This window comes from Miscanthus floridulus, chromosome 1, assembly GCF_019320115.1.
Source record: "Miscanthus floridulus cultivar M001 chromosome 1, ASM1932011v1, whole genome shotgun sequence".
Taxonomy (NCBI): Eukaryota; Viridiplantae; Streptophyta; class Magnoliopsida; order Poales; family Poaceae; genus Miscanthus; species Miscanthus floridulus.
The window spans coordinates 35,079,284-35,151,372 of record NC_089580.1 but is presented as its reverse complement, the minus strand read 5'-3'; the positions used below and the strand labels follow the sequence as shown (position 1 = coordinate 35,151,372).

Sequence of the window (72,089 nt, the reverse complement as noted above, 5' to 3'; positions counted from 1 at the left end):
GAGGCGATACCTTCCGTGTGGAACTGCCTAGCTTCGTCGTCATCGCTCTGATGTTCCATGTCTTCCCAGGGATCTGTTGCATGGGCAGCACGTGGTATGTTAAAAACTAACTCTTATGCAGTCATGTTTGTGTCATTAAAAAGCAACCCACCTCCTTCGTCATCAGATTCTTGTATCTCGTTGTTTGCCGGCTGGAACAAGGTAGTGTCATATTCATCTACCCGATCGATGTTTGCATGTAACGTGCGAAGAGCTGGTGTCCCATCTGTATAGTAGTTATTATAGGTTAAAGTTATATAATTAACATCAGAAATTTACATATATGAAACTATGGATTGGAAGAAAAATGAATCAAGCAACCTGTGGGCTGGGCATTGCTGCTTGGAGTATGCTGAATGGACTGATGTGCAATATTTCTCCTGTCCCTTGTATAGCCTCGCATTTTATCCAATAATTCTTGTTTTATCGATTCTTCAAGATTGTTGTACCTTTCTCTATTTCTCCGCAATTGATTGGCACTTGAACTGGATTCTGTTTAATCATTTGGTTGATATGGTGAGATATAAATAAATTGTAAAAATGGAAAAAAGCATCATTAGTGGGTACTATAAAATTCCAGTTATTGTTTCACCTGGATCCTGAACCATCTGAGCAAACGGCTCCATTGTGATATCCCCACATACCTGTTGCCTTGGTCTGATGTAGTTATCATTTCGACGCAACCATTCCGAAGCATCGCATGGGGTTTGATTTTCTTTGTCCTGAACCGAGATTGGGTCAGTAAAAATTCCGGAATTCTCCGTCTGAAATGGTGATTCCTGCACTCCTTGAATTGACGTACATGGGGTCATATTAACGTCAATAGAATTCATGTTTGGGGCGGAAAAATATCCTTCATTAATTGGTTGCAGAACGGCTGATGTCGTTGTCCCATAAGTTGGATATTGCGCTGCTGTTGAAGTAATAAGACAAGGTCAGTAAGTAATATTAATAATAAAAAGATAGCAATCAGATGACCTGCAAAGAGCATTCTTTAGCACCTGGCTGATCTGGTGCATTAGGAGGTGCCGTTGTTTGTGCATTTCGCCGAGCACGGTAGTCCCGCTGGTACTCCCGCTGCCTCTTATTTCTCTCCTCCCTTTGCTCGCTTGTTTCTTGAGCCCTAATCCTAGCGCGGTACTCACGTTGTTTTCTATTCCTTTCCTCTCTCCTGCGTTGTTCTTCGCTGCAAGCTGTTGACATGGCCTTGTTTATTTATATACTTTTATAGATGATGGCTTATATAAAAAATATGAGTGTATGAAAATACCTGGAGCAGGTATGTTCGTTACATCGCTGAGCGTAGTGCGGCCTTCTCCTGGCGTCCTCATTTTGCCGTCAAGGGCTAGTAATAATAATATAATAGACATGTCCATTAGAACCATGATATATCTTGCCGCTAGTGGTTATTTGAATACTGACATCTGAAACCGCCTAAATGCTAATCTGAACCTCTGAATGTGAAGATGAAAAAATTTTCTACCGTACTTGCTACATCTCTGAACATCTGAACCGCCTCGGCAAGTGACCGATAGTACTTCGGAAAAAAAATATGCATTTTGTAGTTTCATATATACTATGATCAAAAGTAAAGATAAAAAAATTCATGTACCCTATACGCATCTATACGTATATACGCAGTTAGGTGTATGCATGTGTTCAGATGCGATCTCAGAACAAAGACAGGAGCTGGGCATGGAACATATATACGGCGGCATGGATCCATCTCGGCGGCAACATGTTTGACGATCGAAGTATACAGGCGTACCTGATCTCCTCGCTCGCGACCACCTCGCCGACCACGCGTCCTCCTCACGCGCGCGATCGTAGCGGCCGCGGGAGACGACGATCGCGGCAGGAGCGAGACGTATGCGACGGCGCCGGTGCACCCTGATCCTCGCTCGCGACAACCTCGGCGGCCGCGCGCGCGATCACCGCCTACTCGCCTCCTCCGCCGACCGCGGTAGGAGTAGCAGCGCCTCCTTCGCCTCCGTGCGTGTCGGGGAAGTTCCGTGATTTTTGGCGGCGTAGCGTTCGTAATACTCGGTGGGGGCTGCATGTCGTGGGTGTGGGGGAGAATGAGGAGATTTGATACACTCAATCTAGGCCCTCGATTGTGTAATGAGTAAGGAGAGAGAAGGCTTAGAGTGCATCTGTATGGTTCGTTTGAAATGTGTTGTTTTCTTGAGTACACTTTTTAGGGTGGACTTAGAGGGGACATCTCAGCGGGGGGCTGTTTTCTTGTGTGGACGTAGAAAAGAAAAGATGGTGCATTAGTAGGGTAGATTCTGTATAGAAACTCACTTGCCAGAAACGAATACAAATTACAGAAACGAATACAAATTAAACTCGGGTCTCCCAATTACACATCCGCTCTTAGTGCTCTGCGCATTCCACTCACGGTGCACATCCCTCCTTCCCAAAAGGAAAATGCAATCACAAAGAAGACGGAAGCTGCCACAGCGGCAACCATAACCGCCACCAGAGCTTCATCCCACGTCGTTTTTGTAGTGGCGACGCACCGTATAAACAAGTACGAAAAGAAAACGATAGCCAATATGTAAACGCCCTGCGAAAGGAGAAAATAGAAGAGAGAAAGAAACAGCACATCTCAGTATTATCATCCAGTGTTATCATCATACGTACATACATATGCTTGGCGCTCGAGATAATAATTAAGGCGTTCGGTTGGTCATGTCCCGGTTTGTTCCCGCTTGTTTCAGCTTGTTTCAGCTTATTCTCTTTCACAGAATACTATTCAATCATCCAAAACCATCCAAAATCAGTCCAAAGGCTACCAGCCGAACGCACTGAATTAAGGTCGATTATTATTAAGACGTACTACGTGTAGTAGCGGGCAGTTTAATTACCTGGAACGTGGTTATAACACACGAAGCGCGCCAGGGATCTACGTCTTCTTCCACGACGACGGCGCGGTCATCCGATTTGTGAACGCGGTGGCTGCTCTGCGGATGCCTCGCCTCGCTGCTCGGGAAACCGGCCATGGCTGCTGACGATATAACAATATTTTATTTACTACTAGTACAATTTGTAAATCGTCTAGATCTTGATTAGGAAACATTAGGGTTACTAAACCTTCTTCTCGAGAGGCTGCAGCAGCCTGAGTCTTAGGCCCCGTTTAGTTTCCTCCAAAATTCAAAAAATTTTACACAGTACCCGTCACATCGAATCTTACGGTACATGTATGGAGTACTAAATATAAACAAAAAAAACTAATTGCACAGTTGGGTGAGAAATCGCGAGACGAAACTTTCGAACCTAATTAGTCTATAATTAGACACTAATTATCAAATACAAACGAAAGTACTACAATACCCAAAACCCAAAAATTTTCGGATCTAAACGGGGGCTTAATTTCCTCCTATGGATCGGACACCGAGGATGGCGGCAGCGGCGGCGCGAGCTTCTGTTTTGCTTTGGCGGCGTACACGGAGAGGCTGCCGGCTAGACGGGGATAATGAGTTCGATGGGTCGCAAAAACGCTCGTCCGTGCCCTGCAGTATATATCAGCTCGATCGGAGCGTCCAAACTAGGAAATAGAGGAGGAGAAATCCAATACTAATCCGTTTCTTTGGCGACAGACTTTATTTGACATGTTTGCGAAACCAGCAAACTAGAAAGGAAAGAGGGAAGGAGAAATCATAATCTGTTTTTATATGGATTTTTATATTACTCTTTTGGCCTTAAAATATATAAGGTATCCTAACAACTTTATTACGATATGTTACGTGATAAAGTGAATGAAACACGTAACCCTTATTTGGGTTACTATAAGTTAATGGTAGATATGTGAATGTTGATTTTCCAAAGCTGAGTCAGGGGGTGTTTGGATTTAGCTAATAAAATTTAAGAGGTGTGTCGGGAGGATGTTGTATAGGGCGTTCGGATACTAATAAAAAAACAAATTACATAATCCGTCAGTACTCCACGAGACGATTTTTTAAGCCTAATTAATCCGTCATTAGCACATGTTTACTGTAGTAAAACTTTGTCAAATCATGGACTAATTAGGCTCAAAAGATTCGTCTCGCAAATTAGTCGCAAATTATATAATTAGTTTCGTAATTAGTCTATATTTAATACTCCATGCATGTGTCCAAACATCCGATGGGACAACGACTAAAATTTAGGAGGGGCAACCAAACACCCCTTAGTGGGATTAGTTCACCTAAAATCATTTATAGTTTGGGATTAATATTAAGAGCTTAGAGAAACTCTAACATGGACCCTGCTTCAAAACCAAATTTTAAGGGTATCTGTTTCAAAAAAAAAACAATTTAAGGGTGTCGACACCATGGTGACAAACGGATTAAACTACACATGATTATCAATGTTGCCTGCACCCTGGAGTATTCCAAAATATCGATTATTGTATTTCTACTAGGAACGTGGAGTGAACTAGTTAAGAATGAAGATCATCCAAGGGTAAGGTAGAGAGAATATATGTGGTTTCTACGATACTGAGGCAAGATTAAGCAATATTATACCACAGTTGTTTACTTTGGGGTACGGCCAGAAACCAACCAAAAAAGGACGACAAGAATTGATAGAGATAATCCGCAATTGAACCCTACACTTTAGAACTAGCCTTAAAAATGGTGGAATACATAGGATGGACAAGACGTTGTCATCACCTGCCCACTACCACAAACTATTTGTAGGGCTAGCCACAAACACACCCAAGCTATAGGCTAAACACCGGCGAATTGAAGATATCCGTTTTTAGGCTAAAGACTTGCTACTTTAGTCTGGAATACCGACGAATTGACTAGAGTACTATATAAAGAGTGGTGAACTAGTAAACAACAACGATATGAATCAACTCTTAATGCAAAAGATCATAGATGAAACAGAAGATCCCATACTTCACTCGAACAAGAGTTGCATCCGCCGAGGTACAAGTGGAGGAGGATGCGGACAGGCCCGGCTCCTCTTCTAGCTTTCGAAGAATTTTTTCTATTCGATTCCAAAATATGGATGTTAACTAGATGTAGGGATGAAAACAGAACAGATACGGACGAATATTACTGATATTATATTTGTTTTCATATTTCTGTCCGGATTCTGATTCGAATATGGATAGTGTCATCTATGACAGATAGGATACGATTAGATATTGACATCATAAATATGCGATTTGAGTATTCGGATACGAATACGGTATTGGATATTGAATATCCAGACTTGGATATGCACATATCTCAACTCCTCTAAATGGATTCGGTCTCGAATACGGTCAGAAAATATCTGCACCGTTTTCATCCCTAAATGGATGTATCCGTATTCATCTTCGAAGATTTTTCTCTATCTGATTCCACATCCGTATCCGATAAAAATGAAAAATATATGATATTTGTAACACCCTGGTGTTACGATCTTGTTTAGCACCATGATTTAGGCCTAAGTAAAATTTTCAAAACGAGTTTCTTGGATTTTTGAATTAAAACGTACTTGATGTGATAAGTGAATCCTGTATGACTTAGTTTTGTGGACTCAAATAACGCCCAAGTTAAATTACGCAGTGCGTAAAGACATTTAGGAATGTCGGACAATAATTCTAGCAAATAGATAGCGAACGGTTTGTTCTATTAGATTAAGCATGAAAAGCAATTTTTATAAAATAAATAAAATAAAATATAACTTATATTTAGTACTTGAATAAATCTGGAGCGCAAGTTAATAGATGAAAATACAACTCTTGTTTTGGTGCGTAAAAGTTGCCCAATAGTATATTTGATAGCTCAGAAATCGAATCTAAGATTTAAACTAGAACTTTTCGTTGAGTCGGCGAGAAATTAGATTTATGTTCGAAAGGTCGTAGTTGCGTTGGGGACGTGACGCTGGCGCTCTGTTCGTGAACCGGCAAATGTAGCGAACGATCTCGGTCGCTCACCTCAACTACCTCGCCTCGCTCACTCTCGGCCGTTCGTTCCATCCACCTGAGCTACTGCTGCCTCTGCTTGTCTTTGCCTGCCTCTGCGGTCTCCCTCCGTTGTCCCATCGTGCTTGGGCCGCCCGCGACGTTGCCTCGCCTGGGTCGCCCGCGTCATTGCCGCACGTCTTGCTGGGCCGCTTCAGGCCCAAAGGTCGTTTCTTCTTTTTCGGTATTTTGTTAATATTAATAATCGGCAGAATGCTTGGAAATTCATAGTAAATAGTAGAAAAAACATAAAAACACCAAACCACTTTTGTTAGTCTCCTAAAATCGTGATCTATCTATTAGCATAATTGGTTCATCTAGTTTTAAAATGTTTCCAGGGTTGCTCTAATTATTTTAAAATGTTTAGTATTGTTAAAATGTGAATTTGTAGGAATTTTTGTGGGAAAATGGTGATAGTGTTGACTCTAAAAATTTTACAGTAAATTACTAATATTATTAGCTGCTCATTGTAATTTTGTAGCTCCAGAATAATTAGTTTGCTAGATAGATAATAATGCTCTATTCCGAATAAAGATTAAATCGATAGAATGAGATAAAAAAACAACTTGGGTTTGTATAACTAAACATTGCGGGGTAATAACGCCTTATTCGACAACATGGATACGTAGCCTAAGTACGGTCGTCGTTAGAACTAGCTCGTTAACTTGAGAGGCATAAATCGTATTTTACGAGTCATGGTTGCAATCGATTAATTACGTCTTTGCATTGCATCTCATTGCATATTATGATAGGTACGTCGATAGATCGTGGAGTCATCTGGAGTATAGAAAAAGATGGTGTCTCGATGATCGTGTCATCAAGATGGAATGCTAACTTCTGATTTAATCTTACCCAGGCAAGCCCTGGTGCATAACCCCTACTTTTCTACATTTTAAATTATATTTGTGCATTAAGTTTTAAGGAATTGAATGAAACCCACTTGCATATATAAATCCTTATCCTATGAGTCTTACTAGTATGACAGGATCGTGTAAATTGCTATGCTACAGGACTCCGATAGAAGTCGAGCGATTGCCTGTCACTCGCGAGAGATAGGAAATATACTACTGTATTATTATCACTTGAAAAATATAAATGGTGGTAAGGAAAAATGGTGACTGTGCGGGGATATGGGTTGGGTATTGGTGGGTATAAGAGGTTGTGTCCTGCGGCCAACGGAGCATAGCTTGGTTACACTGTTTTCCCTGTCCGTGTTGGTTAAAGACCGACCGTTGCATAAGTCTCGAGGCAAGTCACAGATTTATTATCTCGATCACATACTTGGATATGGACGTAGGAAAGACTTGTTGCTCTCTTGTCATGGGTTCCGGCTCTTTCTGGACCGACTGATTGAAGGCGGGGATGGTGGAGGTCCTTGCACCGCACTAAGTCCAGGACTTAGGAGCGGGGGCTTGGAGTCCAAGTTTAGACGGGGACCTAGACCCCATGACAAAAGGGTGATGGGTTGGTCCTGCTTGTGCCTGGGGTACAAGCAGGGCATGTGTTTTCGCGGTACCTAGCTGGGGGCATTGATTCGCAAATCGCCGGACAATCCGGTACGACTTGTTTTGGGTCTAGCACCGTAGTAAGAACTGGAAGATAAAAGATAAAAAAAAGAAATATGATTGCTTACCACCTGCTTGAAAGTAGCACATGTACTTACATAGAATGGTTAGTTAATAAACTAATGCACTGCTAATAAAAATCGAATATAAGGACGCACGTTTAGTAATGCTTCCTGCAGATACAATAAATCCACAAGCCAGATAGCCTTGCATATTCTTGGAGTCTTTTCTTTTCTTCTATCGGGTAAGTCTTGCTGAGTACAATTAAGTACTCAGGATTTTATTTTCCCCTGTTACAGGTGACAGGTGGATGCTAGAGCTGACTCTTATGTGTAGATTCCTCCTGGTGGGTTCAGAGAGGATTTTCTTTACGCTGCGATCATAGTTTTATTTATAACTCTCACTAATTGTTTTTATAAATGAAAGTTTTATGATCTGTTGTCATAGTTTATATATCGATGCTTCATCATGTCATGAATAGATATTTATTTCCGCTGTAATTCTGATCACATGTTTATATTTTGCTGTTAAATTAAATTATTCATAACTCTGATAACATGTTCATATTCCGCTATTATAAATAATAAATGTTATACTTTGATGTTACATGTAAAGTGATGTAAGAAATGCTTAAGAATGATGTAAGCTTTATTCTCTCATTTGTAATCCTGATGGAAAAATATGGATTTTTGGGTGCTCCCTTAGGGTGTGCCCGACGGGACCGTATAATTTGGTGTCCTCCCTTGAGTGCTTAGTGTCTAATAAAAGTACTCCTAGGAGGCATTAGATTAGGTGGTACTGCCACAATATTACCCGTTATCTGTAAAGTAAAAATTATTTTGAAACCATCTAAATATTTCAATTGTGACTAATTAACTATGTAAATAAAAATAAATTTAATATAACAAATTATATGTATTATTATTTAAAACTTATATGAGGCTATTGTAATTTTAATATTATTAATGATATATAATATTAAGTTTAATTAATGTTAATATGTCTAATCATATTAATTACTATTTGATTTTATTTATATAATTCTAAAATTTATTTTTATTTTCTTGAATTCAGTAATTAATAATATAATCTATAATTTTCTTATATTAATTATTAAAAAATATTGATTAAAATATTTAATTTGTGGTAGTTGTCTTTACCATCCGTGTTATATAACTAGACTTGAAATCCCTTTATCCATAATGATCTTATTATACTACAAAACTATCAATAAGCAAATAGGTACTTGTTATCTTAAAAACAAGTAGATATCTGGATTCAAGATACCCGTTTTGTATTAGTATCCGACAATATCTGTATTCGTGTTCAAATCCGAATTAAAATGTGATAAATAGAAGTATCCGAATTCGTATTCGTTCGGATCCAATCTGAATCCAACCTTTGATGGCAAGGGGAAGAAGGGGCGGAGTCCGCGGATACTTTTTCCTTTTTTCTTTTTTTTCTTGTGCGGTCAAGCAGTCTGTTCGGTTGGCTGGTTCGTTTCATTGCTGGTTCGTGAAGAAGTATTGCTGGCTGGTTTGTGTGAGAGAAAAATACTGTTCCGGCTGAAAATTTACGATCGTTTACGATAAGCCACAACCAAACGAACAGGCTGAAGGTTAGTGTGTTCGAAAATCAGGTGGAATGGAAAAGAAGTGACAACTGACAAGGCAGGTGTAGGGCCAACTTACGTGTACAGTGCCAAATGGTTCGAGGATCTGCTGGTGAAGGAGGTGCGCAGAGGCATATGCAGAGAGAGTGAGGACGGGGGACTGAAAGAAATTTTCCATAAAAAAACTCTAAACGTTAAACAAGATGATGATAAATAATATGCAATGATGATTTGTGTAGGGACATAATTTTGGTGATATGCAATGGATTATTAAAGATTAGAAATTATGAACTACTAATCTCGTTTTACGAAGAGTCAAAAAAAATCTTAAGTTTGACTAAATTTATTAAAAATATTATCTACATTTTGATCTCCAGTTAAATTTATTTTAAAAATATATCACATAATTAATCTAATGATACTTTACACATCATAAACATCAATACTTTTTATATGTGTTTGGGCAAAAATTAAGAGTCTTTGGCTTCTTGAAATTCGAGATTTAGAGCCTATTTGGAGTGAGCCGACGGCTTCGGCTAGGCTACTGTAGAGGAGCCGGCGAGCCGCCGAAGCCCATATCCCTGGCTCCTCTAGCTCCTTCCCGGTGTTCGTTGCTTTTAGCTAGAGAAGGAGTCAGTCGGCTCCTTGCTACAGGGCAACACAGTGCAGCACCCAGGGAGCCGGAGCCAGCCTTCTTTGTGGAATGGAGGTAGTAACAATTTTTCATGAGCAAATATATGTTTTGAAAGCTTAAATTTCGTTCTATAGACTTCAGCGAACGTGACTGAGAAAAAAAGCGAGGAATGACATGAAAGTTTTGGTGTCGTTTATTGAGCCTAGTAAATTGGTCGAGCATAGAGTGTCTATGAATAAAGGCTAATAGTTGAATGATGAGACAAGTCATGGGCCCCGTTCGGCTTGTTGAAACTTGGCTGAATCTGTCTGAAAAACACTGTTCTGGCTGAATTGTTGTGAGAGAAAAATATTGTTCCGGCTGAAAAAACAAACCGAACAGGTCGGTTTCTGGGTAAGCCGAACGGGGCCATGAAGGCTACGGTTCCATTTCTGCCGTATAGGGTTGTAAAAGAAGTGCCACCGGATGCGAGAGAGAGCAATGGGGTGGATACTCACTCATTTTACATAAAAAATATCATTAGCTCTGTTCTGTTGCACTACTTTAACAGTACTTTTCAGCGAACTAATAATATTTTTCTCTCACAGCATGTCAGCATAAGCTAAATTTTAAATATTATTAACTTTGATCAAATATATTTAAAATATTAATATCATAATTAGTATTGTTAGTAGAGTTGCTAAATATATTTCTATAATAAATTATTCAGAAATACAAATATTGTTAATATTTGCTATGGTACACTCAAATAGATGTGGACGGTCGATCTGAATAGTAATATCATCTATTACCTTGTATGAGGTAATAGCCTAATAGGATATAAGGAAAACATCTTCCTATTAGATCTAATATGCATGCATGATCTCATTTTCCTAACTAGATCTAAAGTGTTCTATAACATGGACATACACATGCATAGCGGTGGACACCAACTTCACACATGTGCAGCCGTATTTTATTTTATATAACACGATGGTTTCTAGTTAGAACTAATACAAAGTTATTTGTATTTATTCTATTATTATAGTTTTAATTTTGGAATGTTGTAGGACTATTTCGTGGTAGACGTACAAATTTGTATCCTTTATAACGAGACAAGCACTGATTACACATATGCAACACTTTTTAATTACAGGTGGTAGATCTAATTTTATATTAATGACATGTAACATATTTTGATAAAGATGACTTCCACATTTTTCCTTACAAAAGTACGTGATTGCATCGTTTGTATGTCGAGGATGAAGAACCACACCAACACATTTCATTTTTCCGGCATGCTGCCTGTTTGTCATGACTCATGCGGCACCAAACAAGGAAGATGATCTGCGTGGGGATATGCCTAAGATTTTTGGGATTTCTTTACTATTTATGATATTTAATTTATTAATTGTTTTATTCATTTATTTTAGAAAATCAAGGGCTATGTTTTATTTGAGGTCTTACCTCTATAAATCAAGTCAAACTTTAAGTTTGACTAGCACAGATCAGGATAAGTCTTTGTCCAGATTCATTCCGAGTTTTTTTTTAAGACGGAGGGTACTCTTTCCGTTCCAGAAATTGTAATTCTAGTTTTTTGATGAGTCAAATAATTTGAATTTTGACAAATATAATATAAACAGTACTAACATCTATGAACAAAATAAGTATATCATTAAATAACTATAGAATATAGTTTCAAGATAAATTAATTTGGTGATATAAATGATACTACTGTTTACTTAAATTTGAGCTAGTTTGGCTAGCACAGATTTTAGAATTAGTTTTTTTTTATGATGTGAGTAGTTTTTTCTAGCTATACACTATGCGCTGTCGTCGTCGTGCACAGTGACAGTACTGGTCGTGCATATCTGTCCTACTGCGGCGATAAAGGGAGTAGCCCTGTAGGCGTTCTCTGCTGCCCGTGCCCGGCCCGGCGGGATTCGTGAACAGAAGAAGCACGCGAGCAGCAGAGTTGGATGAACATACACACTGTAGTCAGACAGAGACAGTGCTGTATTTTCTTGGAGCTTAGAAACGGCTTGGTTGACTAAAAGTTTAACAAAATCCTCCAGCAAGTCCTCCCAGATCCGTACTTTGCAGCCATTGTCCTATGGCTGATATTAAAGCCGGCTGATAAATTGGCTAAAACTATTTTATTGTGAAAGAAAAATACTATAAGATAAGTCGGCTGCAAGCGAACAGGTTTGTGCAAACTCAAATCATTAAGGCCTCGTTCGCTTGCTTGGGTTCCGTTCCTGTCCCTGAAACTTTCCAGGCCCGGATAAAATGGATCCAGGTGCGTCACTCGTTCCTGGCCCAGATACACCAATTAATTGTCACAGAGTTGGCGCAACTGCCGTTCGTTTCAGCCAGAAATGATTACAGGCTTCCGTTCCTATTTAGCTGTCCTTTACCGCCATTGCTACTGCAGGTTGTGGCTGTTTTTCTCTACGCATTCCTTATAGATTAAAAGCAGCATTGTGGCTGTACACCCTGTTCGCTTGGTTTATAAGCCGTAATTTTTCAGCCAACGAACATAATTTTTCTCTCACAACAAATTAGACCACAGTACTTTCAGCCATGGCTTATCAGCAAAGCGGACATGTCAGTAAAGAGCAACTCAACAGGCTCAATAATTACAACTTGATGTAAACACTTGTTTGACAGCAAATCAAGGTCACTTGTTTGACAGCAACTTGACAGTATACATTAGCAGCTTGTTTGAGAGCAACTTAAAAGTAAACATTTATCTACATGCATGAAAAGCAAGGGACTGAAATGATGGAGAAGTAGCACAAGTAGCAAACAAAAATAGAGTCTTGATCTAGCTTTCAGCCTTTCAGTCTTGATCAAGACAAAATAGAGTTTGAACTGGCATAAGCAAAAATCTCTTATAGAAGTTACAGGTACTCTATTTGAAGACCATAGACCTTAGACCTCCTGCATACTCAAGCATGGTAGACAAAAAGTTCAACATCAGTTTCAGGAACAGTGACAAATTTGAAAAATGATACTATGCAAGGAAATAGAAAATATGATACTATGCAATGATACTACTAGACAGTAAGAAAACAATAAGAATGTCCAGGTTAATATATCTTTAGTGCCATCAGGAGCTCCGCTGCCCACACAAATTAAAGCCCCACCTCTGAGCATCCTCACCGGCCAGCAGGAGCTCGCCCGACTAGCTATGCCATCGTTGTTCCACCAACGTGCACCTCAAGTCAAGAACAAGAAACACGAGGACCGGAGAGGGGAAGGAAGAGGGGGGGGGGGGGCCTTACTGGTGAGAAGGCCGTGGAGAGGGTGGACGTTAGATGGGAGATGGTCACCATTGGTGCTGTGCCGCGCCGCCGCGCCGTTGCCTCTTTGCGGCGCCAACTGCGCCGTCGCCTCGCCCCTAGCCGTCGCCTCGCGGTGACTCCAGGCTTCGATCCGGAGGGTAAGACACGAGGATCTGATCCGGGTCGTGGAGCGTGAGGGAAAGGCAAGCCGGGCTGGTTTTCTTTCCAGGTCAGGCCAAAACGAACATCCATTCCAATTCACATCTGGATTGGAAACGGGTCACAGCAATCCACCCGGAAGGGGCACAGGAACGGGCCAATCCGACACAAACGAAAGAGGCCTAAGCAGAAAATCGGGGGAAAAATAGATGACGAGGGATTAGGCTCAAAATGTTGAGTGCGTGTTCAAAGAAAATAATACTGTACAAGACTAGTGCGAGATGATGAGGTGTGATTACTGATTAGTAAACCTGGTTGGGGCACTCGATGAACTTGGCTGCATGTTTCGTGAAGTCTGAGATTCCCAAATCACAGCAAGCTTCCGGCAATCGCAGTACATCCCCAGGTGCAACTGTCTTACTGGCATCCTGGCGGTAGTCTTGGCTGCTTGGGTGTCATCCAGATTGGCGAGACATCGAGAAACACGTGTTGGAATATGAAAGAAGAGAAGAGGTACCTGAGGACTGAAGAGGTAATAAATGGCAGTTTGAATTACTAATACAACGAGTGTGAAATAATCTGTAAGTTTGCTTTTATGATTATCTATCAGACGAGCAAAGATTTAGAGGGTTTAAACATACTCTACATAGTTATATATATAAGTGGCGATTATGATAGAAAGTGTTTTTTTTGAAACGCACCTGACATCAAACTATCAGTGAGAATGCAGCTTTGCAATGGTGTGATCCTGATCTCCTATTTGATTGCTGTTTCATCCTGTCCAAAAATACCTTCCTGAAATTGTCATCAGCATATTCAGCATTACGACTTGATGGTCCACGATAGAATGATTATTGCCAGCATTGTTGTATAAGACTTATCACATGCTTGGTCCTTTGGTGATGAACTGGATTTGTGGACAAATACACGGCACTGATATTGTCACAATAGACAAGAGTAGCACGTGTTAAAGGACGACGAAGCTCACTCAGGAGCTGACGAATCCAACATGTCTCAGCCACAGCATTGGCAACACCCCTGTATTCAGCTTCAGCACTAGACCGCGAGACGGTGTGTTGGCGCTTGGAGGACCATGATATAAGATTATCACCAAGAAATACACAATAGCCAGAAGTGGAGCGACGTGTGTCTGGGCAGCCAGCCCAATCGGCATCTGAGTAAACCACTAGCTCATGAGATCGGCTGCGAGAAAGAGCAAGGCCGTAGGCCATAGTGCCTTTGATGTATCGCAAAATGCGTTTGATGAGAGCAAAGTGCGACTCCCTGGGATCATGCATATACAGGCAAACTTGTTGAACGGCATGAGCAATGTCCGGCCGTGTGAGAGTCAAGTATTGTAAGGCACCAGCAAGACTGCGGTATAATGTAGGGTCAGCAACTGGTGGTCCATCTTGGGAGGACAGCTTTGAATGAACCTCAAGTGGAGTTTGGCAAGGGTTGCATGACGACATGTTTGCCTTGACCAGGATTTCAGCAGCATATTTAGCTTGAGACAGAAAAAGACCAGTGGGTGACCGTTCAGCAGAAACTCCCAAGAAATAGTGAAGATTGCCAAGATCAGTCATGGCAAATTCCTGCTGAAGGGAGCCAATAATATGTTGAAGAAGATGATGGGATGAAGCTGTCAAAATGATGTCATCCACATACAGTAGAAGATATGCCATATCCGTACCATGAGTATATATGAAAAGTGAAGTATCACATTGAGAAGCCTAAAAACCAATAGAAGTAATGAACGTCTGGAAGCGACTATACCAAGCCCGCGGGGCCTGTTTAAGACCGTATAGAGCCTTGTTGAGCTTGCACACATAATTAGGACGAGAAGGGTCAACAAACCCAGGTGGTTGTTGGCAATAAACAGTCTCGTTGAGAGTACCATGTAAGAATGCATTTTTGACATCCAGTTGATGAATAGGCCAATCACTGGAGACAGCAAGTGATAATACCATGCGAATTGTTGCAGGCTTGACCACTGGACTGAAGGTTTCATCATAATCAAGGCCGTGTTGTTGAGAGAAGCCACGCACAACCCAACGAGCCTTGTATCTTGCCAAAGACCCATCAGCATTTAGTTTGTGACGGTATAGCCATTTGCCGGAAACAATATTAGCATGTGGAGGCGGTGGCACAAGGTCCCATGTTTGATTAGCAATGAGGGCACCATATTCCTCCTCCATGGCACGCTTCCAATTTGGATCAGAAAGAGCACCACGATATGTTTTTGGAAGCAAGCTAATATCTTTGGAAGCCGCTGCCAGATTGTAGTAAGCCTGCCCGTCTTGCTGTCGTGGCTGGCTGATGCCAGACTTGCCCCTGGTTTGCATGGCGTGCTGATTGATGGTGGGAGGGACAGGCACAATCGGCGCATTTGAGGAGCGCATAGCAGCAGGGATGACAGTGGAGGTGGTGCTGGGCAGCACAGGAGATGGCACTAGTGGTGGTTGATCTGCAGGCACTGGTGGTGCTCCAGGAGGTTCCTGTCGGCGTGTGTATACTTGCGTAACCGGAGGTCGATAGTGCAGGCCTCCAGCAGACGTACCGGACTGGTGGCCCAGATCATTGACAGGGCTGTCAGGAGCCAAAGCTTGGCCCTGAAAGACAAGAGGAAGGGGTGCTGCACCTGAGCCCTGCCCTTGTCGCGGTTGGCTGGAAGTCGTGCCTTGATGATGTGGAGGTACAACAGCTGGTTGGGCAGCTGAAGGCACAACTGGACCAGCGCCTGGTGAAGCCATCGGTGGGCCAGCAGAGTTAGAAGGCACTGCTGGGAAGCCGCCGGATATCACCGGATCAACATCTGTATCATCCAAAAAATCATAGGCACTCAATGGTGCCGGTGAGTCACGTGTGAAAGGAAATTGTTGCTCATCAAAGACCACGTGACGGGAGGTGATCACTCGATTGGTGGTGAGGTCAAGGCAACGATACCCTTTATGATTATCAGGAAAGCCAAGAAGAACACATTCTGTAGAGCGTGGTGCAAGTTTATGGGGCATAGTGGCGGAAAGATTGGGGTAACAACGACACCCAAAGACACGGAGGTGAGCGTAGGAGGGTGGTGTACCAAAAAGAGCTTGGTGTGGGGTGCGGTTTTGAAGAGTTTTGGTGGGGTGAAGGTTAAATAAATAAGTAGCAGTGCGAAGTGATTCAGCCCAATATGCCGGTGGCATAGATGCTTGAAACAACAATGTGCGCATGATGTTATTGATGGATCGAATGACACGTTCGGCTTTGCCATTTTGTTGGGATGTGTGAGGGCAAGAAAGACGAAGATGAATACCTTGTTGAAGGAAAAAAGAGCGAGCAGCATTGTTGTCGAATTCGCGACCATTGTCGCTTTGAATAAATTGGACACGACAATGGAAATGAGTGAGCACATAGCTATGAAAGTTTCGCAAAGTGTTGAATGTTTCAGATTTCAGTTTAAGTGGGAAAGTCCACAAGTAATGAGTGAAATCATCCAAACACACAAGGTAGTATTTGGAACCGGATATGCTTATAACAGGAGACGTCCACAAGTCACAGTGAATTAATTCAAAAGGTTTACATGCTCTTGACATAGAAGTAGGAAATGGCAAACGAGTGTGACGACCCAACTGACAGGCATGGCACAAAGAGGTGTCATGCTCACTAGGAATTACAGAAATAGAATTATTTATTCGCAAGCGGGAGAGAACTTGGTTGCCGGGATGCCCCAATCGCCGGTGCCAAATGGTCTCCAGGGCAGCGAGCAGGACACGAGGATGTGAAGTGGACGTCGGAAGGAGTGGGTAAAGATCCCCAGAGCTATCACAGCGGTGGAGCACCGTCTTGGTTTGGAGATCCTTCACAGATAAACCAAAAGGATCAAATTCAACTGAACATGAATTATCTGTGGTAAATTTGCGAACGGAAATGAGATTAGCTATGAGTTGAGGTGACACAAGAACATTAGAAAGGTGAAAAGGACGGTGTGAATTTTGAAGTAAGGTGTAGCCAGAACAAGTAATAGGTAGACGGGTGCCATTACCAACAAGTATATTAGAATTGGAGTGAAGAGAGGGGCTGATATTGGAAAGATTACCAGAAGATGAAGAAAGATGAGAGGACGCACCCGAGTCCATATACCAGTTCGCATCGGGCTGCTGTAGAGTCATTGTGTTGAAGACATTTGCCAGAGCAGCCTGATTCCAGGAAGCCGACGGGTCCAGGGTACTGCCAAGACCGTAGGACGGGTAAGCGCTGTACAGGTAACTGGGCGGGGAAGCAGCAGCACCCAATGGAGCAGCAAGATGTGCCTGTGCAGCACCCAGTGGAGCAGCCGAAAGTGGTGGACGAGGCGCCTGGAACGAGCCAGCGCCTGGGTGGGCACCGAGGATACCTTGGCCCGGCATCGGCCACATTTGGAAGGAGCCGCTCCACGGATTGGACCACGGACGAGGGGCACGCCAAGAGTTGTTTCCCCGTCCTTTCCCCCTGCCACGCCCCCATGGCCGAGACGGGGGACGAGAGGATGAAGGGGCTGGTACAGCAGGGGCAGCAGCGAGGGCCGCCATCGGTGGTGGAGCACGAGGAGGCGTAGATGCACCACGAGGCGCAGTGAAGGCAGTGGTTGAGGTGGACACCGGAAGCTCGGACTCCTCCAAGGCAAGCAGCGACTGGGCCTCAAGAAATGAGGGCAGCGGAGTCTTCGTCTTTAGGATGGAGGCCATACCACGGAGGGGCTCATTGACGCCGCGAAGAAGGGCGAGCAGCAGCGTAGAGTCGTTGACGGGCTGTTCAAGATCAGCGAGCCCATCAGCGAGATCCTTGAGCCGCTGTGCGAATTCAAGCACAGGAAGATCGCCCTGAGTTAGAGCACGAAACTTGGCCTCAAGAGTCATTGCTCGTGAGGCCTTGTTGTCGAGGAAGAGGTTGGCTGCCTTGGTCCAGATGGTATGAGCCGAGGCGCCGTTCTCCATGATCAGCCGCATCACGCGAGGTGATGCCGAGGAGTAGATCAAGGAACGGATGGAGCAATCAACCGCCAACCAGGTAGCATCGGGGTTTTCGGGCGCTGGGGTGCCATCGATGTGGAAGGAGGCGCCAAATTTGCCAACGAGAGTTTGGAAGAGTTCACGCCAAGTTGAGTAATTGGGTGGATCAAGTTCTAGAGGAAAGGGGATATGATTTTTGACATTGATGGTGGCGAGGGCAGAAGCAATGCTTGGGGCAGGAGGTGGGGGAAGAGCAGCAACTATGGCTGCTGCCAGAGCAGCGGCAGCCTGGGTGTCATCATCGGCCATGAGAAGAGGAGCAGAGGCGCACACAGGGAAGAGAAGGTGGAGAGGAAGAGTTAGAGAGAGGGAGAGGATCGGTTTCTAGCTGATACCATGATAGAATGATTATTGCCAGACTGAGCACTTTCTATTCATTGAACATGAGTTTATATAGGGGATACATGACTCTTCGTATAAGACTTATCACATTCTAGACTTATCACATTCTAGACTATTTGTATTCTAATAGTCCATCTCAGTCTTGGTGGCAAGACCTTAGTGAGGCACATGTCTCCGCGTCCAAGGGAGTGTGAATGGCAACACAGAGTATCCAAGCTTTGAATCCATGTTACGAATCATTTGTCAGTGTCGGGTCAGTTTGTGGCTCCGATGTGCTGCCAGGTTTTGTTGAGATTTTTGTCGCACTAGATACACATGGTTCATCAGAATTGTCAAGCTCGGAGAGCACCATTGTTTTGATGCACGCAAATCAGGTAAGCACTTTGGCATGTCTGAAATATCTGGCATATAAGGAGTTTGCTCATTTCTAGCTGCATTTGAATATATCTTGGCCACCTTCACTCTAGGAATTTTGCTAGCTTCCCACCTGACACGCCGAAGGTACTCTCAAATCTGGATCTCCATCCACAGCAAATGCAGGCTTCAGAATTCCCTCATAGTCATCTTCATGTTCCACATCTGAAAAACGCGCTTAGGCGTGATCGCAAAAATAAAATAAAATAAAATCTTCATGTTCCACATCTGAAACAGCACTTCAACTACTCCACACGCCCCAGCATGATCCCCATTCCTGTGTGCACCAATCTCTGCCACACCCAAGACGTCGGGTTCGATTCGACCCCAGAGCAAGACTAGTACTACTAGTCTGCAGAGCTCTATCTTTCGAAAAAAATTCGAGGCGGTTACAAAATCTGTCGCATTAATTAACAGATTTTACACGCCGGCACGCCGGCACGCCGAAGTTGCTTTCCATATATAACCGTGCTCGGCCTCAGGCGACTCATGCCTTCCCAATTTCGAGTCCGAGCCAAATTCCCACCGCGGCAGCCTCCTGCCCTCCTCCACGCCGTCTCTTCCTCCGCCGCCAAATCAGCCCTCCTCCACGCCGCGTCGCCATCGTATGGCGCCCCCTCTTCCACGCCGCCGCCCTCTTGCTCGCCTTTCCCTCTTTCCTGAGGAGCGTTTACGGCGTCTCTTCGGGGCACTCGGCTCCGCCGACGAGACGGGGCTGGCCACCTTCGTCTCCGACAGCGTCAAGGGGCCACCACCGACACCGTCGCAGCCTCGGCATGCACGCCCATGCTCGTCTCCCCTGACACGGAGGCGGAGGCGGAGGCGCATGGGATCAGCCCCACCGACGCTAGCACCGGCCCGCCCACCCTCGTCTCCGACGCCAGCGTGAAGGGGCCCACCACCGACACGAGCGTCGCAGCCTCGGCGTGCACGCCCGTGCTCGTCGCCCAGGATACGGAGGCGGAGGCCGATGGGATCAGCTCCGACGAGCACCGGGGAGGTGGAGAGCATTGAGGTGGGGGAATCCCGCGACCCGCCGAGGCACCGAGCATTGACAAAATTTAGGGGACAATGAGAAGAAATATAAAGTAAAAAAATGAATATAATTAATACATACGTATACCTATTGTTATATTAATTCAATCATAACGCGTATAGCAAAATAATATAGCATTTTTCTTGTAATACAAAATTAAGGTGTTGTATTTTGATTACGGCTCACTAATTTGACTACTCCCTCTGTTTTTTATTGTCACATTTAGTTTGTCCTAAGTCAAACCTGTGTATGTTTGGCCATTGATTTTAAAAAAATTATATAGTTTCATGTCATAATATTTATATTTTTAGATTTATTATGAGAAATACTATCATAATATATAATTCATATATTGTGAAACTATAACAATTTTTAAAAATGGTTGGTCAAAGATTGCAATGTTTGACAAACTAAATGTGACAATAAAAAGCGAAGGAAGTATTGATAATGGATAGAAAATATGAACTACCACTACTGTACTATTGTAGTGTGATGCTGCGTTACCTTTACTGGCTTGCTGCTGTAGTGGTGTAGCACCGTTTCCAGATTTCAGCCTTCCAGCTTGCAGCTTCCGACTTCCTGTCCCTGCTCGCTGCCTCGCTAATCAGCTCTGATGGGAGCCTGGGACTGCTGCATATGGCAGGCCGGCCGCCGGCAGGCAACGGACCAACGACACTGGCGGAGTCACGGAGACGACGACGGGAACTCGACAAGAATGCACCCCCGCGCAGGAGTCCGCGAGTCCGAGCAGCGTCGATTCGCATTCACGCCAATGGTCGATCACCACTTGAAGCGAAAAGCGTCGCTGCCCTGGTAGAGTCCGACGTTTGAATACTGGGCTAGGTTTTCTTCTAATTGGGCTCTGGCAGAGGCTGCTTAGCTAATTACTAGTGATTATAAATGTGATTAACTGGTACATACATCTAATAAAGTTTGTGGAACATTAGGGGGGGGGGGGGGGGGGGGGGGGGGGCTCCGCCCCTGCGCTGACGGTCGTCCTCGAGCCGCCGCCAACCACCCGTCGGAAGAAGCTGTTCGAGCTCCTACTCGCGTCTCCAATACGTCGACCTTCAAAGGTGCCTAAACCTCACCAGGCCAGAAGCCGTTCCTTCTTATTTTGTCGAGATGATGATGTGGCCCGGAGGACTCATCGGCATTGCTCCGTCCCCGGGTGCACCGTGCCTCATGGTCCTCCTCCTCCGCCTGTGGATGGGGGCGGTGGGCATGGCTCCTTCCCCAGGTGCACCGTGCCTCATGGTCCTCCTCCTCCGCCTGCTCCAACCGCGGTCGTTGCTCCTCCGCCTGGGGATGGGGGCAGTGGCGGTGGTGCTCACGTGCCCGTACCCGGCGGCGGTGCTGCTGCTCTTGTACTCGCGGGCGGGCCAACCCCACCTCCAAACCAGGCTCACGTGCGCTTAGACACAGTCAGCGCCACGCGTTAGCATCACGCTGTCCACGCCATGTCGGCCAAAACGTTGTTCCGATGAGTTATGGACTTAAGTTGCATACTTAAACAACATTAGGGTGCTAGAAGTACGATTTGAGAGTTTGTGGACCTAAGTGGCATCCAAGACAAGTTCAATGGTCTACGATGCATTTACCTCTAAAATGAACATCCCTTGTTTGAACGATGTTTTTAAATGAACATCCCTTTTTTCATTGTTGTGCACTTTCTCCCACTGCAGCCAGGTGGTCCACAAGCAACCGCGCGCGCTGCTCCTCCACCAGGTGATGTTCTCGTAGCTGCGCACGGGCTACTGCCGCTTTACCATGTTCCTGGCGGCGGCGGAGGTGGCGACGGCGGCGGCAATGCTCTTGTACCTGGCGGCGACGCTCCGGTACCCGGCGGTGGCGGTGGCGGTGGCTGGGGCAGCGGCGCGGCTACTCATGTTAAACGTCCCAACGAGGTGTGCTAAATCTTCTGCTCATGTTAATGTTGATTAACTGCTAAATTGGATGTCATTGATTGGATTTCACGCTCTGATTTGATTGAATGCAGGGGCGGATCCAACGGTGGGGGGGGGGGGGGGGGGCTTGAGCCCCCCTACCCATTCCGGAGCAGTGGAACCTCTCTGGAGCCTGCATGAATTTTTAGGCAAAGTTCTATAGTGTATGTGGGGCTGAGATTTAATATGAGCAGCAGTCGGAGGTATGTGTTATTCAGTCCCCCTAAAATTTTTCCTGGATCCGTCGCTGATTGAATGTCATGTGTTGCTAAATTTTCTGCTTATTGATTGGATGTCATGTCCTGCTTCGTTAATTGGATGTAACATTTGTACAGAGGTATTTTAACTGGGAGAGCAATCATATCAGTGCAGCACTTCAGATCATAACCTCCATATTCCAAAGTTTCTTGAGCTTGATGAAAGGTTGAGGGCAAGATTACAAGATTGCTTTTACATGGACCGTCCTGCAGCCTGTTCGTTTGATCGTATTTGATTTATAAGCCATGACTTATCAGCCAACGAATAGTATTTTTCTCTAACACCAAACCAGCCAACAGTATTTTCAGCCATGGCTTATAAGCCAAACCAGCCCAAACGAACAGGGCGCTGGTTGCCTTGGCTGTAGCGGGACTAGGACTGATGGCGTCCACATCCAGTATTGGCATTGGGTTCATACGCCGAACTGCTGCAAGCCTGTCCAGATTGGCTACAGTTGTCTCAGTGTTTCTATTGATCGTTGCTTTTTCCCAGCCAATTGGGTACAAAGGGGGTATCATATTTGCAAGCTTTGTGGCGTTCTTTATGGTCCTCATTTGGATTTGTAGTTATGACGAGGGTCTGGACTTTATGAGATTTGTTGGTACCGTGATGAAGAATCTGTGGGAATATATCAAGGACAAGTATTCTAAAGCCAAAGAATCTGTCAAGAACAAATGCACCTACGCTTCCAACGTCTGGGGTTGTCGACAGAATATCGTCGGCGGTCCTCCGAAAGGTATTCCACGAAGATAGATTGATCGGTAGAGAGGCGTGTAATCAAGAACAAAAAGGCAACAGAGACACATGAGTTAGACAGGTTTAGACCGTCAGTATGACGTAATACCATACTCCTGTAGTCTGTTGGATTGTATTGGCTATCGTATGCTATTGCGTGAGTTTGGAAGGGGTCCCTGTCCGCCTTATATAATCCGGGGGCAGGGTTACAAGTCGGTTAGATCTGAGAGATAACCGGAAAGTAATAACAGATTACAGGAATCATGGGATCATACGTATCCTAACAGATCTCGTAGTATCTTCAGGATATCTTTCCGGTGTCTTACAAAAGACATCGAGTAGCGTTGTGCCCTGCAAGGCTTCGTCTTGTGGGCTGGACCATCCCTGGAGGCGTAACCCATGTGGTCTGCCGTAGGTATCCGGGGTCGTACCCCCTACAGCTAGTCCCCGAGCGCCTTGTACCAGTTGTGCAACGCCGTCTTGAGCTTGTCCGAGCAGGTACGAATAAAGTCGAGCAGTCAAACTCATGGTCCGACCACCGTAATGAGTTGCCGAACAGTTGAGAGCAGTTGCCAAGCAGCGCGAACCGTCACCGAGCATCGTGAACCGTCGTTGAATAGTGTAAACCGTCGCCGAGCAGCGTGAGCCGTCGCCGAGCGATGCAACCCAAGTACGGCTTGCCATAAGGGTATAAGGAGCTCAAGTTCAGAATCAAAAATTTCTTCGCACTATACCAAGTGTGCCCACTTAGAGTCCGACCACGAGAAAGGAAGATAGACTTCTTTAGCTTCAAGAGGCGCGAAGTCTTCTAGAATAAAGCAAACACATTCACCACAAGGTGAAGTGTGCTCACTTAGTCCCTGAGCCTGACAGTAGATGACGTAGTCATGTGGTGTCAGGGTCCAAAGTAGAAGAATAGTAGAAGACCAGCCGAGCAGGCTGCCAGTCCCCAGACGTAGCCCCGAAATAAGAAAAAGCACATTCACCGCAAGGTGAAGTGTGTCCACTTAGTCCCCGAGCCTGACAGTAGGTGACGTAGTCACGTGGTGTCAGGGTCAGAAACAGTCAACAGAAGAAAGTTTGCCGACGTCATCTGATATGCGTGTATCAAGACCCCAGACGTGCTGCTTAAGATCAACACCCTGATCTGAACAGCATGGAGCAGCTTGATAGTACACTGATAAGACGTAGCAAGACTCGACCACCAAGGGAGTCTTCAGCTTAGCTGGCGATGTCCGAGCACCGAGGAATCCCCGACGTAACTGGCGATGTCCGAGCACCTAGGAGTCCCCGGAGTAGCTGGCGATGTCCGAGCGCCAAGGAGTTCCCGGCGTAGCTGTTAGCTGGCAGAGAAGTCTTTAGCCGGCCAAGGAGTCCCCGGTGTAGCTAGCGATGTCCGAACACCGAGGAGTCCTCGACGTAGCTGGCGATGTCCGAGCAGCGAGGAGTCCGGTCAACTTGTCGGCGGCGAAGTGAGCATTGAGTAGAAGCGACCGACGAACAGTCTGATCAACTGGCTGACGACGAAGTCCATGAATCTAGCGGTTCGACCAGTTGATCGGTGGAGAAGTTCGAGCACCAAGTGGTCCGACCACCTGGACGATGATCCTACAATACAAATATGTAGAACGGGTAGTACATGATGTAAAAATATATGAACCCCAGAGAAAAATCAGCAATGGTGATGAAATAGCGTATGCAACTCAACGGTCAATTGGTGTGAAGATGTATTTATATTTAATATAAACCGCCCGACCAGTTAGTATGTAGCTGAGTCTCTAGCCCTAGCTAGCCCGTTAACCATAACACGGAGCGCGGAGCCCGTGTGTGTAGGAAGAACAAAGCATCGCTAAGGAGCCGCTGTCGACCACCCATAACGCAGAGGGCATATGCTCGTGCACGTGTAGGGAGGAGTCGGAGACAGGGCCGTCTCTGGGGACATCCGAGCGTCAACATGACTGTTCGGGAGTTCAAAAAATCGTTTGGAGAGTAAACATGAAAAAAACAGCTCTGAGAAACATTATGGCGATATATAGAGATTGAAAAAAATATTTAGAAAAATATTAAAGCGTGACTTAGCTTTAGACAGAATGTCTGGTCGACAGCGTATAGCGTTATCTGGTCGGTGACGCGGGCAGCTCGCTTAGCGGCTCGTTTGACGGCTGGAACGAAGTTGATCTCATGTTGGAGTAGGACGGACATAGTCGAAGCTTGGCGGTGTCAATCCACGTACGAAGACGTGCGTCGTGGTTGTCGAAGGATGTCGACGCGATCAACCGAGTTGCCGCGAAGGATGTTGATCTTGAGTTACACCATCTGGTTCGCCAGGGATCAGCCCGCACGAACCCCACGGTGGATGCCAATTGTCGACAAAAGATGCTCAGCAGTTCTCCTCGGTTTTCCCTTCCCGCGGGGGGCTGTCGACGCTGACGTTGAAGATCGCACCTCCACGGAAAGGAGGAAAGAGAGGTTGCTCGGCGGTGGTTTCGGCGACAGTCTTCGTAGAGCCCTGAGACTCGGAGTCTGGATTCTCCTCCAAGATGGTTTGGAGGGATGCTTCGAGGCGTTGCCGACGTGCAGCATGTTGACGGCCGACGGAGGAGTTGGCGAGAGGATGGACATCTCCAACCTGGTCGGCGAATTTGCCCCTTAGGGCATCTTGGTAGGTGGCGGCGACGTTGGTGAGCCCGAAGGGTAGGGCCGTAACCCCTGAAGTTTCCCGAGCAGCCTCCGATAGATATGGATCGGAGGGTGGTCGGTGCTGAACGAGAGGGTCTAGAGCCGATTCTGCGATGGAGAGGCAATCAACGAGCTTCGGACCAACCTGATCGATGGATGCGATCAGATCATCGTTGTTGATTTGCCTCCTTTGGTAGCGAGGAAGCGAGCGGCGAGTTATCGATGAAGGTGACCTCGGAGGTGGTTCCGAGATCAGATCTGCAGTCGCAGGTGTTGGGGTGATCGGCACAGAAATCGTCAGCGTTGATGATCCACGAGTCGGAGAGGCCTCATATGGACTATAGAGGCAAACTTTTGGAATGGGAGGAAATGGTATGGTAACTTTAATCCACTAGCCACTAATTGTCATCCTTTTACTTACATCACAGCAGAAATGAAATTACCATGATGCTGCACTCTTCATAGACACCTGTTTCAGTTGATAATCAATGATGTTAGCTATTGAAAATCTGCAATTTGGACGACCCAAAATGAGAACTCTAAATCAGGTGATAGCTCCTGCTGTTCCTGAAGCTCCTGCCACAAATACGTCACTGGGTGACCTTGCTGAGCACCATAAACCATTCCAGGACCAGGTACCTGCTGCTGTGGCATGTAGTAGTACGGATATGCATCTGCGGGGGCACCCATGGGTGCCCTAGGAAGCCCAACTCCGTCCTCCTTCATCTCATCCCTAGGAATAATGTCGACCAAGAAGTCATAAATGTCTGTCATAGTGATGGCGGCTGCAAATTGCAATGTCATTCTTTTGCAAGGTGCGGCACTTGTTCTCCTCGGTGTGCATCCACGACCTCAGTGTGAGCTCCAGTATGAATATCTCGCAAACTTTTGCAAAGACCACAGGAGCTTCAGCTGAGATCATGCGAACATCCTCGTCGGCCTTCATGATCTTCTTTATCCGCAAGTGGCAAGTTGTGGTTCTCGAAATCAGTCATCGCCTCATTTTCAGTCATGCGTTCAATCCAGAACTGCTGAAGCTGCTGTTGCTGCTGCTGCTGGAGCTGTTGGTGGAATTGCTGAGCTTGCTGGTACACAATCTGGTGCTGAACACTCATCTGAGAAATGTAGGCTGGAAATGTTTGCGCTGACTGTAAACCAGCAGATGCAACTGCAGGAGCAGCTACTGTTGCTGCAGGTGGATAGGCAGAGGCAGGATACACTTGTGATCCACCAACAGCAACACCCATTGCAGGCTGAGGTTGAGAGGATGGTTCCATACTTCCATGTCAACCTCCTCTTGTCCAAAAATCTATGATCTTTCCAGAACTGCAAAAGAAGAAAAGGGACACTTTCTTTTAGTAATGTTTTCGTTTTTTATCTTTGTGCAATAGCCTAATCTGAGCAACTTCCTGATCACATATTAAGCAAAAAATGAGTATGCATAACTTCCACATAGTAAAAATTATAATACGCTGATCTCAGAGGTCTGTTCTTCGGGTAAACTAGGTCCTGGTCTTGCCTTAATTTTTTTTTCATCTATCCTGGTTGGGTAAGATTTAAGAAATCTGAGGAGCAAATGTCAGGGCCGAGGGTTCTACACAAGCAAGCAGCAACGCTCAATCTCACCTTAGAATAGAAAACAGGTCAGTGGCGCCTTCAGAGACAGAGCCCAGGATCCCGCACGCACCCAAGATCTTCGGGCCCAGTCACGGCCGCCACACCCGCGGCAAGCTCCAGCAGACAGCTTGGCGCGTGGATTTCGTTCCCCCGTCAACACACGAGCTGCAGGAGGAGGACGGAAAGGGGTCCAAAACAGCTGAGCGAACAGGCAGGTGGATTAGTTGGTTCCCCGGTCAAGAACAGGGGAGCAATGGTCCGTACCTGGGTCGGTCGTAGAGGCAGACGGTGGAGTCGTGGAGAGGCCAAGCCCCGCGGACGGAGTAGCCGACGCCCCCGGTGGCGAGGCCCGCCTCCTCACTGCGATCCGCACAGCCGCCGCCGCCGCTCAGCCCTAGCGCTGGCTCGGGGAACAGGCCAGCGGCTCTAACGTCACGCACAACGACTGTCTTCTGCAGTCACCGAATCTACACCGTCCGCTAAGATCCGACGGTGAAGCTCCCAAAATTCATTAGCACGCCACACGGGTGGGTCACGATAACTAGTCAAGTGGCCCATGTAAGCCCATTATACCGCACGTACAGTGGGCGAATCTCGAGCTGCTGCTGCTCTCGCTCGGGCGCCGCCGTCTCTCCCCTCGCGTGACCTCGAGCTTGTGTGTCGGCCTTTCTCTTCTCCTTGCTGTCTCGGAGCCCCGAGCGTCATGGCCGTCCCAGATGTAGCCGCAGCACTGCCAGCCGCCTTGGGGCGTTCCCTTCCTTGCTCGCCGCCCGTGTCATCTCCTGGCGGTCGTCTTTGCACACTGGGAGCATGGAGGCTTTCCCGTATCATCTGAATTGTGATGTTGGGAATACAAAAACTGTAATATTTTGAATTGTGCAGGAAAATGGAATTCAGTGAATTGTATCATGAATTGTGCTAACAATTTACTCATAGCCTCACTTCACAATCACATCTTGTCTCATCTCTGAAGTGAAGAAGCACCAACTGGTGCAGACCGTACAACCGGTTCCTGCTTCATTCCTTGGCTCCTTGCCTTAGTGTTCTTGATATTAATCTAGAAGCACCACATGCACAAGAGCAAGAATCCTTTAATGGACCTGTAGAGCAGTGAGCCTATGCCATCGTGGAGCACACCCTGCCTCGGGGACGGCGGCTTGCCAGAACAGCTTCGTGATTGCGGACGACAGTGCCTAAACGACGAACAAGTGCAACACGCTGCACTTGGAGGCGAAGTGAGCTAGCTGTAACATCCAATGGCGCAGAGCATTTTTTTTTTTTTTTTGCGACCGCGCTCAACTGAGCCCGTTTTCAGAGCATGGTGGCGTGGAGGACGGTGAGCGAAGGGCGGCAACAGACGGCGGCGCCCAGGTTTCCATCGAGTGAAACCTCAGCCGAGCTGTAGATGGGAATGGGAGAGCCGAGAGCCAATAATCTTTCTTTTGGGATGTATATTGGGCTCATGGGCTGGGCCGGACCGGAAGACGATAGGAGCAAGAGTGCTAGTCGAAGGGCGGACGTGCGATCCTCAGCGGACGGCTGTCTGTCTCCGACTGCAGTCTGCCGTCACTAAGGTCGAAGTTAGAGGATCTCATTCCGGGGAGTCGGGGGCGGCACGGTCGGGGCCGGCCCTTCCAGTTGTCGGAGTATTCGTACGATCGTCGAATGCGCCGCGTGGCGGTAGCGGTGGGGCCTCTTGCGAGCCTGTGTCGGTCAGATCGATTCATGGCCTTGTCTGGTTAGGTGTGTGAGAAAAATATTATTTGTTGGCTAATAAATTATGATTTATAAGGGCGTCCACAGTGGTGTGAATGAAATCGCTGGCTGACCTGGAAGACAGAGAGAAAGAAAAATACTATTTTATTTTCTCTCTCAGCATGCAGAGCGCTAGCCGGATTCTCCGCTCTCACACCGCCTCGAGGCAAGCAAAATCGGCAATCGATTTGTTCGTCGCTAGAGAGTGTTCTCTCTCATCCTTTTGAGCACTCCACGTCAGATATTGTCCGACTCAGCTAGCGATTTCGCCGATCATTGAGGACGCCCTAAGGCAAATACGACCGAGTGAACGGGTCGGAAAAAAAAATCACTCTGATCACCGGCTATATTTGGTACAGTACTAGCCAGAGCAAAGCTTTGGAGACTTTTTCTCTACTCTGATCACGGCTATATTTGGTACTTCCTCGGTCCCTCAAAAAATATAAATATATAATTCATATTTGGTTCTCGTCCATAGCAAGATACTACTGACTGCTACAAACCGAGGAAGATCATAGGCAGTTTTTTCCTCCTACTGCAGGTAGCCAAGCCGTCCAGGTACGTACAAGAAGGTCATGGAGTATTTTGCATCACGCAAGCAACATCACCTGATCACAGTTACCTCCTGATGGCCGGCCCATTTGACGTGGGCCGTGGTACACGACGCGCCGCAACCGGATCTGTCCGTAAGTGGATATTGGCCCGCCAAAACGTGCACTCTCAAAATTTGGCACTGCTCAAGGTGACACTCGCCGAGGGCCGACACGGGCACTACGGCCGCCTCTCAAATTTTGGCACTGCTCTAACGTGATTCTTTTCTTGGAATCTGAAGAAACCAGCAAAAGGGACATATCGAAGAGAGACTAGCTGACAAAAAGACAAAACAGTTGATGAGAACCCATAGTACGTGTGCCTGCCTCTGGTCTGTAGGACCAGCAGGCAGAACGGGAAAAAAGTGGGGAATTCTCCATGGAAAACTGTGGACAAATATATAGGATCAAAAGTGGTTTCTTTCGTCTTTCCAACAATTCCTCCTAAATTTATAGGATGGTTCAAGTTCAATGTGTTAAATGTTTGTGTACCATGGCTACACCATTAGAACTGCCATTACTTTTTTCCCCCAACCAACAGAAGTCCTTTGGTTCCGCCGGTGTGAGTGTGACCATCGTCATCAGAGACGAGACGAGCCATGAGATGGGTCATGGGTAGGACTCTGGGATGAAAACGGATCGGATACGGATGGATATCACCGATATTGTATTTGTTTTCATATTTCTGTCCGGATTCGGATTCGAATACGGATAGTGTCAACTATGTCGGATATGATACGATTGAATATCGACATCATAAATATGTTATTTGAGTATTCGAATACGGATACGGTATCGGATGTTAGATATCCGGACTCGGATATGAACAGATCTCAACCCCTCTAAACAGATTCGGTTTCGAATACTGTCGGAAAATATTCATAGCGTTTTTATCCCTAGGTAGGAGGAATCTGAGGGAACACCTCCTGTACTAACTAGGCCGCGGACCACCCAATTGAAAGATGTTCCTGACTTTGATCCTTTCTGTGCAGGCCCAGTCCACACCCGAGTGAAATTCCCGTGTCCTGTGATCTACTTACTCCTATGAAGCAGGGAACGATTTCATCCAGTCAGACAGCCTAAAGAAGATTTGTACTACGCACACAAGAACCCATCACACGCACGTGTGAGCACTGCTACTCTACAGGCTCCTTTGCTCAATTCCCAGGCCGAGTAGTCTGGTGCTCTGTATTTTGGATTTCAAGCGCTCGGAGCTTAGATCCCTGTCTTGGAACGAAGCTGCTTATAATGGCTCGGTTCGTTTAGCTGAAATTTAACTTACGCTGATTTAGACCCGTCCCCCTTAGATCGACATCGACGTCACATGTAGGCCATGTTTGTTTCGCTGAAAAAACAAGCGAAAATACTGTTCCAACTGACTTGTTGTAAAAGAAAAATACTATTCCGACTAAAAAAATAAGTCGATAAAAACGGATTATAAGAGAAACCATAGAATACGGTAGCAGGAATGGTACGGGTACCACGCATTTCGCTACCAAACGTCGTAGTAGATCGACATGCACAAACACACACACATGCTACTGTATACATTAATTTCGCTTTCCCTTCTTTTATACGGCAGTTCCCTGCTTTTGGACGAAAAGCACTCGAGAGAGAGGGCCGCGAGCGCCAAGCCCTGCATTATTGTTGCGAGTTGCGACGATGACTACGGAGCACTGGCGGAGCCAGGGGGGGCTGGCATGGGCCATGCCCCCCCCCCCCCCCCCCCCCCCCCCCCACCCCCACCACCCCAATGTTTGACAACAAAAAAAAAAATAGTAGTATAACTTAATATTTTTTATTTATATTAAGAGAAAGATTATATAAAATTCTGGTCATATATACCTATTAATATCTTCTAGATAATATAATCATACAAAACACAACTAGATAATAAAATTATCGTAATGAAAAAGACCAAACCGGCCCCCCTAAGTATAATTCCTGACGGTCGGCCCCCCTAACTACACATCCTGGCTCCGCCACTGCTACGGAGTAACGCAAGCAGACGAGCTGACACCAGCTCCAGATGCGTAGGAATACGATGGAGATTTCACCTCGTTTTCCCGGTCGCCGGGCGGCACCAGCTTTTATTTATATTCTTTCTTTCTCTTCCTTCTGTCCCGAAAGAGATGGCGCGGGGCCATCCCGGCCAGGGGAAGAAGAAGAAACCAATGCGGGGGTGCCTCTCGTGAAAACGAATGGAAAGCTCGCAAATTCATTCGTTTCTCCGGCCGTTTCTTCTTTCCAACTGCGTATATATATGTCCGATATCTCCATCGACCATCGGTTTTTTCTCATCGCTCGCGTGCTGGATCGGAGGATTATTCTTTCCCCCGTCCGTTCCTCCCAAAAGTTCTCATCGCCGTGCCCGTTGTTGCTGCTGTCTTCTTTCCCTTTATGGCACCACCAAAAAAAAAAGAGCATTCTCAAGTTCAAGCGTCTCCCGTGATGACTGAACAGAAAGATCAAAGATGCATGACTGCATGAGGCGACTCCTGTGCTTTAGCTTTTATTTGCTCATGAGTTTTCCCTTTTTCTTTCCTTTTCTTCTCCCAAGTCATTTTCTCCTTTATCTTTAATTTGTTCTACTATTACTCAGTAGTAAACTTAACGTTGTCAAGCAAGTCTCTGGTCATGGAGAAAATTAGCGGTAATAATCAGGTGTCAACCTGCGCAAACAGATATACGTTGATTCGAACTCGTTGTGCGGATTTGGTGGCTTTGCGGATATTATCGGCTTCATGGCTTGTGAAGCACAGCTAGCTAGCTGGGGAGCATATATAACAACGAGTCAGCTTCATGAAAAAGTAGGAGTACACAGCTGTGGCGAGGTGCATGAAACGAATATTGCCGCCCCTCCATTTTCTCCGGCCTTCTCCATCTAGTGTCAACATTGTCGGAAAAAGAAAGGGTAAGGTGCTCCTGCTGATTTATCCAGCATTACTAGTTGGCAGCTACATTTTGGTTAGAACTCATAAGTGGTGGGTTACAAAAAGGATGATTGGACACCTAAACCTCTCTCTGGATGGACAATAGATTTCACCACCGCCGCGCCTTGCTCGCTACCTGAGGAAAAGAAATCAAGACAGCAACTAGTAGAACATTGACTAGTTATATTACACCTTATTTTCAACCGATAAGTTGCACTACGTCATTTCTCCGGACGTCTCTGTTCTAAACGGTGTCACTACTATTATGGATATAACAACTTAGGCTCTGTTGGGATGTTGTCGGATTTAGCACAAACCACGTGTGTTAGAGTGGATTGAGTTGGATTTTGATTTAAATTCTACTCGAATCCATCTCAACACATGTGAATTGATGCGAATACGACTACATCTAAACAGGGTCTCATGAGATGACATTATCAGCACAAAACAATTTACAAACGATTAGTAATGTTTTTTCAGCACAGAACAAACCTTTAATAATTAGATAAAGTAAGAAACCAAACGGACTACACTAGTAAAGCTTTTTTTGCCACTCTACTCTACAGCCTACACGTTGTTCACAAAGCCTCACCACACGGCGCGGGCGTTTCAGGTCATGCACAGTTAGGCAATGATCACTAGTACGTTCACTCGTCTGATGACTGATGAGAGACGATGGGAAAGATCAAAGCCCTTTGTTTTGCGTTGCTAATTATTTCCCTCTTTTCACCAGGAGAAGAACCTCCCTTTCTTTTTCGAGAAAATTTGCTCATTGCCATCAAAATTTATACTTGTTCGCTCGTTGCCATAAAAAAAATATAGCTTTCCTTATCTGCCATCAATTTGTGTTTTTTGTGTCCTTAACTGCCATCACCGTCACCTATAGGTGGTTTATTTCCTTAACTACCATCTGCTTATGTAGTTTGTCACCTCCCAGTTTCCAAGATATGAAACTTAACATGAAACGGGTCTCTCTCAGTGCATAGTTTCATTGCACAGTTTAATACAATTATTTTAGCCTTTCATGGGTCCCACCGGTCTATCTCTCTCTTCCCCGCTCACCGGCGAAGCTGCGCCTGACGAAACACGGCCGATCGCGCTCGCGGCCGGCAGAGCGCGCCCGTGGTCGGCTGCGGCCTCCCTCGCCGCCTTCCCATCCAGCAACGGCCTCCCTCGCCGCCTTCCCCTCCAGCAGCGCGCGGCGGCCTCGCGACGGATCTGGAGCAGCGCCCGCGCGCGGCAGAGCCCGCCTTCCCCTCCAGCAGCGCCGGCCAGCCTTGTGACGGAATAGCGCCCGGCGGCCTCGCGACGGAGCCCGCGACGCAACAGCGCTCGTGGATGAAACGACGGAACGCCCTCAGTGGGGGTTTCGTGCGGTTTCCAAAGTTTTGGAAACGACGCTCACTCATTTCGTCCCTATGAAATGTTTCCCTTCTCTCTCCGCCTCGATGCATGCCAAGCACCGATTCTGCTGACGTGGAGCTTTATTTAATGTGCATAAAACCCCCATAAAACCTGCATTGAGACTGACCTTAATTGCCATTTAACAAACGCCGTGCGTATGTCTCCATGTACACTTGACAAGAGTGTCCGATTCTGCCCTGCCAAAGCCGACGTGTTTGACTTCCAACCCAACCAAAACGGATCGGCCTCAAGCCAACAGCGCACGCAAAAAAAAAGGAGAAAGAGGAACCCGACCCCGATGAAGCCTAGCTCGCGAGCGATCCCGATCCCGCGACCAGCCCGCGCGGCTGGGCGCCACCGACCGACGCCGGGACGCTTTCACCGCCGGGACGCCTTCACCGACGGGACGCCTCCTCCCTGAACATGGTCTGAGGAGGCATGGCGTCGCCGGCACATAGTCCCGACACATGGCTTCCTACAACCATGTTAACAGTGTTCGCCGGTAAACATTTGAACCAATGAATAAATATCGATGCAGTGTATGTCTAATGCCATGTTAATTGTGTTCAAAATGTTGCTTTAAGGTTGCCTGTCATGTTCCTATAATATTTATATTGATGTTGTCTTAGTTATGTTGCTGTCATTTATTGATCTCCATTTTATGAGGTCTCCCATTTTATCTGGTATATGGTTCTGGACACCAATGGCATTTAAGAAATTCTTGGATCAAATTTTTGGAGGGGTAAACTGTCTTCCCCATCCTATCTAACAGATGACTAACAGAATGGCAGTTAGAGAATAAAACTCACAATTTGATGGCAGTTAAGAAAAGCTATGATTTTTTATGGCAATGAACACATTGTTATAGATTTTGATGGCAATGAGCAAATTCTCTCTTCTTCAACCCTTTTCACGTAGGAATAGTACTACTACGGCGTGTTTAGTTTTCACCAAAAATCCAAAAAAAGTGCTACAGTACCCATCACATCGAATCTTGTGATACATGCCTGGAGCATTAAATGTAGACGAAAAAAATTAATTACACAGTTTGGTTGAAAATTACGAGACGAACGTTTTGAGCCTAATTAGTCCATGATTAAACACTATTTGCCAAATAAAAACGAAAGTACTACAGTAGTCCAAATTCCTAAATTCAGGGAACTAATCACGCAGGGTTCAGGAAGCAGGACTGCAGGAGGAGTGGGGTGGGGTGGGGAGCAGGAGGCGCAGCCGGTGGCGCGTAGCTTTCCTGAAAGCAAGACGTGCAGGCTGCTGCTCCTGGCAGATGCCATCTGCCACCACCTGCAGCTATGATAGAAAAATCGTCCTCTCCTGCGTGCGGCGAGCCCGTGTCACGACGCCCCGGCCAACGATCCTCACCACACCAGTCACCACCACACACACACCAGTGGTACTACGGCACCACACACCACTACGCAGTCACGCGAGCGGTCACAGAGGACACTGCGCTATCTACCGCGGCCGTGGGCTCCGGTCACGGCCTCACGGGCCCCTGTGCTTGTGCAGTGCAGGTGACCCACCACCCGGGGCCGGGGAGCAGGAGGAGGAAGGGAAGAAATTACGGCCACGGTTACAGACAGGTGGCCCCGTCCAACGGTAACCGGGGACCCCGTCCCGTCGGGGACGGGGAGGGAAACGTACGTTACTCTGCTGCCTCGCGGTGTGCCGGTGTCGGCTACCACCTTTTTACTCTTCTAACGTCTGAACAGCGAGCCGGTAAACCGGCCAAGTTACTGAAGGCCGCTCAGTTCAGCTCCAAAAGCCCAAAGCGTGGTTTGACACGACGGAAAGGTTAACGGCGTAACAAAAGCTGCCTTGAGCCCTTGACACGGTGGAGCCCTCGGGCCACGCGGCCCGCGCGTAGCAGCCTCCAGCTCTCCACTCGGCACCTCGGCGCGCGGAATGCAACCGCGTGGCGCCAGGTGGTCAGACGCCGCGGCGCCACCCCGCCGCTCGTCCCGTCACCCGACCCGAGAGGACGCCACGACGTCACGCCCCCCGCTGCCACTGCCAGTGCAGCTGCAGCGCGAGGCCGGATCGATGTCGATCCATCGTGCAGGCAGGCGGAACGAGAAAAACGGCGGGTGCGGGGGAGAAAACAAGGCGTGAGCGGTGCGTGGGACGAGATCATGGCTTGGCTTCCGAGGTGGCGCGGGGGTGCGGGGACGTGGTGGATTGCGAGCAGGGCACGAGCGCGACGCAGTTTTCACTCGTGCCGAGGCCGGCCCGCACACATGAGCGATCGCGGTCCGTGGCGTGGCTTGCTTGGGTTTCACCGAGCGCCTTTCGCTTTAACCGCCAGGTCCCAAACGGAAACGGTGGGTGCGTATCACGAGGATCCCGGACGGGTTGGTGGTGGTGGTGCCAATTGCCAAACTCCTGCCCCCTTTTCCCCCTTTTTCTTTCGTCTACAACCACTAACCAGCAGGGTAAAAAAAAAGGCTAGCTCTTTCTCCTCGTGTTTCAACGACCGTACTTTGGACCTCCCCTCCAACTAGCTGTGCAAGTCCTGCTCGTTTCTTTGACGTGTTTAACTGCCCCTGTACGACATATTTTATTTTTCAAGCACAGGGTATTAGTAAATAGGAAAAACATTATTTGTCGTACCAAGACTAGGACTATCTCCGTCCCAAAAAGAATGCACCTATAGGTTACGTGCAAGAAAAAATAATTCACGTTTGACCAAATTTTTTAGTAAAAAATATTTACATTTATAGCCTTAAATTAATTTGTTATGAAAATATATTTCGTAATTAATCTAATGGTATTTATTTGATATCATAAATATAAATATTTTTTATATATGATTGGTCGTACTTAAGGTATTAAAACTGGGGATGGAGACACCAGGCCTTGTTTAGATTGAGGTTAGGAATCAGTATTTGGTACTGTAGCATTTTCATTTGTATTTGACAATTATTGTCCAATCATGGTCTAACTAGGCTCAAAAGATTCGTCTCGTAATTTACAATCAAACTGTATAATTAGTTATTTTTTTATCTATATTTAATACTCTATGTATATGTCCAAAAATTTAATGTGATAAAAAGAGTGAAAAAACTTGCAATCTAAACGAGGCCCAGGAGAGTTCATTTTTGCTGCGGTGAAAGAGGTGAAGTGCGAGGGAGGTAAAGGCGATCCGCGGCGTCACGGCGTTCCCATGGGCAGGGCACTCGCAGTTGAGTGCTGGCATCGATGCAGCAGCAACAGCAGGTGAGCAGGCAGGCCAGGGCGTGGGTTGCGGTGGCCCTGCACCGGCAGGCAGCGGCACTCCTCCCGAGACTGCACGAGCGGAGTCACGCCGTGCCAGGAGATTGCCGCCGATCCACTGCGCTTCTCCGCATTCCGCTCATTATTTTAACCTTATTTCCGTACTCGCGCAACTGGACGACGGAGAGTATCGTCCATGCGACCATGCCAGTAGCTTCTTTTGCTTGATCAGGTAGCTCATCAAGATCGTATCTAGAGCATGTATCTATCATCTTGTTTAGTTCCTACCTACACAGAGTATTAAATATAAAAATATAAAAATAACTAATTTCACGTATTACCGAGATGAATTTTTTAAACCTAATTAGTTCATGATGACAATATAGTGCTACATTAACATTCGCTAATGACAGACTAATTAGGTTTAATAAATTCGTCTCTCGTGTTACTAAGACTTTGGGTAATAAATTCATCTCTCAAATTACTAAGACCTTACGTAATTTATTTTATTATTACTCCTCGAACACTCCTACCTGACACCCCAATGGAATGTCCTAAACTTTAGCCCTGGATTTAAACACAATCTATATCTTCTTATCCGAGTATGGCAACCCAAATTGAGAACAGGCACAGATCGCAATTCTCAATTCAGAACTGAGACAAGAAACAAAATTCTCAAAACAAAATGAGAGCATATCTGCAATAGCCATTGCTCATATATCTGGTTCTCTTCCATAGCAACAATAACAAAGCGGTACTCATCGTTCTTCTTCTCCTCCATGTACCAATTACATGCAGCACCAGTACAAGGAGAGACGGTGATTACTTACGCCTACAAGTAGGCAAGCCGGTGATCATGAGGCATGCCACAAGCAAGCAACCTCACCTCATCTTGATCACTTTCCTTGCAACTGAAACCGAAACTACTACTGCTACTGCATATTACCCCGGCAGGACAGGAGGGATCACAAAGCCCCTCGAGATGCCAAGACCAAAACTTACAAGGGTCAAAAAGGAAACCAAAGGCGAAGGTTCTAGCGAAAGACGGCGGCAAACGCAAGTGTTTTTTCTCTTTTTCCGAAAATAAAACCCGGAAAAACACCAAAACACCAAAAACTAGATCCCCAAACGGATCAAGAGGCGCGGCGAAAAAGAAAAGAAAAGAAAAGGATGGTAAAAAATTTATGAGAAGAGGGGAGTAGTAGTAGTAGAGGGGCTACTAGCTAGCTAGTAGTAGTACTAGTAGTTATTCTCTGTTCACCACACCACGCTCAGGGGACGGCGGCGAGCCCCGTGACGACCTTCGCCTTGGGCACCTGCTCCTGCTTCTTGCTCGCCTCCTCCGACGGGCGCCACGGCGACACCACCACCGTGATCTTCTCGCCGACGCTGACGCCGCCGCCGACGCCCTCCACGGCAGCGCCATCCCTGCTAGGCTTCCTGTCGAACACGAGCTCGAACTCCCCGGAAAAGCTCGCCGCTTGGACCGGCGTCGCCGCGGACAAGGGTGCGGCGGGGCCCGGCACGACGACCTTGTCGCCGCCGCCGCAGCGGACGTGCGGGGACAGCCACTTGGCGCGCATGTACTCCGGCTTCCGCCACGGCGGGAAGTGGAGCCCCTTCTTCTTGAGGCTCTGCCGCGCCGCCTCCGCCACGACCGCCACGATCTGCCCGAGCCGGTCCGGTGTCCCCACGAACAGAGGCGGCAGCGCCTGGAGCGCCGCGCGGTACGCCTTGGTCGACCGCGCCAGCTCGAACTGCGACCGGAAGTCCACCTCCACGATCAGCCTCACCTCCTCCTTCCCCACCACGGCGTCGATGTACTCGTGTTCCCCTGCGCACACAGATTCCGCGGTGGTCAGCACCGGCTGCACGCCAAGGATATGTTGGACCGAACCGCGCCACATACCTGCGGGGTAGGAGGGGGCCTTCTCCCACCGGGACTTGCACACGGAGGCGTCGTAGCCGAGCGCCCTGAGGCCGTCGGCGACCGCGCGGCGGCACTCCGCCTTGCCCTTGCAGCCCTTGCCGCACTTGTCGGCGAGCCTAGACGCGTCCGCGAGGAGATTCCGCTCCGCAACGCTCGCGCTCTGCACCAAGCCCTGCCACGAAGACAAAGCCCCCATTCATTCATCATTTCGATCCATGCGGGTTTGGGTTTGGGTTTGAGTTTGGAAGGGGGAGAATTGCAGATTTCCCTAATTAATTCGCAAGAAATTTCGCACCTTTAGAGCCTCCAAGGCGTCGCCTGCCCCGGCGGTGGACGGCTTCGAGGCGTACTCGGAGGGGAGGAAGTCGAACTCGTCGTCGCTCTCCTCGTGGTTGCTGCCGTTGAAGCAGTTACAGCGCCCCCGCGGCGGCCGCTCGACGGCGGTGGCCTCCTCCATGAAGCTGAGCACCATGCGGTCCAGCCCAAGGGACCCCGCGGAGTCGCCCTCACCGGCCGCGGGCGGCGGCGGAGGCAGCATCTCGTCCTTGTCCCTCTCCTTCCCATCCGCGGCGAACTTCTCCGACGAAGACACCCTCACCAGCAGCCTCCGGAACCTCGACGCCCTCGTCGTCGGCGCGGGCTGCTGCTGCGTCGTCGGCAGCAGCGGCGGCTTCCCTTCCATGGCGGCACCGTGGTGCTGGTGGTGGTGGTGGTGACCGTTCTTGAGCTGGAACGGCATCGATCACATGAAGCGCAGCGACTGACTACCACCACAACATCTCGCTCGCACAAGTAACCAACCCAGAACCAACCGCACAACCACACCACCGGCCAAAACCAACCACCACTCCCAGCGTCCTTCTGCCCGTACGCCGGCGGTTCGCCGGAGGCGAGCGCTCGCTCTCTCTGTTTTTTCTTTCCCCCTCCCTCTCCTCTTTTTCACAGTCTACACGCAACGCGAGGGGGAGAAAACCAGCAGGCGAGCCAGGCTAGAGAGGGGGTTCAAATGGGAGGACCCAGGGTGAATTTAAAGGGAGTGCTGTCTCAGCCGGCCCACCATGAAGTCGCCGTGCGGTGGGACCGGGCTATCAGTGGTAGTACGTGGCGGAGCCGGTCGCGCCGTGGGTCGCAGGGACGCCGGCACGCGTCCCGCGCCGTGGGATCACGGCGTTGCCGTTCGTGCTGGGGAACGCGAAAAGACGACATCGGTCCCGCGGCATGGGGTGGTGGTTTCGTCGCCTTGTTTCAGACTGGGAGGGGTAGGATTGGTATTTTTTTCAGGGAGAGGGGTGGATGGTGTGCGGACGTGGGGAACGGCAGCAGCAGCAGAGTGGACTCGGTGGTGTACGACTACCGGCTCGGCCCGTTCTGGATCTTAGGGGGTGTTTGGTTCCAGGGACTATTTTTTAGTCCCTGTCACATTGAATGTTTGGATACTAATTTGGAGTATTAAATATATTTTAATTACAAAACTAATTACATAGATGGAGACTAATTTGCGAGACGAATCTATTAAGCCTAATTAGTGCATGATTTGACAATGTGGTGCTACAGTAAATATACTCTAATGATGGATTAATTAGGCTTAATAGATTCGTCTCGTAAATTAGTCTCCATCTGTGTAATTAGTTTTGTAATTAGAATATATTTAGTACTCCAAATTAGTGTCCAAACATCCGATGTGACAGGGACTAAAAATTAGTCCCTGGAACAAACACCCCCTTATTTTCTGGATAGGGCTATTATTTTAATGTGAAGCGGTGGGGCCGGCAGAACACTTAAATCTAGAGGACTTTTTTTTTTGTTCAAGGCGTTTTTTTTTTTATTTTTCTTTCCATGCCTTTCGTCAAGTTCTTCGGCCACCTAATAGCAGAATTAATAACACTCATTGGGAGCTATTATGGCATTGTTTAAGGAGAGGAAATTCTTACATGGAACTTTTGTTTTATGATGAAGTATTCTTTCTTGTCGAATATTATTGCGCTAGTAAACTAAGCATAGCTAAGCTGGTTAAGTTTCGTGTAGAAACATGCCCATACAAATTCAAAATTTTGACTTCAATTCTAGATTTATTCCTAGACTTAATAATGCTACTATTTTAGTGGTAGACGAAGTGTCTGTTGATAGCGAGGTGCCTGTTGTGAGTTTGCATTGCTCGGTCTTAACTAAATGTTCATAGAAATAAAATGAGTGTGTGTGTGCATTTTTATAATGATCCACTAAAGCCACCACACATCTATGCATGAATAGTGCTATTTCGTCAACTAAGATATACGCTAGTTTGATCTTTTGTAGATGCTAATGCTACTAGAGATATGGATACGTGTGCATGTTACGAGGAACAACGTACATCAATAATACTCTCTATTCTAAATTATAAGATTTTTTAGCTTTTCTTATACATAGTCTCCCCATCCCTTATTTAGTGTCGTTCTTGCTTCTCGAGAAGTCAGATGTACTCAACTTTGACGAATATATTTAAAAATATTAATATTTATGGTCCATAATTAACATTATTATGTACCATAAAGTACTTAAGGGTGATAGGATGGGGCAAAGTGCTTAAGGGTGATAGGATGTGCAGGGTTGGTGTGTCTTTTGATAATATGAGTCAAAAAAATACACTTACATAAAGTTTGCTCTTTTATAAACTATATACAAGGTGGTGTTCTTATATATACTAAGGTTGTGTCTGTTAAGTGGCTCTAACATTACCCGAAAAAATGAGGTGTTTGAAATTGTTCACTTGGTAATTAGTAGTGATTTATACCTATCTACTCATGATCAATGTTGTACTTGGATCCATAGATAGATATTTGAAATTGTTCCAAAAGGTTTGGCTGATAATTTAGGATAAGCTGGAGTGGTTTAATGGTTCTGCCATGCTTGGTCCACATGTATAGTCGAAGGCTTGGCCGCTTGGTAATAATGGTCAATGTTTAGTGATAATACTAGCTTTACAGAATTGATATTGGTTTCTAATTTCTACATTTGTAATGTAAAAGAAATATATACATTGTACGACTGTTTTGTGTGCCGTCCTAGATCATGAGTCATTGAATAGTTTCGCATTCATCAGATAAAAACACTTAACATGTAAAAGCTCGTTAATTGCATTGTCTTGTTCTAACATTTAGCTCCCGTAGCAATGCACGGCCACTCAACTAGTAGCAACAAATAAATAGGAACGGAGGGAGTAGCTCTTTGTTATGCATTTGGATATACAATATGTTTAGATACATAGTTTTTTGTTATGTACTTAAATATACACTGTATTTAGATACAGAGCAAAGAAAAGCTAAAAATGTTTTATAATTTAGAATGGAGGGATTACAATTTTCTGTATCCTATAATAAAGCAGCAAGATACGAGTTGTCACGCGCGCGTAGTATATGACCTGAATCCAGGCGGAGAAGTTTCTCCATGTTTACTCTCGATCTCCGACCATAATTGTGCGTACTTTGATATCACGCGGCCACGGAAGACACAACTTTAATTTGACCATATATTTGTTGTCAAGTCTCTGATATAATTCGATAAACAGCTTTCTCGGAAATGCAGCGTACCTACGATCATCTTCAAACCGCGAAATACATGTAGAGTACAACGTAGTACCAATTAGAAGAAAGTTTGTAGTCAATGCCGGAAACAGTTAACCGCCATGTAATAATAATCCAAAACGGACATCCTGGAATCTGGACTCCAGAATGCGACATTAGCACTACCATTCAATCCAGTAGCGTTTGACTGACCAGCGCAGGGATTAGGGAAGAGCGAGCGGAGACTTGGGATTTTAATTTAGCGGCCTGGGCTGATTGTTTCGTACACACTCTCTCTCTCTCTCCTCTGCGTCAAAACTGCTGTTCCATACACCCACTAGGCCGCTTTTAGTTCCAAACCCAAAATTCCAAAAAGTGCTACAGTAGTCATCACATCGAATCTTATGATACGTGTATGGAGCATTAAATGTAGATGAAAAAAAACTAATTGCACAGTTTGGTTGGAAATCGCGAGACGAACGCTTTGAGCCTAATTGGTCAATGATTAAACACTAATTATCAAATAAAAACGAAAGTGTTACGGTAGCCCAAGTTCCAAAATTGTGCCAACTAAACACGGGCTTAGGATGGACGACGACTGTAGCGTGGTCAAACAACGAGACCTGGCCAGGCACGTACGGCTACACGCGACCGGCGAGGTACTAACTTTTTTCACGCCTGTTCCAGTAGTTGTATTTTTTTCTGGAGCGAGGGAGTACGTTCTTTCAGTTTTCAACTATCGTTACCTCGATCTGGGCCTTGTTTAGATGAGTGTTATGAATTAGTATTCGACACTGTAGCATTTTTGTTTGTATTGGATAATTATTGTCTAATCATGGTCTAACTAGGTTTAAAAGATTCGTTTCGTAATTTACAATCAAACTGTGTAATTAGTTCTTTTTTTATCTATATTTAATACTCTATGCATGTGTCAAAGATTTAATGTGAAAGAGAGTGAAAAAACTTGGAATCTAAACAAGGCCCTGTTCATGTTCTGCTTGAGCAGGAGTACGGGTCACCTGCCCATGATTCATGATTGCTCTGGGTCCGGAATCCGCCGGGCCGGAGTTCGTACTGTACTTGACCTTGCACCGACCAGGCATGAATGGATGGACGATCTACCCTCCTCGTCGGCTGCTCACTCACATGAGCGTGCATGAGCACGCCCACGCTCACACAGACACACACACTGCACGCACAGACCGCTCGGAGTAGACGGCCACACCATCGACCTTTCAGCGAGCATCTGTTGGATTTATTATGGGTAGGCCCATTTATATATCTAATAAATCAATAACTCTATGGTTTGTAATTGTGAGTATTATTATTTGTATCGGATTGAAAGTTAAAAAGACGTTGACTCAACTTAAATGATTGTAATTGATTCGTCTAATTTGAGAAGTTCAAAAACGGACAAAGGCGTGCCACGCGCGCGCGCCGCTGCCGCCGGCCGGGGCGGGGCGGGGCGGGGCGTGGCGTGGCGTGTTAACTTTTAGCACCCACTAACCACGGGAGTTTTCAACTCTAAGCCGGCCTGACTCCTGATCTCCCGGGGTCTTTCTGTCTTCCCGGCGCATGCCTCCGAGGCCTCTCGGCTTCCCCTGCGAGTCTTCCAACTCCAGTTAAAAGAGAAAACACATTCTGGAAACATAATTCAGTTGCTCGATGGCTTTCCTCATCTCGTAACTCTGTGCGCACGGAGAAGCGAGAGGGCAGGTGCCTCCGAAGCCCTTGTCGTTCGGGACCTTGCTCGGGGGATCGGCAATTAGGTTTTTGGGGAGCGTCTACGCGACTGCCCAAGAGTCTCTGTCTCCGCACGTCGTCTTCTTCCCTATCGCCGGCGTCGCCTTCCTCCAGGAAACATTTCCTTCTCCTACGGCATGTCGAATGCTGGAACTTCGGAATTGTGGACGGGAGGGTATGATCGTTTCATCTTCTCTCTGTTTTACTTTCTACATGTTTCAGCAGTTCATCTGTGTTGTTCCATATGTTGCCATCAGTTTGTTTCATATGTCCAGTCTTGTCATTTTATAAGATGTCTTATGTCTGTTTCTGCCAAATATATGCTCTGCGTATGTGTTTTCTTTTTACAGTCATGTTGCTTCATATGTAGCCTTATGCTTGTTGCAAATATGAGATGTATATCATGCCAGTTTCTCTCTATTATGATTCATGAATCAAGTTCACATATTTTTTATCTTCATATGTTTCACATGATATATGATCTAGCATGTATCTTCACCATGGAGATAATCGATATCATGATTTCAATGATTAATATTTCTTTATATGTCATCATCATGCTGTTAATTTATGGAATTAAAATGACATAGAAATTGCCTATTATTCTAACAATCCAAAAACCTAATTTTAGGCATTTTTCTGTCAGAGGTTTTGCTGCTGTGTTAAAGCCTGATCCTTTTGATGGTAAAAACTTCTTGATCTGGAAAGCTAAGATGGAATTGTGGCTCACTGCAATGTCATGTTATCATGTCTCTGAGGGCAAACCTGCTAACTTGCCTCCTGAGGATGAGGCTAAGTTTAAGGCTGATGACTACCTCTTTCGAGGTGCAGTGATTAGCGCACTTGATCTAAAATTCCAGAAAAGCTATATCATCCTTCCTATAGGGAAAGAGCTGTGGGATGCACTTGTGGGAAAGTTTGGAGTTACCGATGCTGGTAGCGAGCTGTACCTCATGGAGCAGCTGTATGACTACAAGATGGTTGAGAACCGATCTGTAGTGGAATAGGCTCACGAGATTCAGGCACTAGCTAAGGAACTTGAGCTCTTTCCATGTGTCTTACCTGACAAGTTTGTGGCTGGCGGTATAATCGCCAAGTTACCACCTTCTTGGAAGGACTTTGCTACCTCACTCAAACATAAGAGACAGGAGTTCAATGTTGAAGAGCTCATTGGTACTCTTGATGTTGAGGAGAGAGCGAGAGCAAAAGACAATAGAAAGAGTATTGAGACCTCTACTGCTAATGTGGTACAGAAGAGAAACTCTAGATTCCACAAGTATAAAAAGAAGAAAAACCAGAACACGTAAGAGAACACAACTAAGCCTGTTCAAACAGCACAGTTTAAAAAGAAGAAGAACAACAAAAAAGATGAAGGCTACTTTGTTTGTGGCAGTGAACAACACTGGGCAAGTGAGTGTCCTGAGCGCAAGTTCAAGCAGGAAAAGAAATCAGCAAATGTTGTCACTGCTGATACTGGAGAAGGAGCAACTGGGTATGGTAATTCTTTACCATTTGTTCTTACAGTATGTAATTCACCTGAGTGGTGGATGGATAGTGGTGCAAATATTCATATGTGTGCTGATGTTTCTCTGTTTTCTTCCTACCAGGTCGAGAGGTCTAGCGCCTTGTTGATGGGAAATGGGTCGTGTGCTCATGTTCTTGGTGTTGGTACGGTCACTCTGAAGTTTACTTCAAGAAAGACGGTGCCATTGAAGAGCGTGCAGCATGTGTCCTCCATCAAGAAGAATCTTGTTAGTGCGTCTATGCTATGTCGAGATGGCTACAAAATTGTTCTAGAGTCGAATAAATGTGTTGTGTCGAAATATGGTTTTTTTTGTTGGTAAAGGATATGATTGCGGAGGCTTGTTCCGCTTATCACTGCATGATGTGTGTAATAAAATGGTGAACTATGTTAATATTTCTGATGAGTCGGATTTATGGCATTCACGTTTCTGTCATGCAAGTTTTGACTGTCTTATGCGGTTAGCAAATCTAAATTTAATTCCTAAATTCAATTTGGTCAAAAAGTCTAAGTGCCATGTATGTGTTGAATCAAAACAACCCCGCAAGCCTCACAAGGCTGCTGAGGCGAGGAATTTAGCACCTCTAGAACTTGTCCATTCTGATTTGTGCGAAATGAATGAAATTTTGACTAAAGGCGGTAAAAGATACTTCCTCACGTTTATAGATGACTCCACCAGGTTTTGCTATGTGTATCTCTTAAAAACAAAAGATGAAGCGTTTAATTATTTTAAGACCTATAAAGCTGAAGTTGAGAACCAACTTGAGAGGAAAATAAAGCGGTTAAGGTCCGATCGAGGTGGAGAATATTTCTCTAATGTCTTCGATGAGTTTTGTGTGGAACATGGTATTGTTCATGAGAGGACACTGCCATTCTCACCACAATCCAATGTGATTGCTGAAAGGAAAAACCGCACTCTAACAGAGTTAGTGAATGCCATGTTGAGTACAGCGGGATTATCCAAGGAATGGTGGGGTGAAGCGATTTTGACAGCATGTCTTGTCCTGAATAGAGTTCCAACAAAGAATAAAGAGATCACACCATTTGAGGAATGGGAAAAGAGAAGATTAAATCTCTCATATTTGCGCACTTGGGGTTGCTTGGCTAAAGTAAATGTGCCAATCAACAAAAAGCGTAAACTCGGGCCTAAAACTGTTGATTGTATTTTCCTTGGTTATGCATTTCACAGCGTTGGTTATAGGTTCTTAATTATAAAATCTGAAGTTCCTGATATGTATGTTGATACAATCATGGAATCTAGAGACGCTATATTCTTTGAGAATGAATTTCCAATGAAGAATACACCTAGTGAAACAAGTCATGAGACTATAATTCTCCATGAACACGAACTGTCTATTCCAACAGATCATGCTGAAGATTCTCATGTGCACACCCCTAAGAAGGATGACACTATAGTCACTCGAAGGAGCAAGAGACAGAGGGTTGTAAAATCCTTTAGTGATGACTATTTAGTGTACCTTGTGGAAGACATACCAACCACCATTAGAGAGGCATATTCTTCTCCTGATGCTGACTTGTGGAAGGAAGCAGTAAGGAGCGAGATGGATTCTATTATGTCTAATGGAACTTGGGAGGTCGTTGACCGTCCTTATGGTTGTCAACCTATAGGTTGCAAATGGATTTTCAAGAAAAAGCTTAGGCCTGATGGTACAATTGAGAGGTACAAGGCAAGACTTGTGGCCAAAGGATATACCCAAAAAGAGGGTGAAGATTTCTTTGACAGCTATTCACCAGTTGCTCGATTGACTACAATTCGCACCTTAATTGCCGTGGCTGCCTCTTATGGTCTTATCATACATCAGATGGATGTTAAGATAGCTTTCCTGAATGAAGAGTTAGAAGAGATCTATATGGATCAGCCAGAAGGTTTCATTGCGGATGGTCAAGAGAACAAGGTGTGCAGGTTGTTAAAATCATTATATGGTCTAAAACAAGCACCTAAGCAATGGCATGAAAGGTTTGATAATACTTTCACATCTTCCGGTTTCTCTGTGAATGAAGCTGACACATGTGTGTATTATCGATATGGTGGGGGTGAAGCTGTTATGTTGTGCCTATATGTTGATGACATCCTGATCTTTGGATCAAATCTCAATGTGATTGAGGAAGTAAAGAAAACTTCTGTCGAGCAATTTTGAAATGAAAGATTTGGGAGAAGCTAATGTTATTTTAAATATCAAGCTTATTAGAGAAGGTGATGGTGGGGTAACTCTATTACAATCCCACTATGTGAAAAATGTATTAAGTCGCTTTGGTTTTAGTGACTGTGATCCTGCTCCCACGCCTTATGATCCTAGCGTGCTATTAAGGAAAAATCAAAGAATAGCAATGGATCAACTGACATACTCCCAGATCATTGGATCACTCATGTCTCTTGCGAGTGCGACAAGGCCTGATATCTCTTATGTTGTGAGCAAGCTGAGCCGATTTGTGTCAAACCCGGGAGATGATCACTGGCATGCTCTTGAGAGAGTGTTGCGTTATCTAAAAGGTACTATAACTTATGGTATTCATTATACTGGACATCCAAAAGTGCTGGAAGGCTATTGTGATGCCAACTGGATTTCTGATGCTGATGAGATTTATGCCACTAGCGGATTTGTGTTTCTGCTTGGAGGTGGCGCTGTTTCCTGAAAGTCTTGCAAGCAGACTATCTTAACGAAATCTATAATGGAAGCAGAACTCACTGCATTGGACACTGCTGGAGCTGAGGCCGAGTGGCTTCGTGATTTCCTGTTGGATTTACCGGTAGTTGAAAAACCAATACCGGCCATTTCAATGAACTGTGACAACCAGACTGTGATCACAAAGGTCAACAATTCCAGGAATAACATGAAGTCCACAAGGCATGCTAAAAGAAGATTAAAGACTGTCAGAAAGTTGAAAACCTCCGAAGTTATAACGTTGGACTATGTTCACACGTCGAATAATCTGGTAGAACAATTCACTAAGGGACTGTCACGAAATGTGATAGAAAGTGCATCGAGAGAGATGGGTATGAGACCCACGTGAAAGTCTACTGTAATGGTAACCTGCTCTATGTGATCGGAGATCCCGTGAAGTAGAGTGGTGAAACAAGCTATGAGTAGATTGAAAGGAAAGTTCCCTACGAACCTATCTCTGATGCATATCTTTCCTTCTGTAAGGTAGGATGGTATTTACCTTAATGTATTCCGAGAGTCTTATAAAGATGAGATGTTGTCCTACAGAACATCTTTTAAGAAGTACACCTATATGAGTCAGACTGCTGGTCATAGTCTATGGGACCTGGGTTATCCCTAAACACTCATGAAAGGCATAGAAGTGTGACTTATATGCTTCAAACAGCAGGGATGCTTGTTGCAACCTAGTACCAGCAAAGGACTTGAGTGAATCTCACCTCACACAAAACTGTCAATTCAAGGCATAGTCCATTGTTCAGTTGTGACTGAGTGAAACTCTTGTTCTAGGTGGATGTTCAACTTAACAGTCTCCATCGAAACACTGGTATATCAAAGAATTGTGATTCTGGAACTATACAGTTACAAACCCTAGAGTTTGGTGGGGATTGTTGGATTTATTATGGGCTAGGCCCATTTATATATCTAATAAATCAATAACTCTATGGCTTGTAATTGTGGGTATTATTATTTATACCGGATTGGAAGTTAAAAGGACGTTGACTCAACTTAAATGATTGGAATTGATCCGTCTAATTTGAGAAGTTGAGAAACGGACAAAGGCGTGCCACACGCGCGCGCGCGCCGCCGCCGCCGGCCGGGCCGGGCTCGGGCTCGTGGCGTGGCGTGGCGTGTTAACTTTTAGCACCCACTAACCACGGGAGTTTTCAACTCTAAGCCGGCCTGACTCCTGATCTCCCGGGGTCTTTCTGTCTTCCCGGCGCATGCCTCCGGGGCCTCTCGGCTTCCTCTGCGAGTCTTCCAACTCCAGTTAAAAGAGAGAACACATTCTGGAAACATAATTCAGTTGCTCGATGGCTTTCCTCATCTCGTAACTCTGCGCGCACGGAGAAGCGAGAGGGCAGGTGCCTCCGAAGCTCTTGTCGTTCGGGACCTTGCTCGGGGGATCGGCAATTAGGTTTTTGGGGAGCGTCTACGCGACTGCCCAAGAGTCTCCGTCTCCGCACGTCGTCTTCTTCCCTATCGCCGGCGTCGCCTTCCTCCAGGAAACATTTTCTTCTCCTACGGCATGTCGAATGCTGGAACTTCGGAATTGCGGACGGGAGGGTATGATCGTTTCATCTTCTCTCTGCTTTACTTTCTACATGTTTCAGTAGTTCATCTGTGTTGTTCCATATGTTGCCATCAGTTTGTTTCATATGTCCAATCTTGTCGTTTTATAAGATGTCTTATGTCTGTTTCTGACAAATATATGCTCTGCGTATGTGTTTTCTTTTTACAGTCATGTTGCTTTATATGTTGCTTTATATGTAGCCTTATGCTTTTTGCAAATATGAGATGTATATCATGCCAGTTTCTCTCTGTTATGATTCATGAATCAAGTTCACATATTTTTGATCTTCATATGTTTCACATGATATATGATCTAGCATGTATCTTCACCATGGAGATAATCGATATCATGATTTCAATGATTAATATTTCTTTATATGTCATCATCATGCTGTTAATTTATGGAATTAAAATGACATGGAAATTGCCTATTATTCTAACAGCATAGTATATACTAAATTTTAGCGAAACGAACAGGCTAATGTCACCGTGCATGCTACTGGGTACTGGCGAGCTGAGAGGAGATCCGTGAGGACGAATGCAGTGCAACGCAAATGCATGCCATCTGAAGAGGTAACCTGCCGGTGTGGGCCCACCGCCGGCACGACATCAGCAGCCTAGCCAAGTCAAGTTAACCACGCCACGCATCGATCGATCGTTCTTCCCTGACCTCGCTTGCCTTTCCTCCCTCCATGCTCGAGATGGAGCGTCATCTGCACTGCACGGGGCCTGACCCTGACCTGATGAGTGATGAGGATCACCGTCACCAAACGGTGGTTGGTCCCTGGCCGTACGCGTACTGATGGTTCCGTTCTGGCCGCGGTTTTTGATTACCGCCTCTTAACTCTGTCGCTGGGCGTCTCGCTTTCGCCTGCCTGCACTGCTCGCACTGCCGCGGCGGCCCCTCCATCCCCATCAACCCATGTCCTTCCAAACACAGAACGCTGCCCCGCCCCGCCCTGGCCTGTCTTGCTCTTGCCCCTTGATAGCTGATTAATTAGGGTCGGGGCACCGTTCCGTACCAGGGGGTCCAAACCTCTCCTTGCATTGGTAACTAAGATGGGCCTCCCCCGTCCCCGAGGTTCATTAGCTTATTTTCGGCTGGAAGCTTCTGCATTATTCCAGTTAGCCAGCTACTGACCCTTCCTTGCCTTTTCTGACAAATTCTTGAAGCGATACTTTGAAAAATTCGTGTGCTTGTCTGTTTCAGTTTTTTTGGAAAAAAAAAAAGCGAATTCAGCAACCGCATAAACGTACTCAGGCATTGTAGCATGGTGCTAAACCATGTTTGAGTACTGAGTGCACTGGACATGGTTTCAGTAAATCTGACGGATGAGTAAATCACTCATTGTTCATCAGTTATCCCCCTGCTCCCGCCACTCTTTTGTGCACGCGTGCTTGGTACGGTTTGTGTTCGCGCGACATCGCGAGAATTGTACGTTATATAACTGTACTCATGTTCATGTGACAACTTTGCTCATTATTACCTCCTAATATTAGTATCGTCATGTCGTTGTCGTATATGTATATATACGACAAAATGCAGCGTTGTTTTCCTCGGAAGAACTGGATAAAACCCACTGTTATATTATTATTACCACGGTAATATATTCGTGCGGCGGGCAACTTCAGGGCCGCGCCGAGGGGCGTGCAAACGGTGCGAGGAAACAAGGCCTCTAGTTACTAGGGGCCCAAATTTTGTTGGATTTAGGGGGTGTTTGATTTTCTGGACTAAATTTTAGTCTAGAATTAAATATGAATTAATTATAAAATTAATTACTAACTACCAACCATCACTTCATCTTTAGTTCGTCACCAGGGGTGTGCAAACTGCTAGTGACTGCCAGCTATAGGCCTAGCTATAGGGGATAAATTCAAGCCCATGCCGTTAACTTTCGTGATGGATTAGCACTGGAACAGGCATGAGTCAGGACTGTTATAAAAAAAGGTCCTAGGTCATTTTAATCTTTTCTTTCGATTTGAATTTACTATCCTTCGTATCATTGGACCTGTTCGCTGGTTGGTGCTGGTGCTGGTTTGGGCTAGCTGGTGCTGGTTTTTTGTGAGAGGAAAACACTGTTGGCTGGCTGGTTTGGGCTGGCTGAAACCAACAAGCGAACGGCTGATTATATGAACTTTTTTTCCAGCAATCATTACGTGAACTATAACTATCTCTTCTTCGTATGATTACGGCTAGTGTTCTAAGGTTAATATGTATATAAGATATGCATGTAGAATTGATAATTATTGTAGTCCTTTTTATCAAAGGATAAAGCCTCGTTCTACAGTTTGATACAGGGCCTCAAATTTTACCGGCACGGCCCTGGGCAACTTGCGGAGGTGATGACGGGTTCCTTGCACATTAATAATTAAGATAAGCCCGATGCCGTAAGCTTAATTAAGCGACGGCCGACGGCGACGCGCGGCGACCTTGCGGTGGTTAGGTTGGTTGTCTGACGCCGACGAGTTTTTTTTTCTTTTCTTTTCACTGTCGTGGTGAATTATTCACCCGTCATCAATCATTCTATTTCTATCCACCCGACCCTAGTTGATGACCCGGAAAACGGGAAAATGATAGCGTAATGGAGATCCCAAACCATGAAACAAATCTCTCTCGCTCTCTCAAATCACCTCCGAACATCGTGACTTTTCTCGTATAGCACCCTTCAAAATCATTTGAATCTAACGTCGTATATGTGCCCGTATTGCCTTTAATTTCCAAAAGAAAAACGCCCAGCGTTCTAGAAGCGGCGAAAGAAGGCCCCAATGCAAGCAAAGGCGAACTGAGAAAGGAACTCGTCAAGTGGCCATCCATCCTACATCAGTCACTCTCGCTTATACTACACCTCCACACAACCTATCTTAGCCGATTTATTGCTTCTTCGCTGATTACGCGGGTTATAGTTGCACTTCTTTTTTCTTGTCTACCACTAGCAATCTAGCTAGGCCAGTCAGACAATCAACCCAACGCAAGCAAAAGATCTCTCCGTCATCTCCTCCTTGTTTACGCGATGACATAACAAAATTTGGAATGTTTTGGAAGTACAAAGATTGTTATTATATGGACATTGCGTGTTGTCGTTTTCTTAACAGTATAAAATGCGAATTTAAAAATAAAACCTAGTAACAGTGAAAAAGCTTCTACTACTAGATGACAAACAACTTACTAAATTTATTTGATTTAATTGAAACAAGGTTGGACCAAGTCCAATTAAGTCCAAGTGTCCAATCCAACAAATAAATAGTTTACTTATTATCTCTGGCGGAGGCGACCTAGGTAACCATGCAACAAATTGTATGTCCTATTATATGCGCAGGCCAGGCATATTTGCTAGTGGGATTGTGAAAATTTTCCTCCCCACATCTGTTCTTTTTCTTTCCCTTTCTTCTTCCTAAGTACCGCCTCTGTTTCAAATTGCAAGTCTATTAGGGTTCTAGGTACATAGCTTTTGTGCACACATGTATATATAATATGTCTACAGGCATAGTAATTCATAATTTGGAACGGAGGAAGTAGCATGCATGGAGACAAAAAAAACTAAACTCGAGTGAAACAAACCTCTCCACAATTTAATTTTAGTTAGTATCAACTTATATTGGGTTTACATTCAACTTGTATTAGAGTTACAGTTATTATTTCAATGTAATTTATAGGTAAAATTGGTGTAACTTAAACTTCGGGTGTAGCAAGGAATACTACAAGCTAATTCTGACAGTACCTTTAATTGGGGCTTGGAACTTATCTAACATACCCCCCAAAATTTTATAACATGACGATAAAATTCAGGTGTAGAAGGAAACATTTTCACCAAGTCTGTTGGTAGTAACTAATTAAGTCCCTGTTTGGATCCCGTGGTCTAAAGTTTATTACCCACTAAACTTTAGATCATATTAATTATCGAGACTCTAAATATGTGGTCTAAAACGCTGTCTAAAGTTTAGTTAGTCTTAAAAAAAGATCACACAAGTGGATTAAAGTGGCCTGAAGTTTAGCCCTTAACTTTAACCAAATTAAAAACTTGATATCATATGGGATCAAACAGGGCATAATAAAGCTTCTATATGTCATCGTTCTCAAACGACGTTGTCGGACAACCCTGTCTTAAACAAAAAACTTCAACTCCGTAGCTGGGCTAGGTAAGCGCACATGCTTTTACTGTATCCTATGGATGGATGAAGTATGGAGTAGTATATGGACTAGTCACGATCAGAAAGTGTGATGGGCTGAGGTCCCGTTGTTTTAATTGGGATCGTCGTGTGAAGTCATCTGATCTGATAAACAGTATGGATTAAAAGGCACATCAACCGTACGTGTGTGCGAGCGTGTGCACGAGCGCTCCAGTAGTCCAGTCGTAAGCCGAGTGTGATTGGTAAATACAGTAGGAATTGCATTGGAGGGCCTGCCGGCCTGATGCATAGTACCACGAGTTAACCAAGCATGACTTGGAAGACTTTTCCGCGCAGTGGAGGATGGACACATGCAAACTCTACCGTGTGGTGAATTTAACCTGAAACTTGTAGAGCAGAATCTCAGCTAGCTCGAGCAGCCTCCTCCTGCTGCTACATACGGTAACAACTTTCGAACGGCGAACACGCCACAAAATGCAAAGAGGGCAGGTGATCTGGCAGGGCACAGCTGCTGCGATTGCGAACGAGAGAGGTGCTACGGTCTCATCTCGCTCTCGTCCTCGTCTCCTGCACTACAACTACACCTGGGCCTGGATGGATGCATGGCTATCTGCGGCTGCATGCGCGCCGGTATGCGAGGTGTTGGTGTTGTTGGCCTGCTGCTCTCGAGGTAACAACAGTTGCTCTCTGCATGAGTACCTCTGGGGTCAAGGCGTCAGGCCACCACGCTGCTGGTGGCTGTGTGGCCTCGCGCCGTGGACCGTGGTGCAGCGGCATAAACGTACGAGCATCCGAACAAAGCTGCTGCGACTGCGAGCAAACATGGCACGAGCGGCCGGCCGCCTCAGATTCCCCGCCAGGGACTACTGGACCACGCGCGCAAACATGCACCAGTACCACAGGCGTACGCGCTCTGCCTCCTTTGGGGCCGCACACCCACATGCACAGCTGCAGGCCTCCCAACACGAGCCGACGAGACATGGAGATACAGAGAGCCCTGCCCTGGACGTCGACGACGAACGCTCCCCCCTCTCCTCGTCGACTGGTCGTCGTCCCCTTCGCCTTCGCCTTCGCCTTCGCCTCGTCCCGGGTCAGCACAGCAGGCGGGCCGCTGGATCCACGAGACTACGCCGCCTCCTGCGCCTGCCTGCCTGGCACGCGAGTGCACGATGGAGGTGGGCGCCGGTGCACAGCGGCGGCGCTGGCTGTCGTCTCACCCGCTGCCGCCATGGCGGAGGCCGGAGGCCAAGGGCAGGAAAGTGAACAGCCAGCGAGCGAGCAACCTGCTCTGCTGCAGCGAGCGTCCTCAGTGTGACTCTGACAGTCACCTACTACTACTACACGCACGCGTGAGGGTCCAGCGGGGGGGGCATGGGGCATGGGGGGTCGGGACCCGCCTGCTGTCGCCGTGATTCCGACGGTACGCCTTGGATCGGACGGCACCGGCGGGCCCCCGCCGGTGACGCGAGGTGGGGCCGTGCGGTCCGTGTTGTACAGGTAGTATCAATCTAGGTGTCGATCAGAGGGACTACTCGCTATTGGATGAACTAAAATCTAGGACACGTTTTAGATAGAGAGACAAAGACACAGAGAGGATGGATAAGGACCGTCTAACCTGACACTGCAGAGGGGAGGATTCAGAGGACGCCATCATGTTTGTCGGTGTAGTCTGCGCACGGGCTGCGACGGTCGGTTGAAAGGATCTAACAATGCCTAGAGGGGGGTGAATAGGCGTATCTAAAAATTTACTGCAAATGCTAAGTTCAAATCTGTCAGCCACTGTCGGAAGTCCCGACGTTTGGGTCGGAACTCCCGACGTTGTCAGAAGTTCCGGCGCAAACGTCAGCAGTTCCGACGCCTACGTGAACTACAAAAGCAGTGCCAAATTTAACTTTGCGGATAAATAAACTTACAACCTCACTTCCTAGTGGTTTGGTGAAGATGTTGGGTCACTCCCTTGACGCCGTAAAGCCTCCAAACCGTAGATCGAGTCCAAACCCTAAAATGGAGATTTTGGAGACAAGGAGACAAACACAAACAAGTAATCTCAAGCAATCACAACAACAACAAGCACGCGGGACACAAGGATTTATCCCGAGGTTCGGCAACCCCACAAAGGAGCTCCTACGTCCTTGTTGTTGAGGTGACCACTAAGGTCGGAGTCTTTTCACCTCCTTGCCTCTCTCAAAGCGACCATAAAGGTCACTTGAGCTTTCCACTAAGAAATCGAAGGGTGATACAAACTTCCCAAGGCTCTTCCACAAGATGGAAGCTCTAGGGCAACGCCTAGCCGGCTAGGGGCAAAGCCCCAAGAGTAATAGACGCAAAATCAACCGGCTTGACGAAGAAATCAAGTGCTCAAGCTTTCCAAAGTGATGCTCTCACTTAATCCACTCTCCTTTTACTCAAAAACTAAGGGAATCGAAGATTGGAGCAAAGGGGGAAGGAGAGGGGTGCTTTAGTTGCTTGGGAGCTGTTCAGCACGAAGTGAGTCAACTGTGAAATGAGTCCGTAACGGTTAGAAGTGAAGAGAGGAGTATTTATACTCCAAGTGAAAATCCAACCGTTCAGATCTACGTCGGAAGTCCCGACGCAGATCCCGGGAGTTCCGACTATAACAGAAAACACTGTTCACAACGAGTCAGAAGTCCACGGGTGAAAGTCAGTGTCGGAACTCCCGGCAAACGTCGGGACTTCCGACGGTCGGAACTCCCGACGATCGTCGGGACTTCCGACGTGCACAGTTAAACAAACAGCCAGCACTGCTGAGGCCGGGACTCCCGGCTTGGGTCAGGTCAGTGTCGGAACTCCCGGCGAACGTCGGGACTTCCGACGGTCGGAACTCCCGGCGAACGTCGGGACTTCCGACGTGCACAGACAGCGAGCAGTCAGAAGCACAGGTGCCGGGACTCCTGGCTTAGGTCGGGACTTCCGACTGTCGGGAGTTCCGACTTACGTCGGGACTTCCGACACCGAAAGTCACAGAAAAAATATTCTCTGTGCTCGCGAAGTGCTAGAGTGACACACTTTAGATTTTATTTAAATGCTTGAGCACTCTATCTTCCTCAGACCAACTAAACTTGCATCCCTCTTTATAGTGCGGCGGATCCTAAACTCAAAAACAAAATTAAAACCTTTGGAGATCGTTTTGAATTCGTCCGCCTTTACAACTTCAAGAATTGAGGGATACCATTTCATTTTTATCAACTCTTTGAATCTTTCATGGGACTAATAGCTGCAACATATCTCATTAAGATCACATTAGTCCCTAATTTGGATGTCATCAATACACCAAAACCCACATAGGGGGCAAATGCACTTTCAATCTCCCCCTTTTTGGTAATTGATGACAACCAACTTAGGCTTTTATAGGAATGAAAGAATTTAAAGCTTTTTGAACCCCAAAATTTATGGAGAGCTCCCCCTTGATGTATGCATGAATTTGAATTTCAATTAGGATCATCTATACATGATTTGCATACACCGAGACGAAAGCTCCCCCTAAATTTTGCAATCCGTGGGGTGCAACAAGTGTGTGTGAACAAATAAGTATCGGTGAAAGGAGATGCAATATGACATGTTATTTCGCACAACAAGTAAAAAGAAGTATGATGGCCAAGATTTCAAAGTAGAAACTTGAAGTAACATATGGCCATACAAAAAAAACATTCATCATGACAAGTAGAGATAAGCACAAGCAACTAAGATAGATTAAAACATAACTTATCCTACAATCATCCATCACACACATATAAATAGATAGTTGTCCATCACACGGTTGCCACCACACGACATAGTTCATACACGCTAAAGGTTTTAAAGTTCCAAAACATAAAGACCAACTAACTTATTACAATAAAAATCAAAGCCTAACACTCCCCCTTTGTCAACAAGTGCCAAAAGGGGTAGGCCGCATGAGAAGCCAACTACTCATCATCGTAGTCATCATCATCGCCTTCGTCACCTTCCTCACCATCGTCGTCGTCTTCATCATCTTCTTCCTCTTGATATTCCTCATCGTCTTCAGTTGCTTTCCCCTTGCCATGTGGGCGAGAAGAAGCATCATCGTCGTACGCCGCACAAGCCTCATCATATAAAGCCAACGGATCACGAGGAGGCACAAATGGCGGCGGAGGAGAAGATACAATTCCTGCTTGCTGTTCCAATCGATATAGCCTCTCTTGCATGTCATGCTCACGCTGAGCACTAGCACAACACTGTCCAAACATGTAGGTCATTAGAAACTTGAACTTGCTGGGCTTCTTTTCGGAGGAGGACGAAGAGAGGGGCTCGTCACTGGATGACCGAGCAGCAGCAGTGGTGGCAGCACCACGGCGAGAGCGAGAACCCGAAGGACCTTTCCCTGGGGCACGGGCTGCCTCAGCTTTTTCCTTTAGTTCTCTAGCAGCAATGATAGAGGTCTTGTTGGATATCTTGAGGACCTTATGCTCAGAGTCATAGGGAAAACGGATGCCAGACACATGCTCTATGATATGCATGATGTACGGTGCATAGGGCAGGTGCTTCACCGGATCCTCAGAAGCATCATGAATCTTATACCATATATAGCGGCTGATGGAGAACTTCTCAAACTCATCTCCAAATCGCTGAAGCACCTTCTGTGAATCATCACGAAGAAAGGTGGAGTCACCTACCTTCGGATACAATATCTGTCTCAGGATGTTGTTCAGAACATAGTAATATGGCTTCAGAAAAGCAGTCTGTCCATCAGCCCTGTGGCCCTCAAGATACATATGTTGATATTCCTCCAAAGCAAGATCCTCATACTCAGTCAACTGATTTGCAGTCCGGTCGCTGTGACCCAAACCTAGAAGGCGAGAGAAATTGACAAAGTCCACCTTATAGTGCTTGCCTTCCGTGGTCCAGTGAATAATGTCCACAGCATCGGTCTGGTCTCTCTCATGATGATAAGAAGCATAAAACTGACAAATCAGCTCATTGTTCCAATTCTTCCAAAACGCTAGTAGATAAGACAGCCCCATTGATTGTATATCTCGAACCATCTGCTCTAGCTCGGGTTCCTTGTACTTGCCAAGATAATATGCATCAATGCACTTCATCTGAAGGACCGGTGGCTCCTTCTTCTTCAAAAACTTCCGATAAAGAATGGAATCATAGAAATCATAATGGAAGGGGTGCCAGAAACGATACTCAAGGCGGAGATCTTTCTCATCCTCTGCATACAGGTTCCTTGCCCTGTTGTACCGGATGTCCTTGACTCGGTGACGATAATCCACTGGAAGGGGAGGCGTCCATCCACCAGCCGGATTCGGAGCCATGGAGGGCTCCCTCATGACCGGCGACACATCGGTGAATGGAACAAGCTGAAATGTCCCCGGCGGACCACGAGTCGGGGTGCGAAGCGGTGGAACAGCAATGGTGTGTCCGGCACGATCCAGCGCTTCCTCTTCTTCATCAACCATGGGCTCAGCCCCAACAGGAGCAGGAGCTGGAGGAGGGGCAGCAACAGGAGGAGGAGCGGCAGCCGATGACCCCTAGTCACCACGGCCACGGCCACGGCCACGGGAAACACTAGCACCACCACGCGAGTAAGACGCCTTAGTGCGGCCAGGCGGCTTGGGAACAGCGGCACGATCTTGAGTCTTCTTGGAACGCTTTTCCCGATGGCGCGAGGGACTACTACCACCTTCCATGACTGCGTAGAACACAAAATGGAACTAAGAAACAATACAAGGAGAGGTGAACGAACATCGAGAAGTGAAGAAACAGGAATGGAGTGGTCACCATAGGGTCGGTAGTCCCGGCCAAAGTCGGGACTTCCGACAGCCGGGAGTTCCGGCGTACGTCGGGACTTCCGACGGTCGGAACTCCCGACGGTCACCGGGACTTCCGGCGCACACGGTGACCATCCCATTCATGGGGCTTCAAATCACGACACACATCCAAACAAGGGAGATAGAGGAGTAGAGAGGAAGAAAGAATAGAGGCAAAACAAAAGGTACATTGGATTTAGGGTTAGAACACCATGGTAGTACCTTGAAACGAGAACGGAAGAGATGTAGAGAACCAAATCGCAGTCGTCGACGAACAAATCCACGGGCACAATCTCCTCCACCAATGGAATCTCCTCCACCAATGGAATCTCCACACCAACGACAAGAACACCCCAACCCGAAGAAAAACGAGGGCACGGGCGGTGGAAGGAGAGAGGAAGGGAGGGAGGGCGGTCGGCACTACCGGCAAGACCTCCGGCGGCGGTGGAAGAAAGAAGGAGGCCGGAGGACGAGGTAGGGCGGCGGAGGGAGGGGAGGGCGCGATGGGGTAGAGGCGGCGTCGGCGTCGGTAGAGAAAGAGAGAATCTGCAGTAAAAAAAAACGGGGCCGGTTATAAAGGAGGTGGGTGACAAATCGGCGCAGTCAGATCTGCGTCGGAACTCCCGGCGCACGCCGGGACTTCCGGCGGTCGGGACTCCTGGACGTCGGGACTTCCGACGAATGTCGGGACTTCCGACGCAGGGAAACAGAAAAACACCTTAACCTGCACTCGCTCTATCATGTGGGGCAAAAATATGATGGACACTAAGATTTTCACAGGTGACTAGATTTCATTCATCCAATACAAAACAATAGTCACTCATGAAAATTACAAAATAGATTTTGAAAGTGACACACAATGTTTTCACAATTCTTTTCTCCTAACTAGATCAAACAAAATGTGTGTGTGCAAGGGATCAAGCCACGTTACGAGAATCAATGATATTTAGTTCACTCCTCAAAGCACAAAATCTTGACTCATCTAGGGGCTTTGTGAAGATATCGGCTAATTGTTTTTCGGTGCTCACATGATGAATGGCGATATCTCCTTTGGCTTCGTGGTCTCTCAAAAAATGATGCCGGATGTCAATGTGCTTTGTTCGAGAGTGGTTTACGGGGTTGTTTGCCAACTTAATGGCACTCTCGTTGTCACACAAAAGTGGAATCTTGGTTAACTCACATCCAAAGTCCTTTAGTGTTTGCTTCATCCAAAGTAGTTGGGCACAGCAAGCGCCGGCCGCCACATACTCGGCTTCGGCGGTGGACAAAGCAACGGAATTTTGCTTCTTAGAGCTCCAAGACACCAAGGAACGACCAATAAATTGGCAAGTTCCGGTAGTACTCTTTCGGGTTACTTTGCAACCGGCATAATCCGAATCGGAATAGCCAAGTAACTCAAAAGTGGAGCCCTTAGGATACCACAAGCCAAGATTAGGAGTGTGCACTAAATACCGAAAAATTCTCTTAACGGCCATCAAATGACATTCTTTCGGATTAGCTTGAAATCTTGCACACATGCACACGCTAAGCATAATATCGGGCCTAGATGCACAAAGGTAAAGGAGTGATCCAATCATGGAGCGATATACCTTTTGATCGACGTCCTTTCCTCCTTGATCAAGATCAAGATGTCCATTGGTTGGCATGGGTGTCTTGATGGGCTTGGCCTTGTCCAAGTTAAACTTGTTCAACATGTCACTGGTGTACTTGGTTTGACTTATGAACGTGCCATCCTTGAGTTGCTTGATTTGAAATCCAAGAAAGAACTTCAACTCTCCCATCATGGACATCTCGAACCTATTTGTCATAATCCTACTAAATTCCTCACAAAAAGCCACATTAGTACTACCAAATATTATGTCATCGACATATATTTGGCAAACAAAGATATCATTATTGACTTTGCGAGTAAACAAAGTAGCATCGGCCTTTCCTATCTCAAAACCTTGTTTGAGTAGGAAATCCTTTAAACAATCATACCAAGCTCTAGGGGCTTGTTTGAGCCCATAGAGCGCCTTGTCGAGCTTGTAGACGTGGTTTGGATACTTGGGGTCTTCAAAGCCCGGTGGTTGCTCCACATACACCAACTCGGATAGGGGGCCATTGAGAAATGCACTCTTCACGTCCATTTGATATAACTTGAAATCATGATGGGCGGCATAGGCAAGTAGAATACGAATTGATTCTAGCCTAGCCACCGGTGCATAGGTCTCCCCAAAATCCAAGCCTTCAATTTGAGTGAATCCTTGAGCCACCAACCTTGCCTTGTTCCTTGTTACCACGCCATGCTCATCTTGCTTGTTGCGGAAAACCCACTTGGTTCCAATCACATTTTGCTTGGGTCTTTCCACCAAGGACCAGACTTCATTCCGAGTGAAGTTATTTAACTCCTCTTGCATGGCTATCATCCAATCCGGATCATCAAGTGCCTCTTCCACCCTACGAGGTTCCAAAGGAGAAACAAACGAGTAATATTCACAAAAACTTGCTAAACGGGAACGTGTAGTTACCCCTCATCGAATGCTCCCCAATATGTTATCAACGGGATGATCCCGTTGAATGGATTGATGCACTCTAGGATGTGGCACTTGAGTTGATCTTTGGATAGGGCCATCATCATCATCATCATCACAGTCATGATTGATTGGAAGATCACAATCATGAGCTTGCGGAGGGTTGACTTCACTTCTTTCTTCATTGTTGAGTTGTGGTTGAGCTCGCTCATTGTTGACACCATCTTCATGAGATTGACCTTGTGCTTCATTTGATCTCCCATCTTGATTATTTCTTGTCGCGGAGGCTTCACCATGTTCATTTGATGAAACATGATGAATGGTTGGATCAAGATCATTACGCACAACATGGTCTTCATCTTCGTCTTCAACGGGCTTCACTTCACCAATAGCAAGCTTCTTGATTGCTTCATGTGGGGCTTCTTCATTACCTACATTCTCAACATTGACTTGCTCTTTTTGAGAGCCGTCGGTTTCATCAAAAGTCACGTCTACCGCAATTTCAATCAAACCGGTGGTTTTATTGAAAACACGATATCCATGTTCGTTAGTACCATAACCAAGCATGAAACCTTCATCAACCTTTGGTGCAAACTTAGAACTTTTGGATTTCTTGTTAAGTATGAAACACTTGGATCCAAAAACTCTAAAGTAGTGCACCTTAGGCTTTTTACCGGTTAGAAGTTCGTAGGCGGTCTTTTCTCTTATCTTGTGAAGATATAAGCGGTTGATGGCATGACATGCCGTGTTGACCGCTTCCGCCCAATAATTAGTTGGGGTCTTGTACTCATCCAACATTGCTCTTGCGGCTTCTATGAGCGTTCGGTTCTTCCTCTCCACAACACCATTTTATTGTGGAGTGTATGGAACCGAAAACTCATGCTTGACTCCTTCTACATCAAGAAACTCTTCAATGTTGGTGTTCTTGAACTCCATCCCGTTGTCACTTTTAACTCTCTTGATTTTGACATCAAACTCATTTTGGGCTCTTTTAGCAAACTTCTTGAAGATTCCTTGGACTTCACTCTTTTCACGCAAAAAGAATACCCAAGTGAAATGAGAATAATCATCAATAATTACAAAACCATATTTGTTACCACCAATGCTTATATAAGCGACGGGTCCAAATATGTCCATGTGAAGCAATTCCAATGGCCTTTCGGTTGTCACAACATTCTTGGCGGGATGTTTAGCTCCAACTTGTTTTCCCGCTTGGCATGCGCTACAAATCCTATCTTTCTCAAAAGAAACATTTGTTAGTCCAAGGATGTGTTCGCCTTTTTGAAGTTTGGCCAAGTTCCTCATCCCAACATGGGCAAGTCGGCGATGCCATAACCAACCCATGCTAGATTTTGCCATTAAACAAGTCTCGGGATTTACTCTATTTGATGTGAAATCAACTAGATAGAGTTTCCCCTTTAAATGACCCATAAATGCAATAGAGGAATCCTCCCTTCTATAGACTTCCACACCCTTATCCGTAAAGAGACAATTGTAACCCATCTCACAAAGTTGTGAAACGGACAACAAATTGTATCTCAACGAATTCACAAGTAAGACATTGGAAATGGAATTATCATTTGATATTGCAATTTTACCCAAACCGAGTACTTCACCTTTTCCATTGTCACCAAACACAATATTTCCACTTTGATCATGACTTGGTTGAAATGATGTGAACATGTCCTTCTCTCTGGTCATATGATTGGTGCATCCACTATCCAACACCCAACTTGTTCCACCGGAGGAATATTCCTACAAAAACAAATTATGCTTTTGTTTTAGGTACCCAAAAAGATTTGGGTCCTAAGGGGTTAGTCACATAAAACTTGGGCACCCAAACACTTCTCATAATTTCCTTTCTCTTTTGGGCACCAACATACTTAACCACAATCTTGCCATCCTTGCCCCAACAACACATATAGTCACTAGCATAGCACCGTGGAAGTGGTGCTTGTGGCTTGAGGACATCGGATTGCTTTGTCTTGATTGTCTTGGTATTTGTAGGTTGAATCTTTGGAATGTATACCTTGTTGTTCGCCTTGCATATAAGCTCATCAAGAGCAACGCCCTTGTTGAACTTCACACAAGGCACACCATTTATTATATTCCTTCCATTTGCCTTTCCATCATACCTATTATAGCCAATGCCTTCCTTGATTGATGGGTGCCTTGATGACTTGTATATAGTCTTGTTAGATTGCTCTTGACACTTACACCCATTCTTCAATATCATCTCCAACCTATGAATCTCCTTGTTTTTCTTTTCTAACTCAACAAGGTTAGTTGCATATGCATTTACATCAATTGTATAGCATCTTTTACAACCATCACTAGTGGAGACATTAGAGACTTCGGTTGCCTTAGGAGAAGTTGAAGTGCTAGCCCAAAGAGTACTATAGTTTAGCTCAAGATTTTGATATTTTTCTTTCAAGCTTGTGAGGCTTTCTTGAGTTATACTCTTTTCATTCTTAAGGCTAGCTATTTGATCATTAACCGTGGAATGTTCCTTAGTCAATTTCCCAATTGAGTCATTGGCTAAAGACAATTCAACGATTAACTTCTCAACCTTCATCTTTTCCTCGGCGATAGATGCTTCAAGTGCAAGGTTTTTCTCTCTCTCTTGAGTAATTATATCTCCTTGCAACTCTAAGCATCTATCCCTCTTCTCTAATTTCTTCATTAGCATTTTTATTTTAGTGAATGCCTTTTTACCAAATTTCTTTATCATGGTTGCTTCAATTTCTTCTATGTTATCATCACAACTATCATACTCATCACTAGAGGAAACGGGTGTAGTATGTACCTTCTCCCCTTTTGCCATGAGACAAGTTGGAGTGTAGTAGTCGTTGTCGATGAGGTTGGAGAAGAGCCTTGGTGATGAAGATAGGTTGGCGAAGAGCTTTGGTGGTGAAGTTGAGTAGGGGAGGATCATGGTCGGTGAAGAAGAGTGGTGGATGGCGATGTTTGCGGCTCCCTTCTTCTTCTTCTCATCATCACTTGAGTTACTATCACTTGACTCCCATTCTTTCCCAATATGAGCTTCACCTCTCTTCTTGCTTTTGTTCTTCTTATCTTCATCCTTGTCATGCTTGTGCTTCTTTTTCTCATTAGGACAATCGGCTATGAAGTGACCAACTTGACCACATCTATAGCAAAATCTCTTTTTGAACCTTCTCTTACCATCACCATAGGTCTTGCGATTGCTTTTCTTCTTCATAAACTTTCTAAGATTTCTAATCACAAATGCAACCTCCGCATCGGAATCTTCTTCTCCACTTGAGGAATCATCCTTCACTTTCTTCTTCTTTTCTTGACTTGAAACTTGACCTTCATGTTGTTGAGTTGCTTTAAGGGCGACACTCTTGTTGAATCCCATTGCATTAGGATTTTGATTGTGAGCATTGATTGCATCTTCATCTAGACACTCATGATGCTTGAGCTTTGAAAGAACTTCTTGAGGTGTCATCTCATCATAACCAGGCCTTTCCATGATCACGGACGCTAGCATGTTGTTCTTGGCTCTATAGGTTCTCAACATCTTTCTAGCAACTTTGTTGTCATCCCATTCGTTGCTACCAAGAGCTCTTATGCGGTTGACCAATGCCATGAGCCTATCAAACATGGATTGTGTTGTTTCATTTTGCAAGAATACAAATCTTTCCAATTCACCATGAAGTAACTCTATGTTGCCTTTCCTCACACTTATATCTCCTTCAAATGATACTTTCAAAGTATCCCAAATTTGCTTTGCACTTTCCATTCCATTTACTTTTCTAAACTCATCCGGAGCTAAGCTTGACACAAGCAATGCTACGGCTTGTGCATTTTGATGAAGGTTGTGCACTTCTTCCGGAGTTATCTCTCTATCTTCATCGGTAGGAATCATCACACCAACATCCACAACTTCCCAAAGTCTTGCGGCTATTAGATGCATCTTCATCTTGTAAGACCAATCGGTGTATCTTGTTCCATCAAAGTGAGGTGGCTTGCCAATATTGACGGACGGAGTATGGAGTGTTGAATTTTTCATGATTTGTCCATAGTCAAAACTCATGTGTGAATATATACCTTTTCCATGAGCATGCTCACCGGCTCCAATATCACTAGCGGCATCTTTGTTTGCTTCATTCTTGTCACTAATATCATTCTTGCCACTTATTGCATCATCAACCTTCTTGCTTAATTCTTCCTTCAACTTGCTCATCTCATCTTGCATCTTTTTCATTTCATCTTGAAAGAGCTTGACTTGAGTACTCATCAACTCTTCAGCTATCTTCTTGGCCATTTCGACGGCAACGGCTTGCATCTTGTCGGTCTCCGACATTGTTTCTTCTCACGTGGTGAAACGCAAAGAGAAGACCTTGCTCTGATACCAATTGAAAGGATCTAACAATTCCTAGAGGGGGGGTGAATAGGCGTATCTAAAAAATTACTGCAAATGCTAAGTTCAAATCTGTCAGCCACTGTCGGAAGTCCCGACGTTTGGGTCGGAACTCCCGACGTTGTCAGAAGTTCCGGCGCAAACGTCAGCAGTTCCGACGCCTACGTGAACTACAAAAGCAGTGCCAAATTTAACTTTGCGGATAAATAAACTTACAACCTCACTTCCTAGTGGTTTGGTGAAGATGTTGGGTCACTCCCTTGACGCCGTAAAGCCTCCAAACCGTAGATCGAGTCCAAACCCTAAAATGGAGATTTTGGAGACAAGGAGACAAACACAAACAAGTAATCTCAAGCAATCACAACAACAACAAGCACGCGGGACACAAGGATTTATCCCGAGGTTCGGCAACCCCACAAAGGAGCTCCTATGTCCTCGTTGTTGAGGTGACCACTAAGGTCGGAGTCTTTTCACCTCCTTGCCTCTCTCAAAGCGACCACAAAGGTCACTTGAGCTTTCCACTAAGAAATCGAAGGGTGATACAAACTTCCCAAGGCTCTTCCACAAGATGGAAGCTCTAGGGCAACACCTAGCCGGCTAGGGGCAAAGCCCCAAGAGTAATAGACGCAAAATCAACCGGCTTGACGAAGAAATCAAGTGCTCAAGCTTTCCAAAGTGATGCTCTCACTTAATCCACTCTCCTTTTACTCAAAAACTAAGGGAATCGAAGATTGGAGCAAAGGGGGAAGGAGAGGGGTGCTTTAGTTGCTTGGGAGCTGTTCAGCACGAAGTGAGTCAACTGTGAAATGAGTCCGTAACGGTTAGAAGTGAAGAGAGGAGTATTTATACTCCAAGTGAAAATCCAACCGTTCAGATCTACGTCGGAAGTCCCGACGCAGATCCCGGGAGTTCCGACTATAACAGAAAACACTGTTCACAACGAGTCAGAAGTCCATGGGTGAAAGTCAGTGTCGGAACTCCCGGCGAACGTCGGGACTTCCGACGGTCGGAACTCCCGGCGAACGTCGGGACTTCCGACGTGCACAGACAGCGAGCAGTCAGAAGCACAGGTGCCGGGACTCCTGGCTTAGGTTGGGACTTCCGACTGTCGGGAGTTCCGACTTACGTCGGGACTTCCGACACCGAAAGTCACAGAAAAAATATTCTCTGTGCTCGTGAAGTGCTAGAGTGACACACTTTAGATTTTATTTAAATGCTTGAGCACTCTATCTTCCTCAGACCAACTAAACTTGCATCCCTCTTTATAGTGCGGCGGATCCTAAACTCAAAAACAAAATTAAAACCTTTGGAGATCGTTTTGAATTTGTCCGCCTTTACAACTTCAAGAATTGAGGGATACCATTTCATTTTTATCAACTCTTTGAATCTTTCATGGGACTAATAGCTGCAACATATCTCATTAAGATCACATTAGTCCCTAATTTGGATGTCATCAATACACCAAAACCCACATAGGGGGCAAATGCACTTTCATCGGTGAAGAGGACGATGAAGACGTCGACGTCGATGGAGCGGACGGCGCGGCTGGTGGCTTCCCGTCACTGGTTGCGCCCCTCTCTGATCGAATTAGGGTTTAGGTGTCGGTGGGGAGTTCGGCTCAGGCGAACCTCGTGACTTGAGCTGTCGGCTCCCACCTCTATTTATTGCGCAGTGTGACAGGGGCCCTTCAGCCATAGTGGGCTGGACGCCCCCGATCAGGGCGTGGATCAAAGGCTCAACTGGACCGTTGGGCCCAGTTTGAGATTGAGATCAATCTAACTATCTCTCCTTGATCTCCTACCATCTTTCAATTTCATATTATTTACTTTACAGATTAGCGCGTAGAGCATGTTTCATTGTCACGGTCAATTGGCGATAGATTTAACAGTTACAACACACCACTCTGTTCTAAAATAGATACTTAACTTTGTGCCTTCTTTTGTCCAGGAATTATAGGCTTTCCCTTAAACCCATGTCGACTACATGTTCTCTGAACACGTTCGGTGGTAATCCTTTTGTAAGCGGATTCACGAGCATCTTTTCGATGCTTATATGCTCAAGACTTATAACATGATCACAGACTTTATCTTTCACAACATAATACTTTATATCAATATGTTTGGCAGGACCATTTGACTTATTGTTGTGAGCATACTGTACTGCCAGATTATTATCGCAGTATAACTTAAGTGGTCTATAGATGTCGTCAACCACCTTCAAACCGGGTATGAACTTCTTTAGCCAGTTCACCTGTCCTGTTGCCTCATAACACGCTACAAACTCGGCATACATTGTGGACGATGTAGTGACGATTTGCTTTGAGCTTTTCTATGAAATAGCTCCCCCTACGAGAGTGAATACATATCCAGATGTGGATTTTCTATCATCTCTCGCATAATCAGAATTTGAATACCCCACTATATGGAGTGAATCTGATCTTCTATACGTCATTATGAGGCCTTTCGTTCCTTGTAAATAACGCAAGACTTTCTTTACTAATTTCCAGTGTTATGTTCCAGAATTGCTCTGGAATCTGCTAAGTAACCTGGTAACAAATGCCAAGTCAGGGCGCGTACATACTTGAGCATATTGCAAGCTTTCGACAGCTGAAGCATATGGCACCGCTTTTATTTGATTGATCTCATATTGGTTCCTGGGGCATTGAAAATCTCCATATCTGTTGCCCTTGGCTATAGGAGCAGGTGAGGGACTATATTTGTGCATATTGATTTTTTTAAGATTCTTTCTATGTATGCCTTTTGTGACAGTCCTAATACCCCTTTACTTTTATCTCAGTGAATCTCGATCCCTAGAACGAACAAGGCTTCACCAAGATCTTTCATATCAAAATTTGAGGACAAAAACTTCTTTGTCTCTAGTAGTAGACTGACATCACTACTAGCAAGTAAGATGTCATCCACATACAGGACAAGGAAGATAAACTTCTCATTCTTAAACTTTGCATAGACACAATTGTCCTTAATATTCTCTTTAAAACCAAAATTTCTTATTGTTTGATCAAACTTCAAGTACCATTGTCTTGAAGCTTGTTTTAATCCATAAATGGATTTCTTTAGGCGGCATCCCATTCGTTCTTTTCCTTCCATAACAAAACCTTTCGGTTGTGCCATGTAAATATTTTTCTCTAAGTCTCCGTTGAGAAATGTCGTCTTTACATCCATCTGATGTAATTCTAAATTATAATATGCCACTAATGCCATTATGATTCTGAAGAAATCCTTACATGAGACTAGAGAAAAGGTCTTATTGTAATCAATATCTTCTCTTTGCGTAAAGCCTTTTGCCACAAGTCACGCTTTATATCTCTCTATATTTTCTTGAGAGTCAAATTTTATTTTGTAGACCCATTTACAGCCTATTATTTTGGCTCCTTTAGGAATTATTTTTAAGTCCCAAACTTTATTGGCATTCATTGATTTCATTTCATCTTCCATGGCCTCAAGCCACTTTGATGAATGATCACTTCTCATGGCTTCTTTAAATGAGGTGGGATCGTCTTCTATTTGAAATTCCTCAGTATTGTATACTTCATAGTCAACAGGAATAGCTGATTTTTTAACTCTTTGAGACCTTCTAGGGGTCTCCACATTTGGCACATCTTTTGTTTGAGGCTGTTATCGCTCCCCCTCATGTGTGGCAATAGGTTTTATAGGATCCTGAAGAACAGGTTCTTCATCGTCATTTATTATTGCCACAGGCGGAATAACAACAAGTGCTGGCACCACAGTATCTTGCACTATCGGTGCAGCGATAGCAGATAGTGAGAAAAATGGTTCATGAATCATCGGAGTGGGCGCATACATCCGCTTCTCTTCAAGGTCAATTTCTCGGGTTACCATACTCCGTCTCATCATTTCATCCTCTAGGAAGACAGCATGTCTCTTTTCTACAAACTTTGTATGTCTGTCTGGACAGTAGAAATGAAAACCTTTTGACTTTTCTAGGTAGCTAATGAAATGACAACTTACTATTTTGGGATCTAGTTTCTCAATGTTTGGGTTAAATACTTTAGCCTCAGTAGGACTCTCCCCCACACGTAAGTGGTTTAGTGAGGGTACTCTTTCTGTCCACAACTCATACGATGTTTTGAACACCGACTTACTTGGTACTCTATTGAAAATATGAATGGTTGTTTTTAACGCCTCTATCCATAGGCTCAACGGTAAGGTGGAGTAACTTATCATACTGCGCACCATATCTATCAGGGTACGATTACGCCTTTCAGCTACTCCCTTCTGCTGAGATTCACCCGGTGTAGAATACTAGGCTACTATGCCATTCTCCTATAAGAACCTTGCAAAAAGTCCAGGAACTTGGCCATATGGGGTATGCCGACCGTAGTACTCCCCCCATGGTTGGACCTAACTATCTTAATCTATAAATTATGTTGGTTTTTATCTTCTGCCTTAAATATATTAAATTTATCCAATGCTTCTGTTCTTTCTTTGATTGGATAAATGTAGCCATAACGAGAGTAATCATCTGTGAATGTTATGAACGAATCATAACCATCCACACTCTTTACAGGAAATGGACCACATATGTCTGTGTGAATAATCTGTAAAATTCATGCGCTTCATTTGGCATCTTTCTTAATTTTATTTACATACTTTTCTTTTATGCATTCTCTGCATTATTCTAAATCTGAGAGCTCTAATGGAGAAAGAATATCATTCTTAACTAGTCTTTCTATTGTCCCTCTCAAAATATGGCCTAAACGATAGTGACATAATTTCGACAACGCATCGTGAGCTCTCTTTCGTTTTCTGTTTACATCCGTAGATGAGGATACATTTTCATTGTCGCACGCAACGTTTCCATCATCGCATACAACATTCACATCATCACGTAGTCATAACAAATAAAGCTCATTTTGTAAGATAACAAGACCAACACATGCATTATTAAATGTTATCTTATATTTGCCATTTCCAAAATGACAATCATACCCATCATTGTCCAAGCATGAAACACTAATCAAGTTTCTCTGTAGAGAGGGAACATATAGTACATCTCTAAGTAAAAGTGTGATACCATCAGCAAGCTCTAGAGAAAGATCACCAACGACTTCA

At 45.5% G+C, this 72,089-nt stretch overlaps 2 protein-coding genes and 2 pseudogenes across 2 annotated transcripts; 1 reads left to right on the top strand and 3 right to left on the bottom strand.

The window, feature by feature from the left end:
- Positions 1 to 13,972: 13,972 nt before the first annotated feature.
- LOC136454518 (uncharacterized mitochondrial protein AtMg00810-like) lies at positions 13,973 to 14,901 on the bottom strand. The gene is made up of 2 exons (XM_066454913.1): positions 14,101 to 14,901; positions 13,973 to 14,011 (listed from the first exon to the last, which is right to left on the bottom strand). Exons 1-2 carry the CDS (start codon positions 14,899 to 14,901, stop codon positions 13,973 to 13,975), a joined length of 840 nt encoding a protein of 279 aa, XP_066311010.1.
- Positions 14,902 to 24,471: 9,570 nt separating this feature from the next.
- LOC136478495 (nuclear transcription factor Y subunit C-4-like) lies at positions 24,472 to 27,724 on the bottom strand (annotated as a pseudogene).
- Positions 27,725 to 37,883: 10,159 nt separating this feature from the next.
- Positions 37,884 to 40,111, bottom strand: LOC136478489 (uncharacterized). The gene is made up of 3 exons (XM_066476964.1): positions 39,415 to 40,111; positions 39,099 to 39,291; positions 37,884 to 39,023 (listed from the first exon to the last, which is right to left on the bottom strand). Exons 1-3 carry the CDS (start codon positions 39,856 to 39,858, stop codon positions 38,461 to 38,463), a joined length of 1,200 nt encoding a protein of 399 aa, XP_066333061.1. The 5' UTR covers positions 39,859 to 40,111; the 3' UTR covers positions 37,884 to 38,460.
- Positions 40,112 to 44,901: 4,790 nt separating this feature from the next.
- Positions 44,902 to 48,082, top strand: LOC136454492 (uncharacterized; annotated as a pseudogene).
- The last annotated feature ends 24,007 nt before the right edge of the window (positions 48,083 to 72,089 follow it).

What these genes read in the sequence shown, in the direction of transcription:
- LOC136454518 (XM_066454913.1), bottom strand. Translation starts at nt 14,901, where the DNA reads ATGGCATATCTTCTACTGTATGTGGATGACATCATTTTGACAGCTTCA. An exon ending in ATCACCAAAGGACCAAGCAT is followed by an intron (nt 14,012 to 14,100) that starts GTGATAAGTCTT and finishes TGACAATTTCAG; the next exon opens with GAAGGTATTTTTGGACAGGA.
- LOC136478489 (XM_066476964.1), bottom strand. Translation starts at nt 39,858, where the DNA reads ATGCCGTTCCAGCTCAAGAACGGTCACCACCACCACCACCAGCACCAC. An exon ending in ACGCCTTGGAGGCTCTAAAG is followed by an intron (nt 39,292 to 39,414) that starts GTGCGAAATTTC and finishes TCTTCGTGGCAG; the next exon opens with GGCTTGGTGCAGAGCGCGAG. An exon ending in GGCCCCCTCCTACCCCGCAG is followed by an intron (nt 39,024 to 39,098) that starts GTATGTGGCGCG and finishes CTGTGTGCGCAG; the next exon opens with GGGAACACGAGTACATCGAC.